This window comes from Arachis ipaensis, chromosome B6, assembly GCF_059453495.1.
Source record: "Arachis ipaensis isolate K30076 ecotype BB chromosome B6, ASM5945349v1, whole genome shotgun sequence".
NCBI lineage: Eukaryota > Viridiplantae > Streptophyta > Magnoliopsida > Fabales > Fabaceae > Arachis > Arachis ipaensis.
The window spans coordinates 19488706-19560794 of record NC_142441.1 but is presented as its reverse complement, the minus strand read 5'-3'; the positions used below and the strand labels follow the sequence as shown (position 1 = coordinate 19560794).

General features: G+C 37.1%; 5 protein-coding genes and 1 pseudogene across 5 annotated transcripts; 3 read left to right on the top strand and 3 right to left on the bottom strand.

Moving 5' to 3' along the window:
* Positions 1 to 18437: 18437 nt before the first annotated feature.
* LOC148554798 (uncharacterized) lies at positions 18438 to 20191 on the top strand (annotated as a pseudogene).
* Positions 20192 to 23319: 3128 nt separating this feature from the next.
* On the top strand, positions 23320 to 25323 carry LOC107645695 (Eukaryotic aspartyl protease family protein). Its single transcript, XM_016349770.3, has one exon. It carries the CDS (start codon positions 23618 to 23620, stop codon positions 25085 to 25087), a length of 1470 nt encoding a protein of 489 aa, XP_016205256.1. The 5' UTR covers positions 23320 to 23617; the 3' UTR covers positions 25088 to 25323.
* A 15201-nt stretch (positions 25324 to 40524) lies between these two features.
* Positions 40525 to 41536, bottom strand: LOC148554797 (uncharacterized). The gene is made up of 2 exons (XM_088490501.1): positions 40931 to 41536; positions 40525 to 40845 (listed from the first exon to the last, which is right to left on the bottom strand). Exons 1-2 carry the CDS (start codon positions 41534 to 41536, stop codon positions 40525 to 40527), a joined length of 927 nt encoding a protein of 308 aa, XP_088346627.1.
* Positions 41537 to 41845: 309 nt separating this feature from the next.
* LOC148554796 (uncharacterized) lies at positions 41846 to 43660 on the bottom strand. The gene has a single exon (XM_088492161.1). The coding sequence runs from the start codon at positions 43658 to 43660 to the stop codon at positions 41846 to 41848; it is 1815 nt and encodes a 604-aa protein (XP_088348287.1).
* Positions 43661 to 62816: 19156 nt separating this feature from the next.
* LOC148554795 (uncharacterized) lies at positions 62817 to 63441 on the bottom strand. Its single transcript, XM_088490500.1, has 2 exons — positions 63250 to 63441; positions 62817 to 63071 (listed from the first exon to the last, which is right to left on the bottom strand). The coding sequence occupies exons 1-2, from the start codon at positions 63439 to 63441 to the stop codon at positions 62817 to 62819; spliced, it is 447 nt and encodes a 148-aa protein (XP_088346626.1).
* A 5619-nt stretch (positions 63442 to 69060) lies between these two features.
* On the top strand, positions 69061 to 71999 carry LOC107645696 (ENTH/VHS protein). The gene is made up of 2 exons (XM_016349771.3): positions 69061 to 69495; positions 70018 to 71999. Exons 1-2 carry the CDS (start codon positions 69289 to 69291, stop codon positions 71743 to 71745), a joined length of 1935 nt encoding a protein of 644 aa, XP_016205257.3. The 5' UTR covers positions 69061 to 69288; the 3' UTR covers positions 71746 to 71999.
* The last annotated feature ends 90 nt before the right edge of the window (positions 72000 to 72089 follow it).

The window sequence follows — 72089 nt, the reverse complement described above, 5'->3', positions numbered from 1 at the left end:
TCTAGGGGGAGACAGCGCCAAAAATTAATTCTCATGGGCCCCACCAAATTTACTTGACCCCACTCTGACCGTTTTGTTAGTTTCTCTCTATGTAAATCACAATCTCTTTTTGATGTCCCATCAAATCTTATTGGAAGTGGTTATTGTTAAATCAAATCATTCTCTTCAACTAATCCCTTGATTCTAGGGAACCACTTTTTAGTTTCAAATAAAAGAGAAACTCCCTTGGGTATTAACCACCACTTAATAGTCATTTAATTCCCTCAAATTCTCTCTCCACTCCACATTTAATGCTTCCCTAACCTCCCTCCTCCCTCACTCCTTTCGGTTTCTATTCAACCCCCTCACCTTCCACTTCTCCATTTTCACTACCATGAAAAAGAAAACTGCACCTAGGAAAAGCGAACAGATTCTTTTCTCTCAAAAATCGTCCACACCACAATCACATGCCCATATCTATATTCACTCTACTTCATCATCTTCTCCCTCACCTCCCTCAAAACAAACCGACACCATGAGAAGGAAGATCATTGCCACAAAAACCTCTTCAAGGAAGAAGAAAGAGAGAGTTCTTGTGGAGGAAGAGGAAGAATCTCACACATCTCCCATTCCGTCTCCACCACCATCTTCACCAAAGAAAGCCACGCCTGAGAAGAGTGCTCAGAAATCAAAAGGATTCGCTCTGCACAACACCAAGGAACCATCAAACTTGGAATCCTTGGATTTCAAGAACAAATTCAACAAAACTCACTCTCACTATGATCCTGCGAGATTCAACTCCTGCGCTTCATATGAATTTCACAAAGAGGTTCTGGAAAAGCGTCATCTCTGTGCAACCTACCTTGTCAACCTTGATTCTCTCACCAACAAAGGGATAAATGTATCTTCTCTTTTTGAACTGCTTCAATGGACTCCATTGCTTCACATTCAAAAACCGGTCTACCCTGGCTTAGTTCGTGAATTCTATGCCAACATGAGATTGATTGATGGCACCATCCATTCATATGTGAAGCGAGTTCACATCACTCTTGACACTGCAACCATTGGGACGGCCTTGGGCTACAAAGAGGAATGACCGAGAGCATACATGGCTGAAAAGTGAGACTCACAGGTCGGCGTTCCATATAAGGTTGTTCTTCAACACATTTGTGAGAATCTCTCTGGCTTGGATGGCACTACTCCCACACACAAAGCTCTCGGACTAACCAACTCTCTGCTTCACAGAATTATAACCCACATTCTGACTCCTCAAAGCGGCTCCCATAATAGAGTAACACTCTCTGACTCTCTCATCATTTTTGCACTTGTTACATCTACTCCAATATCTTTTGGCTATCTTATGATCCGACACATGTGGGAATCGGTAAAGAGCACCAAAAAGGCAAATCTGCCCTATGGTATGTTCTTAACCAGCATATTTGAATTTTTTAAAGTTGATCTTCTGAATGAGGCTGTAGAGAACAAAGTGTCTATGATCAAAGGAGGTGGAGCTGTTAGAGGAACCAAGGGCAAGAAATCTGTGGCTTCGGAGAGTGACTATGAGAGTCGGCCCGAATCTTCCAAAGCGACCGAATCCACCAAAGAAATTCTCACAGAATTTTCAAATATGTCCGAGCTCATGATACAATTCCATAAAGCAGGATGCAAGTTAGCCTATGAAAACGAGAAGGCTTGGACAAGATGCAAGGATAAAATCAGTTTGATGCTGGAGAGTCTTGAGGAGGATCTGGGAGATGCTAGTGAGGAAGGACCTCAGGAATCTAATCTTAATTTATCTGATGATTGATCTGTTTCTTTTAGTATTTGATATTGGCAGATTAGGCTCAATTTGATACTATGTTTTGTTTGGTTAGATACTGTTAGTACTATAACTCTGTGATACTCTCTGGATACTTTTGGGAAATATTTTGGATATTCTGGTTGCTATGTCAAATTCTTTTTGCAGGTGCCCCTTGATGCCAAAAGGGGGAGGAATGGTTCTGAAAATTGAACATGGAAAACAGGGGATGAAACTCTTTTGAGAGTTCATGATCACCCTTGTTTAGGCTTGCTTAATGATGCATGTTGATAATGCACTTGTTTTATCATGATTGCTGTTGATTGCTTGATGTTAACTTGGTAAAATGCTTGGTTGATTGTTGATTATAATTATGATGCATTTGTTTTACCTTGATATAATGATTGCTATTTTGGATTTATTTTTGGCAGTTCCTTTAAGCTGAGAAATATGAAGTTTACTATGGTTTGAGATGATCATGAATGATTAGAAAACTTTCTTTTGCTATGATCAATATGCCTTGTTTTGATTAGAAAATATTCAGGAAACATCATGCTGTTTGCTTTTGTATGTTTGAGCAGAAAATCAAATTATTGATAACAAATGAGTTTTGATTATCATTTAGTTCTGCTCATAAATCAAGCCATTCAACATTACATAATGAATATGTTGAATAACATTGCTGCCTTAGCCTTGATAAAAATTGTTACAAGTATAAAGCTTCCCTTGATAAAATAGCATACATTAGGGGGGAGCCATGTGACAATAGAAAAGGGGGAGAAATTCAAATTTAAAGGGAATACTCTATACTTTAATCTTTAATTTCTTTCTATTTTAATTTTTTAATAATGTTTGTCATCAATGGGGAGATTGATGAGTTTGGAAAACTCTAAATTCAATTTGATGATGAACAAACATTATTAAAGCAATTATTTACAAAATTATTAGCTTGATCTCAATTCATACTTGCTAAATTAATAATTTTGTTGATGTAGAGTTGCATTGGGCCGAAATTAAAAGAAATTATTGCAAGCCCAATATTAAAATATTCATCATTGATATAAAATTATTTTTTATCTTTATTGCTGAATGATTGATATATCAGTTGGGCCAGTTTTAAGTATTATTGATACAAGCCCAAATTATTCCTCATGCATGATCCGAAACCAATTGAGAAGAAAAGCAAATATTTTTATTGCCTTATGTCTCCAACGGATCTCATGCTTCACCATGTGATGGAATACAAATCTCATTAAAGTGAAGTTAATAAATACATGAGAACTATGAGAGAGATTGTTATTGACATGATTGATAGCATTAATGCTACACGCTACTCAGGAAAGTAAAAGCAATATCTTTTCAATTAATTTGTTTAATCACTTTGAATTGCTTTTCTTCCAATTCTTTCTTCTCTCTCATCTTTCTTTCTTCTCCTTCGATCATTACACAGCAAACCATGGTAGCTAAGCCTAGCCACCGAAGAGAGGAAGATGCACGCTACAAGACCATCAAAATGATGGCAAGAAAAAGCAAACTTAAAGTATGTAGTGGCTGAGATTCTCACCAAGAATGGTAAGATTTGATGAGGTAATCTCGAGCTCTTCATACCCAAAAAGAAAGAAGAAGATCTCGGCCAGCAAGGAGAAGATCCTTGGAGAGGATGGCTTGTCTCTGATTCTGCTCAACCACCACAAGAGGTAGCTACAGTGGCTATGTGATGGAAGAGGCAGAGATTGGAGCATATGAAGCCATCATCATCATGAAGCATCAAGGGCCAGAAGTTCATCTTGGGGAGCAAGGCAAGGATGAAGGGCTCGGATTGATGAAGAGTGGTGACCAAGGAAGGACTAAAGGTAATTGCATGTTGGGTTTTGCATGGGTTATCTCTTCTCTCTCTCTGGCCGAACCGGTTCTGACTTGAAGAAGAAGAAGATTGGCTTGGTTTGTTTGGTTTCAACCTTGAAGGCTTCTCCCTATAAGTATGGGTGAACAGTCAGGGTTTGATTTAAGGAGTGGGAGTGCAAAAGCATAGGGTTCTCATAGCTCTCTAAGCTGACAGAATTTCTTCTCCTTCAATGTTCTTATTTTGTAATTTTTCTGTTTAATTTTGTCATGTCTTGAGTCTCATGGAAAAAGGCAAACAATGAGGTTTGTATGAAAAATCCATAGAGCGAAAAAAGGCAGAGAGTGCAAAATTAAAAGAAAAAGCCATAGATGTCCTTAGAGTTCCTTTGTACATCTGTGTTGTGTTTCATGATTCTGTGGGAATCCCCTTGTAAGTTGGGTTAGCACTTTACAGTTGAAAGCTTGGCAGCGATCAAGTCAAGTTCAGTTTGGGTTTAGATTCTGGACTTGTCCTAGATAGGAAGGGTAGTTCTTAGGGAGAATTGGTGTTTGTAATCAAGGATGATTATAGTGAAATTCTATCATTATTGTGATGGAGACTGGATGTAGGCTGCCTTGCACTTAACAGCTGAACCAGGATATATCTTGGTGTAATTCTCTCTTTCTTCTCCATTTCTGTTTCTGCTGCCCAGGAGATAAAACTGAAAATATCTCGTGCTGACTGACGAGACAAAAAGAAAAGTCTCGTGGCTGGGGACGAGACAAAAGAAAAAGTCTCGTGGCTAGTTACGAGATAAAAAGACAAAAAGTTTCCAGAAGTGGTTTCAAAAGCCAGCAAGTACTATCAAGCAAAAAGGGGGCTAAGATTCAACCCCCCTTCTCTTAGCCGCTGATAACCATCAATGACTTTTTTAAAAGTTGGACATATAGATCTCTCCGTTTATATGGGTCTGTCAAAATCAACGGAAAAATATGATATGACTCTCGTTGTGTTGACTTGGCCGTTACGAATGCACATGTGAAAAATAAAAAATTTCAAAACGGGACAAATAAGTCTCCCTTCTTTAAAACGACGTGGTTTGATTAGCACTCAAACAAGCATCATGGTGCACGAAATTGTGATTCACACTTTTCACAACTCCGCACAACTAACCAGCAAGTGCACTGGGTCATCCAAGTAATACCTTACGTGAGTAAGGGTCGATCCCACGGAGATTGTTGGCTTGAAGCAATCTATGGTTACCTTGTAAATCTTAGTCAGGAGATTAATTATGATTATCAGTTTGAATTGCAAAAAATAAAGGAACATGAAATAAATACTTGTTATGCAGTAATGGAGAATATGTTGGAGTTTTGGAGATGCTTTGTCTTCTGAATCTCTGCTTTTCCCCTGTCTTCTTCTTCACGCACGCAAGGTTCCTCCTATGGCAAGCTGTGTGTTGGTGGATCACCGTTGTCAATGGCTACCATCCGTCCTCTCAGTGAAAATGGTCCAGGTGTGCTGTCACCGCACGGCTAATCATCTGTCGGTTCTCACTCATGCTGGAATAGGATCCATTGATCCTTTTGCGTCTGTCACTACGCCTAACCCTTGTGAGTTTGAAGCTCGTCACAGTCATTCAATCCCTGAATCCTACTTGGAATACCACAGACAAGGTTTAGACTTTCCGGATTCTCAAGAGTGCTGCCAATGGATTCTAGCTTATACCACGAAGATTCTGATTAAGGAATCCAAGAGATACTCATTCAATCGAAGGTAGAATGGGAGTAGTTGTCAGGCACGCGTTCATAGATTGAGAATGGTGATGAGTGTCACGGATCATCACATTCATCATATTGAAGTGCGAATGAACATCTTAGATAAAAACAAGCGTGTTTGAATAGAAAACAGAAATAATTGCATTAATTCATCGAGACACAGCAGAGCTCCTCACCCCCAACAATGGAATTTAGAGACTCATGCCGTCAAAGAGTACAAAGTTCAGTTCTAAAAATGTCATGAGATACAAAATAAATCTCTAAAAGTTGTTTAAATACTAAACTAGTAACCTAGATTTACAGAAAATGAATAAGCTATGATAGATAGTGCAGAAATCCACTTCTGGGGCCCACTTGGTATGTTCTGGGGTTGAGACTTGAGCTTTACACGTGCCTAGGCTGTTTCTGGAGTTAAACGCCAGGTTGTAACCTGTTTTGGGCGATTAACTCCAACTTGTAACCTGTTTCTGGCGTTTAACACCAAAATGCAACATGGAACTGGCGTTGAACGCCAGTTTACGTCATTTATCCTTGAGAAAAGTATGGACTATTATATATTATTGGAAATCTCTGGATGTCTACTTTCCAACGCAATTAAGATCGCACCATTTGGACTCTTGTAGCTCCAGAAAATCTATTTTGAGTGCAGGGAGGTTAGAATCCAACAGCATCTGCAGTCCTTTTTCAGCCTGAATCAGATTTTTGCTCAGCTCCCTCAATTTCAGCCAGAAAATACCTGAAATCATAGAAAAACACACAAACTCATAGTAAAGTCTAGAAATATGAATTTTGCCTTGAAATTAATAAAAATATACTAAAAACTACATGAAATTACCCTTAAAAAGTGTATAAAATATCCGCTCATCACAACACCAAACTTAAACTGTTGCTTGTCCCCAAGCAACTAGGAAAATAAAATAGGATGAAGAGAAATCAAGAAGCAATAATATCTCAGAGTTTTAAGTGAAGCTCAGATTCTAATCAAATGAGCAGGACTAGTAGCTTTTTGCTTCCGAACAGTTTTGGCATCTCACTTTATCCTTTGAAATTCAAAATGATTGGTATCCATAGGAACTCAGAATTCAGATAGTATTATTGATTCTCCTAGTTTAGTATGTTGATTCTTGAACATAGCTATTTTATGAGTCTTGGTCGTGGCCCTAAGCACTTTGTCTTCCAGTATTACCACCGGATACATAAATGCCACAGACACATAACTGGGTGAACCTTTTTTTGATTGTGACTTACCTTTGCTGAAGTCCCCAATTAGAGGTGTCCAGAGTTCTTAAGCACACTCTGTTTTTGCTTTGGACCTTGACTTTAACCGCTCAGTCTCAAGTTTTCACTTGACACCTTCACGCCACAAGCACATGGTTAGGGACAGCTTAGTTTAGCCGCTTAGGCCATGATTTTATTCCTTTTAGGCCCTCCTATCCATTAATGCTCAAAGCCTGGGATCCTTTTTACCCTTGCCTTTTGGTTTTAAGGGCTATTGGCTTTTTCTACTGCTCCTTTTTACCCTTTGTGTTGGTTGTCCATTTAGCTCCAGGGAGACATATGTCCTCTAGGATCTTGTCCAAGTTCAGGTTTGATCTCATCATTCTCCTATTAAAGGAGTCTGGGTCATCTTGCAGTTGAGGCAGCTTGAAGATCTCCCTTATTTTGTCAGGGTGGGTGTGAACAATCTTCCCTCTGACCAGAGTTCTATAGTCATAGAATGTGGTTTCCGCTATTCTCTGCCTGTCCGTCTGCCACAGATTTGCGTAGAATTCCTGAACCATGTTTCTTCCCACCTTTGTTTTAGGATTAGCTAGGACTTCCCAGCTCCTGTTTCGGATTTGTTCTTGGATCTCCGGATATTCGTCTTCTTTCAGATCGAATTTAACTTCCGGGATCACTGACCTTAGACCCATTATTTTGTAGTAATGGTCTAAATGTTCTTTGGTTAAGAACTTTCCTTGATTCCAAAGTGGTTTTGAAATATTCTCTTTCTTGCCTCTTGAGTTAGTTTGTTTTCCCTTAGGAGCCATGATCTTAGTGGGTATTGGCTTAGTGATCACGGATAAACACACCAAACTTAGAGGTTTGCTTGTCCTCAAGCAAAAAAAAAGAAAGGAGAGGGATACAAGGAGAGCCAAGTCCGAATTGTGGAGGTGGGGGGGAGGCCGAACTAGGATTTAAAGGGGAGGGGGGTGGGTTTTCGAAAATTTTGAAGAAGATATGATAAAAGATATGATTTGTAAAAGATAAGTATGATAGGAAAAGGATGCACTTTAAAATTTAAAAGATATGAATAACATGAAAGATATTTGAAAAAGATAGCTTTGTTTTGAAAAAGATGTTGTGAAGATTTGAAAAAGATATTGATGAGTTGAAAAGATTGTAGAAGGAAAAGAGATAGATTTGTTTTGAAAAAGGATTTGAAAATAATTTGAAGAGGATTAAAAAAAAAGGTTTATGAATTAAGATACATTTGATATCTTTTGAAAAAGGATTTGAAAAATTAGGATTTGTAACATGTTTGTGCAAAAAATCATGAATTGAAACATAAAAAATGGAAAAAATTTGAATTGAAAACGAAATTGCCTACTCCCCCACAATCCTGGCGTTAAACGCCCAACTGCTGCATGTTTTGGGCGTTTAACGCCCACTTGGTGCTTGGTTTGGGCGTTTAACGCCTAGCTGTTGCTTCCAGCTGGCGTTAAACGCCAGAAACTCCTTTGTCACTGGGCATTTTTCTGAACGCCCAGATGGCTATCTCTACTGGCGTTAAACTCCCAGTAGATGCTCCTTTTGGGCGTTTAATGCCCAATTGTGCCTCTTACTAGCGTTTTCTTGCCAGTGAGCTCCTTTTTCCTGTTTTGTGCTCTGAATCCTTCTGTAGCCCTGTGAACTTATACAATTGATTCTTTACCTTGTTAATATTGACCTTATATGCTTAAAAAATAAATAAAATGAAGAATAGAATAAAATAAAATAACAAAAAGAGTTTTGCTAATGACTGGGTTGCCTTCCAGCAAGCGCTTCTTTATTGTCTTTAGCTGGATCTTGCTGAGCTTTCTAATCTAGCCTCAGCTTTGAGCATTCTTGCTCAACATTGCCTACAAGATAATGTTTAATTCTCTGTCCATTAACAATGAACTTCTTATTAGAATCAGTGTCTTGAAGCTCCACATAGCCATATGGTGACACACTTGTAATCACATATGGTCCCTTCCACCGGGATTTCAGTTTTCCAGGGAATAGCCTGAGCCTAGAGTTAAACAACAGAATCTTCTGTCCTGGTTCAAAGACTCTAGATGACAGCTTTCTGCCATGCCATCTTTTTGCTTTCTCTTTGTAAAGCTTGGCATCTTCGTAAGCAGTGAGTCTGAATTCCTCTAGCTCATTCAGCTGGAGCAATCTTTTTTCTCCAGCTAATTTAGCATCAAAGTTTAGGAATCTGATTAACTAGTAGGCTTTGTATTCCAGTTCCACGGGCAGATGACAGGCCTTACCATACACAAGTTGGTATGGAGAGGTCCCGATAGGAGTCTTGAATGCTGTTCTGTAAGCCCACAGAGCATCATCCAAGCTTTTTGCCCAATCATTTCTACGGGTACTTACAGTCCGTTCCAGGATTCTTTTCAGTTCTCTGTTAGAGACTTCAGCTTGCCCATTTGTCTGTGGATGATATGGAGTTGCTACTTTGTGGCTAATTCCATACCGGACCATGGCAGAGTAAAGCTGTTTGTTGCAGAAGTGAGTGCCCCCATCACTGATTAGTACTCTAGGGACACCAAACCTGCTGAAGATATGTTTCTGGAGGAACTTCAGCACTGTCTTAGTATCATTAGTGGGTGTGGCAATGGCCTCTACCCATTTAGATACATAGTCGACTGCAACCAGAATATAAGTGTTTGAGTATGATGGTGGGAAAGGCCCCATGAAGTCAATGCCCCATACATCAAACAACTCAATCTCCAAGATCTCTTGTTGAGGCATGGCGTAACCATGAGGCAGATGCCAGCTCGCTGGCAACTGTCACAGTTACGTACAAACTCTCGGGAATCTTTATAAAGAGTAAGCCAGTTGAAACCACATTGGAGAACCTTAGTGGCTGTTCGCTCACCTCCGAAATGACCTCCATATTGTGACCCATGGTAATGCCATAAGATCTTCTGTGCTTCTTCTCTAGGCACACACCTACGAATTATTCCGTCTGCACATTTCTTAAAGAGATAGGGTTCATCCCACAAGTAGTACTTTGCATCAGTAATTAATTTTTTCTTTTGTTGCCTGCTGTACTCCTTGGGTATGAACCTTGCGGCTTTATAGTTTGCTATGTCTGCAAACCATGGTGTTTCCTGAATGGCGAACAAATGCTCATCCGAAAAAGTTTCAGAGATCTCAATAGGGGGAAGAACGCCCCTTCTACTGGTTCTATTCGGGACAGGTGATCAGCCACTTGGTTTTCTGTCCTTTTTCTGTCTCTTATTTCTATATCAAACTCTTACAGAAGCAACACCCATCTTATGAGCCTGGGTTTTGAATCTTGCTTTGTAAGTAGATATTTAAGAGCAGCATGGTCAGTGTACACAATCACTTTTGATCCTACTAAGTATGATCTAAACTTGTCAATGGCATAAACCACTGCAAGCAATTCTTTTTCTGTGGTTGTGTAATTTTTCTGGGCGTCATTTAAAACACGACTAGCATAATAAATGACATGCAGAAGTTTGTCATGCCTCTGACCCAATACTGCACCAATGGCATGATCACTGGCATCACACATCAATTCAAATGGTAGTATCCAGTCTGGTGTAGAAATAACTGGTGCTGTGACCAGCTTAGCTTTCAGAGTTTCAAACGCCTGCAGACACTCTGTGTCAAACACAAATGGCGTGTCAGCAGCTAGCAGATTGCTCAGAGGTTTTGCGATTTTTGAAAAATCCTTTATAAACCTCCTATAGAATTCTGCATGCCCCAGAAAGCTTCTGATTGCCTTAACATTGGCAGGTGGTGGTAATTTTTCAATTACTTCCACTTTAGCTTGATCCACCTCTATCCCCTTGTTTGAAATTTTATGCCCAAGGACAATCCCTTCAGTCACCATAAAGTGACATTTTTCCCAGTTCAAAACCAGGTTAGTCTCTTGGCATCGTTTCAGGACTAGTGTCAGGTGATCAAGACAGGAGCTGAATGAGTCTCCATATACTGAGAAGTCATCCATGAAGACTTCCAGAAATTTTTCCACCATATCAGAGAAAATAGAGAGCATGCATCTCTGAAAGGTTGCAGGTGCATTACACAGCCCAAATGGCATCCTTCTGTAGGCAAATACTCCAGATGGACATGGAAATGCAGTTTTCTCTTGATCCTGGAAATCTACTGCAATTTGGTTGTAACCTGAATAGCCATCCAAAAAGCAGTAAAAATCATGACCTACTAGTCTCTCTAGCATCTGGTCTATGAATGGTAAAGGAAAATGATCCTTTCTGGTGGCTGTATTGAGCCTTCTGTAGTCAATACACATGCGCCACCCTGTAACTGTTCTTGTAGGAACTAGTTCATTTTTTTCATTATGAACCACTGTCATGCCTCCCTTTTTGGAGACAACTTGAACAGGGCTCACCCAGGGGCTATCAGAAATAGGATAAATAATCCCAGCCTCCAGTAACTTGGTGACCTCTTTCTTCACCACTTCCTTCATGGCTGGATTTAACCGCCTCTGTGGTTGAACCACTGGCTTAGCATCATCCTTCAATAGGATCTTGTGCATGCATCTAGTTGGGCTTATGCCCTTAAGGTCACTTATGGACCCCCCAAGAGCTGTCTTGTGTGTCCTTAGCACTTGAAGTAGTGCTTTCTCTTCCTATGAATTCAAAGCAGAGCTTATGATCACTGGAAAAGTGTCACCTTCTCCCAGAAATGCATATTTCAAGGATGGTGGTAATGGTTTGAGCGCGGGTTTAGGAGGTTTTTCCTCTTCCTGAGGAATTTCCAGAGGCTCTTTCAATTCCTCTGAATCCTCCAGATCAGGCTGAACATCTTTAAAGATGTCTTCCAGCTTTGATTTGAGACTCAACCATGTTGATCTCCTCTACCAAAGAGTTAATAAGATCAACTTTCATACAGTCTTTTGGTGTGTCTGGATGCTGCATGTCTTTGACAGCATTCAACTTAAACTCATCCTCATTGACTCTCAGGGTTACTTCCCCCTTTTGGACATCAATGAGAGTTCGTCCAGTTGCTAGGAAAGGTCTTCGTAGAATGAGAGTAGCACTCTTGTGCTCCTCCATTTCCAGCACTACAAAGTCAGTAGGGAAGGCGAATGGCCCAACCCTGACAATCATGTCTTCAATCACGCCTGATGGGTATTTAATGGAGCCATCAGCAAGTTGGAGACATATCCGGGTTGGTTTGACTTCTTCAGTTAAACCAAGCTTTCTGATAGTGGATGCAGGTATTAGATTGATACTTGCCCCAAGATCACATAAAGCTGTCTTGGTGCAATTACCCTCTAATGTGCATGGTATCATGAAGCTCCCGGGATCTTTAAGCTTTTTTGGGAAGCTTTTCAAAATGACTGCACTGCATTCTTCAGTGAGGAGAACTCTTTCAGTTTCTCTCCAATCCTTCTTATGACTCAAGATCTCTTTCATGAACTTGGCATAAGAAGGTATTTGCTCAAGTGCCTCTGCAAACAAAATTTTTATTTCAAGAGTCTTGAGATAGTCTGCAAAGCGAGCAAATTGCCTATCCTGCTCCTCTTGGCAGAGTTTTTGAGGATAAGGCATTTTGGCTTTGTATTCTTCAACCTTGGTTGCTGCAGGTTTATTTCCTACAGAGGTTGTTGGAGAGGCCTTTTTAGAGGGGTTTTTATCAGCACTTGTGTGTGTCTGATCCCTCACTGGCATTTGAATGCCAGGGGTGGAAGCTGGATTGGCGTTGGACACCAACTCCTTACCTGTTCCTGGCGTTTGAACGCCAGAACTGAGCTTCCTTTGGGCGTTTAACGCCAACTCCTTGCTTGTTTGTGGCGTTTGAATGCCAGAACTGAGCATGGGTTGGGCGTTTAACGCCAGCTCTCCATCCTTTTCTGGCGTTTGAGCGCCAGAATCATTCCTCTCTGGGCTCTTACTGTCCTCAGAGGGATTTTGGATGATATTTTGCTCATCCTCTGTCAGTTGTTCTTTCCTTGACTTTCTACTGTTCTGAAGCGAGGTATTTAATGTTTTCCCACTTCTTAATTGAACTGCTTGGCACTCTTCTGTTATCTGCTTTGATAACTGTTGTTTTGTCTGATTCAATTGTGCCTCCATATTTTTATTAGCATTTTTAGTGTCTTGTAGCATCTCCTTGAATTCTGCTAGCTGTTTTGTTAGAAAGCACAATTGTTGATTGAGTTCAGCAACTTGTTCTGGAGGACCAAGTTCAGTAGATACTGCTTTGGCTTCTTCTTTTATGGAGGACCCATTACTTATGTACAGATGCTGGTTTCTGGCAACTATATCAATAAGCTCTTGAGCCTCTTCAATAGTTTTTCTCATGTGTATAGATCCACCAGCTGAGTGGTCTAGGGACATCTGAGCTCCTTCTGTAAGCCCATAGTAGAAGATGTCTAACTGCACCCACTCTGAAAACATTTCAGAGGGGCATTTCCTTAGCATCCCTCTGTACCTTTCCCAGGCATTATAAAGGGATTCATCATCCTCTTGTTTAAAGCCTTGGATATCCAGCCTTAGCTGTGTTATCCTTTTTGGAGGGAAATATTGATTCAGGAATTTGTCTGATAACTGTTTCCATGTCCTTATGCTTGCTGTGGGTTGGTTATTTAACCACCTTTTAGCTTGATCTTTTACAGCAAACGGAAACAGTAACAGTCTGTATACATCCTGATCTACCTCTTTGTCACGTACTGTGTCAGCAATTTACAAGAATTGTGCCAGAAACTCAGTAGGTTCTTCCTGTGGAAGACCGGAATACTGGCAGTTTTGCTGCACCATGACAATGAGCTGAGGATTTAGCTCAAAACTGCCTGCTTTGATGGAGGGTATACAGATACTACTCCCATATGCAGTAGTAGTGGGGTTAGCATATGACCTCAGAGTCCTTCTGGACTGTTCATTTCCACTTAGATCCATGACGGAGAAAGGGATGTGAATTGCAAGTAACATATATATATATATATATATATATATATATATATATATATATATATATATATATATATATATATATATATATATATTGTTTTATTTAATTAAAAATATCCGAAAAAAATGAAATAAAATAAAGTAAAATAATTAGAAAATAAAGTATAGATTTCAAAAATTAAAAGGAAAAGAAAATAAAAAAAATTTTGAATGTTGAATTGACTAGTTAATTGAAAAGATTTGAAAATTTTTTAATATGATTTTTGAATAAGATTTTAAATTTTGAAAAGATTTGATTTTTAAAATAAAAATATGAATTTTTAAAGGTAATTTTCAAAAAATCAATTAAAATAAAGGAAAAAGATATTTTTGAATTCAATGAGGAAAGAGAAAAATAATAAAAAGACACAAAACTTAAAATTTTTAGATCCAATGCTCCTTATTTTCGAAAATTTTGGAGGAAAAACACTAAGGAACACCAAACTTAAAAATTTTAAGATCAAAACACAAGGAAGACTTAAGAACACCTTGAAGACTCACAAGAACAACAAGAACATGAAGATAGAACACTAAACTTAAAATTTTTAGAAAACCAAAATAAAATTTTCGAAAACTAAAGAAAAATCAATAAGAAAACACCAAACTTAAAGTTTGGCACCAGATTTATTCAAAGAAAAATTATTTTTGAAGAAATTTTAAAAAGAAGATAGCCAATTACCAAGAACATAAGCACAACGCTCTATCCAATTGAGCTATAATATTAACATGTTGTAATAAGGTATTTAATAAATAAAGATTTTTTTGAAAACTGATATTTTGAAAAAGCACAAGAAAAACAAGAAAAGACACAGAACAAGAAAAACTAAAGATCAAACAAGGAAAATAAACAAGAATAACTTGAAGATTAGGAAAGAACAATGAACACAAATTTGAAAATTTAAAAGAAAATAAAAACATGAAATTGACACCAAACTTAAAATATGAAACTAAACTCAAACAGAAAAACTCAATTTTTAGCTTATAAAAATTTTCGAAAACAATTAAAAAGAGAAAATAAGGATTTAAAAAAAAATTCAACCAAAAACAATAATAGAAGACTCTAAACCAAAAAAAAAATTTCCTAATCTAAGCAACAAAATAAACCGTCAAACAATCCCCGGCAACGGTGCCAAACACTTGGTGCACAAAATTGTGATTCACACTTTTCACAACTCCGCACAACTAACCAGCAAGTGCACTGGGTCATCCAAGTAATACCTTACGTGAGTAAGGGTCGATCCCACGGAGATTGTTGGCTTGAAGCAATCTATGGTTACCTTGTAAATCTTAGTCAGGAGATTAATTATGATTATCAGTTTGAATTGCCAAAAATAAAGGAACATGAAATAAATACTTGTTATGCAGTAATGGAGAATATGTTGGAGTTTTAGAGATGCTTTGTCTTCTGAATCTCTGCTTTCCCCCTGTCTTCTTCTTCACGCACGCAAGGTTCCTCCTATGGCAAGCTGTGTGTTGGTGGATCACCGTTGTCAATGGCTACCATCCGTCCTCTCAGTGAAAATGGTCCAGGTGCGCTGTCACCGCACGGCTAATCATCTGTCGGTTCTCACTCATGCTGGAATAGGATCCATTGATCCTTTTGCGTCTGTCACTACGCCCAACCCTTGTGAGTTTGAAGCTCGTCACAGTCATTCAATCCCTGAATCCTACTCGAAATACCACAGACAAGGTTTAGACTTTCCGGATTCTCAAGAGTGCTGCCAATGGATTCTAGCTTATACCACGAAGATTCTGATTAAGGAATCCAAGAGATACTCATTCAATCGAAGGTGGAATAGGAGTGGTTGTCATGCACGCGTTCATAGATTAAGAATGGTGATGAGTGTCACGGATCATCACATTCATCATATTGAAGTGCGAATGAACATCTTAGATAGAAACAAGCGTGTTTGAATAGAAAACAGAAATAATTGCATTAATTCATCGAGACATAGCAGAGCTCCTCACCTCCAACAATGGAGTTTAGAGACTCATGCCGTCAAAGAGTACAAAGTTCAGATCTAAAAATGTCATGAGATACAAAATAAATCTCTAAAAGTTGTTTAAATACTAAACTAGTAACCTAGGTTTACAGAAAATGAATAAGCTATGATAGATAGTGCAGAAATCCACTTCTGGGGCCCACTTGATATGTGCTGGGGCTGAGACTTGAGCTTTACACGTGCCTAGGCTGTTTCTGGAGTTAAACGCCAGGTTGTAACCTGTTTTGGGCGTTTAACTCCAACTTGTAACCTGTTTCTGGCGTTTAACGCCAGAATGCAACATGGAACTGGCGTTGAACGCCAGTTTATGTCATTTATCCTTGAGCAAAGTATGGACTATTATATATTTCTGGAAAGCCCTGGATGTCTACTTTCCAACGCAATTAAGAGCATACCATTTGGACTTCTGTAACTCCAGAAAATCCATTTTGAGTGCAGGGAGGTCAGAATCCAACAACATCTGCAGTCCTTTTTCAGCCGAGGTAAGCATCAAAGTGGTCCCCGAAGTTATCCTCGAGGATCAAAGTAATCCCTGAAGTTAAAAATTTGTCTAGATCGTCCCTGAAGTTGATCTCCGGTACTCATAGTGGTCCTTCCGGTGAATTTCGTCCAGCTGGCACAACCGGAAAGCTGACCTGGCGTCGTTGGTGACACGTTAGCAGCCCAACGGCTAGCTGACATGGCCTAGTAAACATTTTGGAGTCAATTTGGTCCCTAATTTTAGTTTAAAAACCCTAACCCCCAAATTGACTCTGTTCTCCTTTCTTCTCCTTTTCACCGCATGCCTTAGAAATCCATAGCCTCGATCAGAAGGCAATAATGATGTAATAGGCACTAATGACATTGATATGACATTAGGTGACTCAGATATTGTCGATATCTGTGTTGCCCAATGCCAACAATACCTCCCCTTCGAACTGAGATGCTTATGATGTCCTGTTTGAATAGAAATTTTAATAACCAAAGTAGTTTAGTGTAAGAAGATACAAGGTGATTATACTGTGCGCAAAGAAACCATTTTCAAACTGTCATAAATATAACACTAACCTCATTGTTGGAGTGGCTTGTTACATTTGGTCGAACAGAAGCAGCGAGAGCTAAATGCTGTTCCCAGGGCAGGGCATATACTGATCATCCTGCAACCAAATGAGACAGTTGAGAACTTAGACTTCCTTGCATATTTTAAAATGGTATTGTTTAATCACATTATTATTTTAACCAAAAAGCGGTTAATTGTTCAAGCAGACTTGTCATTCCAGTAACTTTTGCTTCTTTTCATAAATGATCAACACAAGGAAACTTTACATGGGATACAACTACAAATACAATTATGTCAAATTGATTGCTTTATTGATTGAAAAGGTCGCCTAAAATTTGATAAAGTAGATTTATGAAAACACTGACTATATTACATACCTAAACAGAAACAAATTCAGACTACAACTATTCTATGCTATGTTGGTGACATAGTTTCCAGTAACAAATTATACCACTCAAGGACATCTCACTAAAGAATTTCAAACCAAGGATGTGACCAAGATAAGTTGGTTGATCAGGCAAAAGGTGTCTTCATGTCACAAAATATCTCTGAAAGAGATTAGTCACTAAAATTCAAACCAGCAAAAAAAACTAATGTTGGAAGTAAAATGGAAGAACTGGTTTATGTTGTGGGATAACAAAAAACATTGTCACTAGTGGACCTTTCTGAATTTACTTTTTAGAGAGTAGAGCCTACCGCGGACTAGTAAATTTGACAACTCTCAGAATGACCCTACTGTTAATTAACAAAACAAATGGCAAGAATAACACATTTGATCCTCTGCACCTGTAGTTTTCCTGATATTTTAACAGTTTTTCCATTAGAACTTCTATTTAAATCTTCCGAAAATCTCTCATTAGCTAGTTGCTGAAGCAATGTCTCCATCTCATTGGGGCCAGCATCTGAAGTTTTTAACTGCTTAATGTGAACCACATCCATTCCTCCCATTTTTATGCCAACCACTATATGAGTACCATATTTCTGAATGAACCTGAAAAATCATGTCTGACTTAGTGCACACCCAGGTTCAAGGCAACAAAGAACACAAACTGAGGCTGTTCAATTAAGCACAAATACAGTTAAAAATTTCATGTGGAATCACAAAACAGGAATCAGCTTGCCCAATATATTGAAGAGGAAAGAATGATAACTTTCAAGGTAGCTAATTGACAGACAGAATCTGCTTTATATAAAATCAACAGGAAAGTTCAAGAAAAAGAAAGCTAAGACATGTTTCCAAATTAGATTCTTGTTTATAAATGAATACATTACACAAATTAATCATTGTTCATCATCAAAATCGGCAACTTGTAGAAGGCCACAGTTACTAATAAATCAGGACATCTAATAAGAGTTTATTCATAAATTCATCATTTGTTTATTCCTCCCTAGTCCCTTTCACAAATATAAATCTTCCATATTATTATAAGTTGTCAGTCTTGGAAATCAAAATCATCTGGTTTTAGAGTCTTAGAACTTTAACTCGTGAGGGCATCAAAGTGCTACTGCTACTTCCATGATTATTGAACCAAAGATATGTTGTCTTTTAAAATTTATATATTTCGATTTCTGCTAGCGAGGAAGTGTGGCTGCAAACAACATTTTAGTCAAATAGATTCCATTATCTTAACAATAACAACTTTATATTACCCGTATAGAGAACAATAACAACAATAGCAACAATAATAGAAAATTGAGGGGGGAGCAAGAAGAAGGAGAATTGTACTTACTCAGCAAGGGCAGCAGGGTTCCATGAAGTAGGAACTGCTCGTTTAACATCTTGAGAAAGAGTTAAGTGGGTTCTATTATTTGTATCCAACTCAACGTTATACAAAGTTATGAAGCAGCCATCAAAGGCTAGGCTTTTAGTGGAAGCTGCATCTTGCTTCCAGAGGAGAAGAAAGGAGAACAGAGTCAATTTGAGGGTTAGGGTTTTTAAACTAAAATTAGGGACCAAATTGACTCCAAAATGTTTACTAGGCCACGTCAGCTAGCCGTTGGGCTGCTAACGTGTCACCAACGACGTCAGGTCAGCTTTCCGGTTGTGCCAGCTGGACGAAATTCACCGGAAGGACCACTATGAGTACCGGAGATCAACTTCAGGGACGATCTAGACAAATTTTTAACTTCAGGGATTACTTTGATCCTCGAGGATAACTTCGGGGACCACTTTGATGCTTACCTCTTTTTCAGCCTGAATCAGATTTTTGCTCAGCTCCTTCAATTTCAGCCAGAAAATACCTGAAATCACAGAAAAATACACAAACTCATAGTAAAGTCCAGAAATATGAAATTTTCCTTGAAATTAATAAAAATATACTAAAAACTAACTAAAACATACTAAAAACTACATGAAATTTCTCTAAAAAAGTGTATAAAATATCCGCTCATCACATCACAAGACCTTCAATACAACCACGATAACAAATCACTCGCCATTACAGAGCTCCTCGAGCTTCACACTGAGTCTGATACAATACTCTCCAACGACCCAAACCTCTCCACTCTCTCCTACCATCTTTCCCGCCTCAAGCACCCCTTCGACCACATTATCTCCACCATTTCCTGCCACCGCCCTTGCTCCCTCTATTCCTTCGTCTCTCGACGACTCTCCACTCACTCCATCTCCAAGCTTCCCAACTCCATTGAGTCTGAAATCCAAGCATGGATTGGCCACAAGAGAATCCACTTCCTCTCCTGTCACCTAAATGACCATCTTGCCCCTGATAACTTAATCACTCAGTTGACTCAGTTCCATCAACGCCTCTCTGAGGATTTCAACAGCGTCTTGCAGGTCCTAGTTCTCAAGAATAAGATCTTCTCTTCACTCGAATCGGTTCTCTTCGACAGTAAGTGCTCCCTCAATGTTTGGGAGCATGTAGGGCTGGCTGTGGCAGCGCTGATTCGATTTAAGAAGGACATGTTCATCGGGCAAGTTTTCATGAGCGCTACCGTTCAAGCTCTGGTAGGTATGGGCTCGCTGCGTTCGATTGAGATTTTGTATTTTCTAATAAGGTCAATCAAGTTGTCGTTTGTGGATGAAATTGAATCAAATGGTGAGATTTCGAACATTGTTGGTTTTTTGGATTGTCAGGAGTTGGAAATAAAGGTTTTAGGGATGGGTTGCGTGCTTGAGTTTGGGTACTTTGGGAGGAAGGAAGTGGTAAAGGCCATGCTTAAGGAGGCTTTAGTAGAGAAGCTTGGGAAGCTACCAAGGTCAGAGCTTAGCAGAAATTTGATCAATTTAGATTACGAGAAGAAGAAAGAGGAAGATGAGAATGATTGTGATGAAGATAGAGAAGTTGGAAACGGAAAGAAGCAGAAGAGATTCTTGGAGGGACACCCTTTAGCAAGCTACGTAGTGAAGTTTGCATTTATGTTGGAGGCTAGAAAAGGATTGAAGCAGAGAGAAGAGGACATTTAAGCAGAAATTCTCGTTAGGGTTAGGGAGGCTTCTGTTTCTGATGCGAAAGCTACCACCATTGTTGCTAAGGTTTTGTGGGACACCTTCATATGTGTATCTGTAACTTCTAGGTCAACACAACGAGAATTACGTCAGATTTTCTTCATTAGGTCTGATGGATCTATATAAATAGAAGAATTCAGATGTCCAACTTTTAAATAGGTTAGGGTCTTGCAACAACTTATTGGCTAGTGACAGACCCTTAAATGAATTTCCTATTCGTGACGGATTAGTTTTTAACTTGTCGAATTGGGAGATACCGTGAAAAAAAAAGAGGTTAGAAATTTAAAAGTATTTTCAAATAGTTAAAAACAAAAATATCTGTGAGACAAAAAGTCAGTAATCTATTTATCCTTCTTTCTTATTATTTTTGTTGATTGAATCGTGTTTTATTAGGTACAGATTTTATCCACTTTATTAGATGGGTGCTCACGTTAATTAGAAAATAAAAAAATAAATCATATTATGTATAAAAAAGCTTAATTATTAAATCAGATTTTACACACACAATAAATAGCAATTGCTTTTTAACATATGCAAAAAGAAAAATATATCAAATGCTGAAACGAAAAGTTAAATACTAATAAATGCTCTATCTGCTATGAAGTATGAACGGGAATGAATCCTCTCAATTGTTGAAAAAAATTGAAGGAGTAAAGTATGACTTATAACCCTTCAATGCACTCTCTCTTATATTTTTTCTTGGTCTTACTTATAATAATTAATAATGAGAGATCATATTTTACTCCCTCTATTGTTAAAAAAAATTGATAGGATCCATTTCCAAGTATCAACTATGATTAGCTTGAATTGCCTCATCAATATACCGCTTATTATGTCTCATTTCGTTGGTAAAAGCTAAACTTGAGCTTTCAAGTCCCTGCCTCACATGTTTCAGTCTCATTAAGCATCCATGGATTTTAGACCTATCAATGGATCTCAAAGAAATCAAGAGAATAGTAAAAGAAGTAAAATGAAAGAGAATCGAACAACTAATTCAATAGTATATGAGAAATTGTGACTGAAAGATTGATTTGATTAACATTGGATGAATTCTAAGAGGATACCAATGAATGCCTTGTTCTTCAAATCTAAAGGAGAGAGATTCAAATGAATGTAAATTAACTCAATTCCATTCTTAATTTCTCTATTACAATAGGGTAATCTCTTATTTACATTCTTATTTCTGTCGCTAATAATTCACTAACTAATTATTACCTAATTATCCTTTTTTAGGGTCCCAAATAATAATGATTGGCATCAATAATTCACATCCAATCAACAATTGGAATCATTTTTTGTTATACAAGGTTATTCTAGAATATTTTTCTAAACTCATTATTACTAAAAATTGGGTTTAAGAGTATATATATGAAAAAAAAAACCAATTTCGATAATTATTTCGAAGGGTTAATTATCAATTCGATATCCAAAAATTTAGCTATTGACAAAAAGTCTCTAAAAGATGTTATCGACAAAATATCCTCTAAATGATTTGAAAATATGACAAAAAGAATCAATAAACATTATGTTTTTTATAATTAACAAAAAAATTTCACATTTAATAAACAATTTATTCATCAAATTTAAAATTTTGTGGTAATATTGGAATAAATATTTAGAAGATGCACAAAAAAATTCGAAGCAAAATTTGATTTCTAAATTTTTCATTTTATTTTTCAAAAAAATGTGATCATTCACAATAATATTTTTTTAAAAATTCACTTGACAAAAAATATCAAATTTTAAGAATGAAAATTTTTTATTTTTCTAATAAAAAAAAATTGTATCAAAATTTGATATCTAAAATCGTTTTTTAGAATATATATTTAATATTTAGTTCTTTTTGTCGTGTTTTAAAATCTTTCAGCAGCTTCTTTGTTGTTAGCATATTTTGGAATTCATTTTTTCAGCGATACAAACTTTAGAGTACTATTTTAATAGTTTACTCTTATCTCGAATTTCAAGAAGATTCCATAGAAGATGTCATAAAGATGACAATAATTTCTCATCAATTAATAAAATATCTAATAACTCATTTTATGAGTTTAATAGCTATATTATAACTATTATTCTCTCTTAAAAAATGAGGTTATAATATTGATTAGATATATATCTAAAGAAATGTGACTCGAAATATGATACTGCAACAAAGTATTAAGCAACTCATGTGAAGAGCAATTAATTTTCCTAAATCAACTAAATTAAAAAGATAATTTATAATTTTGGAATGACATAAGGAGAAGAGTTCATAACATCATAATTTTGTCACACATGTACTATTCTAAATACATGCACTTAGTTATAATCTCTAATTTAGTACCTCTAGTAATCCATGTTAACTTGATACTCAAAGTCCTGTAAATACAATTCTCTCTGTCTCCCATCAAAATGACAAACTCAAGATGTTGAGAACTTGAAATAAGAGGATGATAATAACATCATGTTTTCAAAACTTTTTTACAAATTTTATTTAAGTAACTCCTAAATTTAGCAAAAAAGGGATTTCTTTGTCAAATCTAAGCTCATATTACAACATTCAGTAAATGAGGAGCAGAAGATGGTAACGGGATGTAGGAGAGGGACAAAGAATTGCATGATACATATGGGATTTCCTTTGTTTATGTGTCTATTGTTGACATGAAGCAAGGTTCAAGGAAATAAAGTGACATTCAATTTGAAAAGGCAATATAATTATCGTGACCTGTGTGCTATATAATAGAAGGATATTTCGAAACGAAGCTACTCTTTAACGCGTTTTGTCTATTGCCATTCGCATAGATTGCGGGATATCATGTGCAGCACTCCATGTGCACTGTTAGAATAATCAGCAGCATCATCTGCATTTAATCACGAGTTTTAGGTAGATGTTTATAAACGTTCACATTGAAGCATGTTGCGCTTAGAATTTGGCGACCGACTTAGTTATTTCCCAAGCGATGTTTTTCTATGCACGTCTATCACATAATTATCATCAATAACACTTCGATACAAACCCAGTTTTCACTACAAAAGTCGACATTTCTTCCATGTAGAAGTATTTTAGTTTTTCTGTCACTTATTCACAGTAGGGGCGGCTATGCAAATGATTTTAGTTCAGTTCTCACAAACTATTTTCAGAGTTAAATAACTATTCACTTGAACAAAATAATAAAATAATCCTACTTTGAGTTTTTAACGCACTAGTCAGACAATTGATCCACCTAAGATAGTTGGTGTCTTTAATAAGGCTGGCCACTGTGATTCAGACTCAACTGTTTGGGTAGCATTGTAGCAACCAAACAAAAGCAGTAAAAGGAGGTGATTACCGTGGAAAAGTAGCATATTGATATTGGTTTGGTTTCATGAGTCATGAGTCATGGCCAACCCAACTATCATCATTATTAGGCTCCGCTTTTTGGCAAATGAAATTGCACCGGTAACTAAAAGAGCCCACTCACCACCCACCGCCTTTACACAAACTCACTATTCTTATTCTTGCTATTTATAATTCTATCCCTCTTACTCCTTTTTCACACTCTCTTTCTTCACTCCTCTTTCTCTTTCCTTGCAACAATGGAAGAAGCAAAACCCAACAAGGCGGCCCTGCTCTCATTCCTGGCCTTCTTCCTCTCACTCTCCGCAGCTGCCGCAGCAGCAGCCACTTCTAACTTCCAAACACAAACACTAACCGTCAACACTCTCCCTCACCCACCCATCCTCTCATGGCCCGAGTCCGAATCCAAATCCATCTCCGATTTCGACCCAGCCGAATCCGAAGCGGAATCCACCGCCATCTTCTCCCTGCAACTCCACCACATAGACGCTCTTTCCACTAACACAACACCACACCAGCTCTTCAACCTAAGGCTCCAACGAGACGCCGCCAGGGTCCACGCCCTGACCTCCATTGCCGCAGCTACCAACCGGACCCGTGCCGGGCCCCGTTCTCCCAGATCCGTTCCGGGTTTCAGCAGCTCAGTCATCTCTGGTCTAGCTCAAGGAAGTGGCGAGTACTTCACGCGCCTCGGTGTTGGGACCCCAGCCAGGTACGTGTACATGGTGCTTGACACCGGAAGCGACGTCGTTTGGCTTCAGTGCGCGCCATGCAGAAAATGCTACCAAGAAGCCGATCCAGTTTTCGACCCATCTAAATCCCGCACCTTCGCGAAAATCCCCTGTGGCGCCCCTCTCTGCCGCCGCCTTGACTCTCCGGGATGCAACCGGAACAAGGTCTGCCAGTATCAGGTCTCCTACGGCGACGGTTCCTTCACATTCGGTGATTTCTCCACCGAAACGCTCACATTTCGAAGGAGGAGGGTTGCGCGCGTGGCACTCGGGTGTGGTCACGACAACGAGGGTTTATTCGTCGGTGCCGCTGGCCTCTTGGGCCTGGGTCGTGGAAGGTTATCATTCCCAGCTCAAACCGGACGCCGGTTCAACCAGAAATTCTCTTACTGCCTCGTTGACCGATCCGCTTCTTCCAAACCATCTTCAATCGTTTTTGGTGACGCTGCCGTTTCTCGAACCGCTCGGTTCACTCCGCTTCTCAAAAACCCTAAGCTTGACACCTTCTACTACGTTGAGCTTATAGGTATCAGCGTCGGCGGCACTGCCGTTCGCGGAGTCTCCGCCTCGCTCTTTCGGATCGACGCCACAGGGAACGGTGGCGTTATAATCGATTCGGGTACTTCAGTAACCCGCTTGACCCGACCCGCTTACATCGCCCTGAGGGATGCTTACCGTGCCGGAGCCTCTCATCTGAAGCGTGCGCCGGAGTTTTCGCTCTTCGACACGTGTTACGATCTGTCGGGGCAGACTTCGGTGCAGGTTCCGAAGGTGGTGCTGCACTTCCGAGGTGCTGACGTGTCGCTGCCGGCTTCGAACTACATGATCCCGGTGGACAACAGTGGCAGCTTCTGCTTTGCGTTCGCCGGAACGATGAGCGGGTTGTCCATTATTGGCAACATTCAGCAACAAGGGTTTCGGGTCGTGTACGACCTTGCGGGGTCTCGGGTCGGGTTCGCGGAGCGAGGGTGCGAGTGAATGAATCCTGGGAATATCTTTTTCCCCTGTTTTATTATTATTGTTTTTAATTATTATTATATCTTAATTAAGTTCTGGAAATGTTAGATTAGATAAGGTAGATGAAGATGGGAGGAGAAACTAAATGAGAATGTCTGTAGTTTCTTCCACCTCTCTATTCAGATGTGCTTTGTTGTTGTTCTTTTTACCCTTAGTCTTACCGATTTGAATATAAATATTACTACATTCTTATTCGAGGCTAATGTACCAACAACAAGCATTCAGCATTCAGTAATCAATGCTTGAGATGATATAACCATTGCGCATTAGCACTTTAGCAGCATGCTTTGGCGCATGGCAAATAGTGTTGTTGAAATAATGTGTTAGTTCTAGACTTCTAGCTCCACAGCAAATATCATTTTCAATATACTCACATTTAGCTCTTATAGTAAGAAAAATATAACACATGAACACAGTAAGTTGGGGATGTGAATTTCGTGTTTAGCTTGACATAGACCCGTAGTTAGTTTCATAACACATCTTAATCGATTATTTATGGAGTAGTGTGTGTGTTGTTTTGCACTTGAATGAAGCGATGTGACCATGACGAGCACGCGTGGACCGTCAATCACGTACGGAAGAGCACTGTCTTGTCTTATTTTGCCACGCTGGCATCTTTTTCATTCGTGAAGCATTTTATTTGTTGTTTTCGATTACACGTGTAGTCTTCAAAGATATGTAAATGATGAATCCAATAAGCAATCTGCATGGCAATTGAAGGGAATTTTGGAATTAATAAGGTCGGTAGATTATGCCTTATTAAATCAGTCATTTCATCTATTTCTATATATCATATACAAGTTTTTCTTCTTCCAACTTATGCTAATAATAAAATTATTAGATGATTTCTGTAGAAGGGAGAGAATCATGGTAGAGGTCTTTCTTTGATAAATTGAGAGAAGTTAGTTGTTTTTAAGAAGGCTGGTAGACTGGATATTAAAAATATTGGCTTGATAAATTTATCCTTTCTTGACAAGTTAGTTTGACATTTTTTTAAATATTCAGATAAATTCTGAATTCAAATAATACTTGTTAAATATTTTAAGAATAATCATGGTCTTCAATATCATTATAGTAGTAAATTCTATTTTTGAAAAAGTATTGTTGAGACTTTCAATCAGATTAAAAATAACTGTTCTTGGTGTATGGAGAATATGAATCAATGAATCTAGTATGACTCTTGAATTCTTTCAGGTAAGTTTTGCAATGTAATGTCTTAGATCCATATCTTCAACAATACAGAATTAACTATTAATCAGATTTTAGAGAATAGAAGATGGCTTTTTGAGAGATTAGCAACTCCTCTCTTTCATGTTCTTGTAGATTTGCTGAATAATCTCAACCCTCAGCTTCAAACTGGTCAGTCTCCGGGTTGGGCTTGGCGGGTTTTCTCCTCTCATGAGTATTCTGCCAAAGATGGTTACTTATGGCTCTTGGGGAATAAAATTAATTGGAACACGCGAACAAATTGTAATTGGCTTTAGAGAAGCAAACTTCTTGAAAAAATAAAATTTTGTATCTGGTTGTGTTGTTTTGATGTCCTTTCCACGGCTTCCATGAGATTCAAAAGGGGTTTGGCTTTCTCAGAGATTTGCTCCCGCTGTAATGAGCATGCTAAATCATTGATCCATTGGTTATGGGATTGTATTAGGGCGAGAGATGTCTGGACACTTGTTGATCCGTCTCTTTTTTATTATGTTCGGAGCTCGACATCTCCTTTCTGGATTCAAGATACAGTTCACAAAGGGGACTATATTTTGTGCAGGTGCTTGGTGGTTATGGCACACAAGAACAAGGACATTAGTATTTTATCTGGATGTCTTTTTGGCCGTTAAAAACTGTTTCTCTGCTTATGTTGGCGATGATGGTGATCTAATCTCGAAGATTCGAGAAATGATTCTTCTTGATTGGGAGATGGATTTTAGTCTCATTTTGTGGGAAGGCCAAGTTGCAGATGGTTTAGCAAAATTAGTTGCCTTAGGATGCTATGATTATGTGAAATTCTTATCTCCAGTGCCAAAGATTGTGGATGCTCTTCAGCAGGATCTGTTAGCTCTTTGAGCTGTGTTCTGTTTTTTATTTTGTTTTGTTTTTTTTTTGTTTAGTCACCAAAAAACTATAGCAAGTGATGGACAATATAAAAGATTTGGTCAAAGAGTGCTTTGAGAGGCAAAAAGGGAGTTTCTAAATCGAATTAAGTAATGTAAATAAGTAAATAACACATAAAAAATAGAATTGACTTTTAAATGAAGATGAATATGGGGGCTATTACTTGACCATCAAGATATGATAAGAGCATAGGTAGTTAAACTTGGAGATTAAGTAAAAAACAAAAATGTGGGTAAGAGACCAATAACTACTTAGAGCACTACAGATTTTCTTTTCTCTAAAATAGGAGAGTAAAAAATATGGAATTTCAAACATCTCTAATCACACTAAATTTCTGTAAAATTTTTAATCATACTGATATAAAAGAAGATCATAAAATACTAGTATAAAGTGAGTGTTTGAAGTCAACTCTTTTTCTTTGTTGATATTTCTTTTCATTATATCTTTCTAGTTTACTTTTAGCATTTCTATTCATTTGTGTTCGTCATTTCATTCACATTTAAACAAGTTTTTCTTATCTCAGATTTTAGTAGCATTTGATTAAGTTGATTTGATCTTATTTTAATTATTGTTCTTGTCTAATAGTTGTTTATACAATTTTATTGTCATTAATCTAAAGAGTTCCATCATTATATTATTTGACACGTCAGTTTTGACACTACAATCGATAAGTCCGCATTGAGCTCGCTTCTTTTAGAAGAATTGTATCTACTATCTGAATTGAGATAATTGATACAAGCTTGAATCGACACTTATGTCGAAGTCGAACTAAAATCAAGCAAAACAATACCTATGGTTGACTAACGGGAAGTTATGGTTATTTAAAAGAAGGGAAAACGAGGCAAGAAGAACCGAAAAGTTAAAATATAATTTAAATAATTAGTTGATATTAATTGAAAAATATTTAGATCCTTCCTTGAATTGAAAAGATAAATGTTAAGATACTGTTGGTGTGAATTAGATTTCGATCAAACCTTGGCATTTCAACTAAAAAAAATCAAAAATAAAAATTTTGAACAAGGGAGTTAAAGGTCATTTTTGACATAGACGTGCTATGATGAGCATTGAGGTTCAGAAGTGAGAGGATCGATTTAGTTTCGTAAGATAACTAGATAAGTGGATCCATATTTTGACTCATCATAGTAACAAGAACCGAAGTATACTGCTAAAACTTCTTGAAACAAAGTAACAAACCTAAAAAGCATAGCATGGGTCTAACATACAAAGGCAAATCAACGAAGGATGAGACGATGAAAAAATGCTTTGACAAGGATTATAGTCAAAAGTCTATCACAAAGTTAAAATTGGAGAAAAACACTTAACAATATTTTAAAATAACAGAGTAAAGACAATTGAAGACACACATAAAAAGAGATTACAATTAAAAGTACTTAAATATTTAATTCATCCAAATTAATAACAGCTCTCAGGATGTGGGTGATATACTTGAATTCCAAATAGATATAAAATATGGATTAATATCTTGGAGGTCAAGCATAACCAGAACATCGGGTGAATTTCTTCATGACCAAGGAACAAGGTTTAGAGCTGAAGAATCTTGCCTATAAATAGAAGAATCACGAACTGGCGATGGAATTTCTATATACAAAATCACACCAAAATCCTGATAAATTTCCAATCACACAGATACTATAGAAGAACATAGAGTGTAAGTGTATCTGCGTGTCGAAAATTATTTCTTTCATTGTTCATTTTTACTTTCGATTTGTCTTTTAATTCTTTGAATTATCTCTTTTATTTCTTTAACTATTTTTCAGTATTAAGTCTTTCTTTACTTCTAGCTATTCTATTTTAGATCATGTTTAATTTTATTTCCATTTACATTTTTTAAAAAAATTTGTTTGCAAGAGCATCTCTAATACTAGTTCTAATTTTAGTTTTATTTTGGGTCCTACAAGAACATTTGTAGGACCATATATTATAAATAATAATTTGAAGTTAAAAGTGAAATTTGCTTCTCTAATGCTTAGTCTTAGTGTTTGTTTGGACGTTATTATTGAAAAAAGATCTTTTTTTTATTTTTTAATGTGTTTGACAAATTTCTAGTAGTAAAAGTAAAAGTACTAGAACAATAAAAAAAATCTTTTTTGAGAAGCTGTAATTTACATCTTTTTTTAAAAGATCTTTTTTCCTTAAAAAAATTATGTTTTTCATATAATAAATAAACAAAAAGTACTTTTATATTATTATACCCAAACATAATTGATAGATAAAAAGATATTTTTACATGAGATACCCAAATATAAAATTACTTATACTTTTCCATAAGATCTTTTAAAAAAAGATAACTCAAAAAAAGTCCTTAGTTCATTTAGAATTTTATATTTTTTAATTATTTTATCAACATAATTATATGAGTGACAAAATTTTATTGGTTTTCTATCAAGGTGATACGGTATCTCTAAGGTAATACTTGTTTCATTTCATAAATCAACTTCAATATAGATTTCAATTCTAAATCAATTCACTTCTTGAAAGTATCAAAAGTGATACTCTAAAAACACTCCATTGAAAATATTTTAAAATTTCACCCGGTCAATAATACAAAGTTTCTATTTCTTTTCCACTACTAGTAAAGTTTATTTCGACACTTATAATCGATAAGTCCCAAGGTTAAAGTTAAACTCTTTAAGAAGAATCGTATTTACTCTCCAAATTAAAATTTTGATATAAATTTGGGCAACCGTTTCTATCTGAGATAAAAAAAAAACCAAAATCCAAACAAAAAAGATACTAATATTTTTAGTTAAATAAATAATTAATAATAATATTTTAAATATAAATTAAATATAAAAAACAGTTGATTGTGTAACATTTTTCTTAAATAAATTACCCGGATAGCATGGTTAAATCAACAACCATGCTTGAAGCAGACACGGGCACATGCTCTGTTGCCATGATTCCAAAGTGCCCATATATGTTCCACATGAAAAAACAAAAAAATAAAAAATTCAATCACCAACCAACCAGCCGACTCTTAAAAATTAACTGATAATAATACATAAAAGGAGTAAATGGCTAGTGCTGTAGAAGGTAGTTAGGAAAAAGAGGAAACCGAAATTCTCTTTTCTAATATGTTGTGGAATCTAGCTGTTAAGAGATTAAAAAGTAGAAGAAAGCATCCATCGGTGGAAGCTCCCTTTTTACTTTGCAAAATCACAATGATGGGGCACCAAGCTTCTCCATTTCAGCTTAACACTGCCTAATTTTTCTTATTGCTTTCGATCCAACCACCAAGTTAATTAAGTAACTAGTTTCTTTTCGCCAAATCGTATAGCTCACGTTCGAAATCGTGAACATACTCATTATATTATAATAAAGTAGTATGATGGCGATGCTCACATGTGGCCTAAACTCTCATTGTCCTATGATACGTTTGTAGAACAAATTGAACTTAATTTATAAGATTTAAACAAAGTATAGATTGAGTAAAAGCATGCCTATAAGGCTATAAAAGCGGGATCAAGTAATCATGACTGCTCTTTGTATTCTGTATCGTTAGACTAAAAGCTAAGGATGAATGTGTGTGTATGTATATGGCAGTCCATTTGTCAATATATGTGATCATTTATAGGCTGAAACCGAGGTAACAAATTCCAATATTGAAAATTCACCGATACATTACATAAAACCTTCTGCATGGTTGACGTGCAGAAATCATCAACCATTTTATACAAATTTTTTATTTTCGTATAAAGCCAACCCGTGTCCATGTGAATGGAACTTCTTAATTAGACATTATGAAGGAGGGTAGACAAAACTTATCAGAATTGCAATGATAAAGTTGTATATTATATCCAAGAATAATGCGTACATTGCACCTACAACCCCTATTTTCCATCCGCACATATGGTTTTTGTGCATATATCTTCTATACGAAACATTAATTTAATGAATTTTAATGAGTCAAAAGTGATATTTGACATTGCACTCAAAGTTTAAAATAGTCCTTAAAATTAATAGTTGTTTATATCTGACCTAAAACATTCAGCTAGATCCAAAAGTAGGAAAAGCCTAAAATACAGTTATCGCCTAGCCGACTTTTCAATAGGTCAGATAAAAGTGCTACAAAGTAATAACTCTCACCTTTAAAAGAGTTATAACTAACCCCTAATATCTCTCCCCACTTCTAAAAGAGAGATCTTAACAACCCCTTGATAAAAGGGCGGTTATCCTCTGTAACCTCTATCAATAGGAGAACTACTCTAACGGTAGTTATTGGCTCATTACCTATAAATATCCTAACACTCTCACGTATACTTAAGTCCTAATACTCTATAAACCTGCTAAAACCCTTGTTGACTTAGGTATCGGAGTGTTTTGCAAGTACCACCCCCCATCTCCTCACAAACAACTCGAACGACGGTTGTCTGACACAGTTAAGTCGGAAACCACCTCACTAAGAGCTTGGACCTCATGTTCAAGCCCAGACACGATCCCGTTTCAAGTAACCCTCGAAACATTGGAGCCATTGCCAGGGACTTGGAAATCAGCATTCTATGGCGGACGATCATCCTGAAGACGGACGTATAGTGTTTGAATCGTATCCAGAATACCAAGACATTATCAACAATGACCACACCCTTGTGGTACCTCCTCCAAGGATGAAGGAACTGCACGGGGAAGGCGTGTCGGGCGATCATCATCACAGAAGAATCCCTTCCGAGGTTCGTTACCCGAAAGGAGAGAACCAACCCCATTCCATTGACCTCATGGGGTGCATCATGGACATCATGGTCGACTCGAACAACTAGAGCAGGAGTTAGAGTAACAACATGAGGCAGAGAGAAACCTAAGAAGAGAAATTAAACGACGAAGAGAGTTGGAAGAAAAGCTCTCAAAGTTGGAATCCAACCTCTGAGGTAGGAATTCGCACACAACTCGGAAAAATACCCCATTGGGAGGAGAAGATCCTTTCACTGAAGACATCATGCGGGCTAGAGTTCCTAGAAACTTCAAAAGGCCAGACATAAATCTTTATGACGGGACGACCGACCCGAGGCACCACCTAAGTAACTTAAAAAGTTGGATGTACTTGGCTGACATCTCAGATGCTACTCGCTGCAAGGCCTTCCTGACAACCTTAACGAAGTCGGTCATGAAATGGTTTGACAGCCTCCACTTAGGTCGGTTACTAGTTTCAACGACCTTGTGCGAAAATTTCTCACGCGGTTTTCAATTCAAAAGGACAAGGTCAAGCATGCACCCAGTCTACTTAGACTCAAAGAGAAAGTCGGCGAATCCCTTAGAGACTATATGGAGAGATTCAACAAGACATGTTTGAAAATCCAAGACTTACCCACTGAGGCAATAATAATTGGACTAGTCAATGGTCTCCGAGAAAGCCCCTTTTTCCAGTCTATCTCAAAAAGACACCCGACTTCTTTGAGCGATGTATAGGAACATGCTGAAAAATACATCAATATGGAAGAAAATGTCAGGCTGCGAGAATCAAATTGGCGACTAGGGAATCGTCATCAGGCATGGGAAAAGAAAAAGGAGCCCAAGAAAAAAGAATAATTTAGCTCGGAGAAACCTAGGAGGTATCACAACTACACTTCGCTACGAGTTTCTCTCGCGGATATCTACAAAAAAATTTGCCATACTGAGAAGCTCCCCTCCCCCTCGTGCCCAATCAAAAATAAAAAGGGTAGAAGCCGTAATGAATATTGTGAGTACTACAAGCTGTACGGGCACTCTATAAATGACTGGTACGACTTAAAAAATGTGATAGAAAAACTAGGCAGGGAAAGTCGGTTAAATAGATATCTCATGGATAGGTCGAACGGTCATGGAAAGAGGAAGAGAGATGAAGAAATCAGCAGAAGAGGTCAGCCCCCATAAACTCCAGAGTGAAATGTCCACATGATAGCAGGAGGTTTCGCCGGCGGAGGAGTGACCAAGTCGTCTCGAAAGAGATATTTGAAAGAAGTCTACTACGTCGGAGAAGAGACTCCCGATCTACCAACTATCTCTTTCACAAAAGAGGACGTGCAAGGAATAACATCTGGGCATGATGACCCCATTGTAATCACCATGATACTTGCTAATGCAAATTTACACAGGACTTTAGTGGACCAAGGAAGCTCGACCGACATATTGTTCAAACCTGTATTCGACAAGATAGGGTTCGAAGAAAGGGAATTAAAATCCTACCTGGATACTCTTTTTGATCTTGGAGATACGCCGATTAGGCTATTAGGGTTTATTTCCCTATATATTACTTTTGGAAAGGGATTGAGGTCAAAAACCCTAAACATCAACTACATTATTGTGGATGTAGCTTTAATCTACAATGCCCTAATTGGCAGGATGTAACGACCTAACTTCCAGAACGTCATGATCATACCGAAAGTGAGGCGTTACCAACCTGCTTTCCTTTATTAACTATTTACTATTGAGCCTTTAGTTCGATATTGCGTTTCAGTTTTATAAAAAAAATTCTAGAAAAATTTTGTTTTTGATTATCAAAATCATATATCAAACATTTCAAAGTAGTAATAATCACATAATTATTAATAATAATATCTGTCATACAAAAGATTTCAAGTAAAACTCAGATACAAATCCTATCCCTCTGTATAAAATATAAATCTTAAGCAATAAGGGCGAGGGAACTCTATGAAAGCAAATTAACTCACACTTAACTCATAAATAAATTCTATAATCGCCCGCAGCTTCACACTGTGTCTTCGAACCTGTGTCACTGAAAAGGTGGAGGATTTTGGGGTGAGAACAAACCACACGTTCTCAGTAGGGAATGGGAATGCCGTAAAAGTAATGATTAACATGCAAATAATTAACTCAAGTTTCCAATGTAGTTTTCTTTATCAAACCTTTTCAAAAATTTCTTAAGACTTACTTGAAACCGTTTAAATCCCTTTCTTTAAATCATATTACTTACATAAAGTCTCAACCGCATTAGCAATTCATCAGCTACAAATAGCATTCCTCAACCATCACAGTAACTAAGTAAATCAGCAACATAAATAATATACCCAAACCTCATTTCACAAATACCATTCCTCAAATTTTGCTAAGTTCACAGCATCAACAAAAATATCTAATCAAACACACAAGCAAGTCACTAAGACAAACAGCACAATCACAAAGAAACAAGACAAGCAACACAAATTACAAGAAATAAAACAAACAAACACAATCAAATGCAGATGCGCAAATAAGGATGATGCATGTCTAGCCCTAGTGGAGGTAATGAGCTCATTTGTCGGTTACAGACCCGCTCCCGACGTTACCCGGAGTCCTTTGACCAGGTAAGGCTTTCCAGTTGGCTATACCTCTGTGTACAGGAAATAACCCCTCTGCCACCACAGGGTCCACTGCACGCAGGAAATAACACATCTGCCATTGCAGGGATGTATGCCGACACATCTTCTGTATACAGGAAATAACCCCTCTGCCACTACAGAAATGAAACAGGTGGTCACGGTACTTCGGTAGCAGGAAATAACCCCTCTGCCTTACAGAATTAAAATATGGATCTGTACCGCAGGAAAGCGTTCTCAGTGGTCGTACCACCATCTATCTGACTGCCTTCACGCAGTAGATCTTCATACAAGTATATCCGGTGTTGCCTTAACGCAACAAATGAATAAACACATCTCTTGGGTTGCCTCAAGCAACAAATGACCTTTCAACAGGTCCTCTACTTTTTATTCTCTTTTATAATCATAAATACGCAAGCGGGACAAAACCCACGTCCTTGCCAACAATTTCATAAACTGAATACCTTTCCTCAAAAGAATCAGTGTAATTATCATCATAAGTTATCATTCTCGTTATTCATCTCCAGTTACATATTCTTATACAATATCTTCATTCTCGTTATTCATCTCCAGTTACATATTCTTATACAATATCTCTCTCTTTCTTTATTCAATCATGTTGTACAGACTTTACGACTTCCACTTTTGCAACCTCTTAACTCGAACCAATTTTAAAACTATTTTCTGGTTTAATTTTCTTTCAAAAGACTCAAGAAAATTATTTATTTTAAATTCGTTAAATACTTTTCAAAACATCACCCTCTTACTAAAAGTAACCAAATAAAACTCTTTTTCAAGTTTACTAACTTTCTAAAGACTCAAAAACCATCTCTCTTTACCATTCAAATTCAAATATTATATATTCATTAAACTTCTAAAAAGTAATCCTTTATTTCAAACCCCATGCATAACTCTCTTCATATTGAATAAATCTCAAAACATAACTTCTTTTATAAATAATTCAAACTTGAACATAAACCTTGGTAATTCAAATTCAAAATAGTATAATTCTTTTCTTACCTAAATAAAACTCAAATAATATAATTTTCCAAGTTCAAATCTTCTAAAATGACTTTTCAAATAAAACTTCAAAGTTTATAAAATTTCGGCAGCACCTCCCCTAAAACTCGAAATTAGCCACCCTTACGGGTTCCCTCTTTCTCAACAGGTCTCCCCCTTTCCTCAACAATTACCAAATAAGAGGTTCTCAAATCAGTCAAAAAATTCACAATTTACAATAGCCAACAGTTCGGTCATAACCCACAATTCCCACATAACCCATCAATTCAACTTTCACCTCATCAATTCGTAACTAACTTTCACTTATCATAGGATTCTTTCAAAATTAAACTCAATAAACTAGTATTCCAAGAATCAGCCTTCCATGTTTTTAAGTTGTTTATTTATTATTAACATTACTATTTTAGTATAAAAGTCAGATTTCAAGAAAATAATTTAATAAATAAACTTCAATCTTTTAATGGTTCTCAAACTTAATTCTAATTAGTCATGAATTAACATTAACAACTATCAAAACCATTTTCAACCAATCCCAAATCAGTTTCATAGCCATCCCGATACATCAAATATCTAAAATTAACAACAAGCAGTTATTCTCAATAATCAGAATACAGCCACAACTCAACCAATTTAGCATACTCAAATAATGTCAGGATTTTCAGCAATTACAAAACAATCTGAAACCAATAAGAATCACAATCTCCAACCAAAACCAATCTCATTAGTTAATCACTCACAACAACAAAACTGGTCACAATCACAGCCATAATCTAAACTCAATTATCAGTTATCCATACACTAGCTTTTCAATAATCAGCTCAGCACATCTCAATTTAATAAGTAAAATTAACTGAATCACCATTTGTAGCTACATTTCAACCAATTCCAACCTGTCACAAATCCATTTTACAGCCATTCCTAATATATTAAATTTCCAATTCAATATCAAACAATTTAAAGTAATTCATTCAGGATCAGAATCTCAGCCAATTTATTGCCAAAAATCAATAATTTGAAATGCAATTCACAACCACATCTAATTTCAATTACAATTCAGCGTAATCACAACCACATTCAATTCTAATAATAAATCAGAATAATCACTCCAACTAACTATTCTCAAACAAATTTCAAACAATTCACGTCAACTAATGAACCCTTAAACATTATTAACTATTTGCAGTTATCAAATAACTTTATAGGCATTCTAAAATAAAAACGTTAAATCCCCTACCTCAATGTCGCATTAACAACGCAATTAAACCAAGCAGCAGCCTCGGTGACGTTTTTCCTATGAGTTCCCTTCCTCTGGCAACAACACAGCAGCTCGGGACCAAAACAGTAGTGGTTCTAATGGTGGTTTCTTGGGCAACTCGAATGTTAGTTCCCGGTGGCAGAGAGCTCCGGCAACTCACAGAACCCAGAGACAGAGGCAGAACTGGTGAGCGCTCCTCCTCCAGCGGCGGCTTGGTGAGACGCGGAGGCAGCAGAGTGAGGCAACGGCGGCGCTGCGGCTCAGTAACGATGACGCGGTGGCAGCTCGCGAGGATGGCGACGGCAACCCACAGCGCTGACGGCGACAAGGCTGGTCGCGGGCTTCTTCCTCTCGCATAGGTCACAGCGGCGATTTACAGGCCCAACGACAGTGACTGTGAGGGCAACGAGCGGCTTCTTCCTCGCGGTGTCTGGCTCTCTCTCCGCGCTTGACGGCGTTCGGTGGCAATGGAGGCATGGCGGTGACACAGCAAAGGTTTCCTCCTCCCTTGGCTCTCGCGTGGTTCTTCCTTCCTCCTTGAACAGCGACGACGGCGTCCTCTTCGTCGGCAATAATGACGGCGGCAATGGCGAGGCGGGCTGGGCGTGGTGCAGCTCCGTTCACGAGGTGTGGGTGTGTGACAGAAGGGGTGTGGGCTGAATGAGTGTGGTGTCCTGAGTGTGTGTGTGTGCCGCGGTGAAGCTGAGGGAGAGAGGGTGAGTCTGTACGCTTGTGATGAGGGTGACGGCGCTGAGGAGAGTGGGGGAGGGTTAGGGTTTCTCATTAGTAACTTAGGGTTTCCAATTTGGGAAATTAGGGTTAGAAATTAGGATTTTATAAAGAAATAAGGATAGATATGAGTAGATATTTTGATAAAATTGAAGGGTAGGATAATTTTAAAATCAAATGTACTTTATTAAAAATATTTAGAAATATTATTTATCAACATATTGCTAAGTTCAATCAATTATTTCTAATTTAAATTATAAAATAAACATATTAATCATATAATTATAAAATATAGTTCAAACTCAATATTAATCATTCAAATTAAATGATATAACTTCTCATTATTTTTCTATCACTAGACTTTAATTTCAATTTATAAAATAACCAATTATAATAAAAATTGTACATAAATATTAATTGACGTAAACTTAAAGTATTTATAAATATCAATCTAATCATTTCTAATAAAATAATTTCTAGGAGTTCAAATTAATAACATAATTCATTCAAAATAGAATTTATTTAAATTAAATTATACAATTCTTCTTATTTTTCAATTATCAAAATTATAATTTCAATTGTACCAAATATCTAATAAAGATTATATAAAAATTCTAATTAATTTAAACTTCAATTATCATGAAACTCCATTTAATTAACTTTAGTAAAATAATTTTTCTTAAAATAAAATTATCAACAAATAAAATAAATCACAAATAATTAATTATTTGATTTTCAAAAACTAGGGTTGTTACATTTTACCCACCTTAGAAAAATTTTCGCCCTCGAAAATTGCTAGAATAAAATAAATTCAAACTGAAATCAAAGAAAGCAGAATATATGGACAAAAGTATAGGCAATGTCAAGGATGAATATTCAAAGAGCTAAGTAAGCAATCAGATTCATAGGCAAGCAAAGATATACAAGAATGACAAGGTATGGTTGGGAAACAATCAAATCACATTCTAAGGAGGAAATTCAAACTAGAGAATTCTAATGAAAGCAACTAAGAAAAAGATGGCACGAGTTTATGTGGCACGAATAAAGATTATACGTCGAATCGAAGCTAACTTCATAACTTCTAACGCTCCCAAACCCCGTGAATCGTATTACCTATTTTTCTATTTCGTCTATGATAACTCATTAGTGTTCCCATATACATAAATCATTAGTATTAAGTTGGCCAGACCTAATACCATGAAGCATGCAATGGTAGACTAACAGCGTTGATCATCAGACAGTCATGCATATAAAACTCAAACTCTTGTTATCAGAACAAGTCACAAAGCATGGCAGACACTCAGAGTATGCAGTGAAGCATAGTCAGTCCATTCCCAAGGCTCTAACAGGAACGAACTGCTCTGATACCATTTGTAACGACCCAACTTCCAGAACGTCATGATCGTACCGAAAGTGAGGCGTTACCAACCTGCTTTCCTTTATTAACTATTTACTATTGAGCCTTTAATTCGATATTGCGTTTCAGTTTTATAAAAAAAATTCCAGAAAAATTTTGTTTTTGATTATCAAAATCATATATCAAACATTTCAAAGTAGTAATAATCACATAATTATTAATAATAATATCTGTCATACAAAAGATTTCAAGTAAAACTCAGATACAAATCCTATCCCTCTGTATAAAATATAGAGTAAAGTATCATTTATGTCCCCAACGTTTGGGGTAAGTCTCAAACCTATCCCTAACGTTTTAAACGTCCTATTTGTGTCCCTAACGTTTCTAAATGTAGTCAATGTTATCCTACCGTCAAAATGAGAAACATTTCGCTAACGCCGTGGCCTACGTGGACGTTATGTGACACGGTGGCAGTGCATGTTTTCTGACCGTTATTCAATTAAAAAAAAAACATAAATGTGAAGCAGAGAAGCAGAGGGTCCTCTTCATAACCCTAATCCCCAAATCCTTGATTCTTGTTGCACATGCGCCGCCTCTGAAGGGCGATTCCGCCTGCATGAGAGAAGATGGAGCACGAAGCATGCCAATCTGAAGCGACCCAAGGCAGCAAGCAAGCCACACGAAGTAGAAACCTAGCACGTCGAAGGAGGACAACATGTTACTGTGGAGAACGGCCTGTGCTCGCAACGTCGTCGACGGCAGAAAATCCTGGGCGGAGGTTCTGGGGTTGCGTTAACTTCGGGGTGAGCTTTAGCCATGTCCTTTTTTGTTGTTGAGTTTTGTGTTTTGACCATCAATGGGAGTGAATCGGCCGTGTCCTGTTTTGTATAGGTTGGTGAAGAATGTGGCTACTTCGTATGGGCTGAACCAGAGGAGGATCCGTCACAAGTTTCTAGGTTAAGAATGAAGGTCAGAAATTTGAAGGGCAAACTGGATATGGTGGAGTTCAGGTTCATGGTTGCAGTGGGAGTTGCTTTGGTTGGATGGACAATTGCACTAATACTGGTGTTTGAGAAAACAACAGGAACCAAATTTGGGAGACTGTCACTAGAATGATGTTGCTGGTTATAATGAGTTTTAGGAGAAAATTGTTAGATGGCTAAATTGTGTTCTGTATGTTGGCTTAGAAATAGTAGTGATGTTGAAGTAGTTGCTATTTTGTTGAACTGAATGATATTGTAATGCAATGATATTTTTGTAAGTTTTGGTTGAAGAAAGGCTAGTTTTGTGCATATTCAATGTTGTTTCAGTGAAAGAGTTGAATGAAATCAAGTTTTGGGTTTTGCAATATATTTAAATCAAGCTAGTCAATAGGATGAGAACAAGGATTTCTGTAATATATTACTTAATGATTAACCATAAAGCTGTCATTGGATACAAGCACAAAAGATTGAAAGCAAAATAACAAAACAAGAGCAACATACTTTGCTCCATAGTAATGGTCTGCAATAACATACTAGTGTCTTAAAACTAGTTTCCATACACTCTAAAGATACTAAACAGAATTCCTTTACTCATAAATAAGTAGCCTTAAAACATAAAACAGCAGACATTATAGTCGTCACATCTTTTTCCATGCTTTGGGAGGTGTCCTAGCCATGAATTTCAGTTGGGATTTGCTGATGTGCTTCGATGGGCTTGGCAGCACCCTCAGACTTGTGGTGGATGGAGTCAACTTAGCCTTTTTTGAAGTAGCCTGAGACTGTTGTGAACTGACATGATTAGAAGAAGATTTTCTCTTTGGCCTTGTGACAGTGGTCTTCTTTGCAGCAGCTTGGGATTGCTTAGAGCCCTGGCTGGAGATAGTGCTTGAGATAGTGCTAGTGGTAGTGCTAGACTTGAATCTGGAAGCTCTTCTTGTGGATCCAGCTACTTTATTTGCCTAAAAAACAGCCACAACACCAGAATCTCATATCATATTCTATAAGTGCAATTAAAAAAATGAAGCCATAACTAACAGTGCTTACCGATGCAGTTGCAGCTACTTTACGCTTCTTTGGACAGGTCCATTTGTTGTGACCTCTAGCAAAACAATAGGAGCACTTCTGATTCTGCCCTTCGCGAGACACTCCTCCCCTAGTTGGGTTCTCATCTGCAGCCTTGTTACGTTTCAGTTTAGGCCTCCCAATGGGTTTCCTGTATATTGGTGGCAAAACGTCATCAAAGGGTGTCTTCTCCCATAGGTTGGGGCCATTCAAGGGATATATCACATGCTGGTAGCATTCAGTATAGGTTGCTTTCTTGTAACAGTTCGCAACAAAGTTGTCAACGTTGAAGCACATCTTCCTGATGCAGGTCATTGCATGAGCACAGGGGATCCCAGAGAGTTGAAACTTCCTGCACGAACACTCATGATTCTTCAAATCAACAACGAACTTCTCTTTGCCTCTATGGATACTTGTAACCTCATACTTGTCACGACCAGCATACGTGCTCACCCACTTACCACTTGCATCAGCCTGTTTCTCAACCTTAATCCTGATTCGGGGCAATACTTCTCTTGGGTATTCAATTATACGATCCCTATTATCAGCCCAACGCCTCATTATGTATACTCTGATGTCTTCAAGCATGCTGACTATTGGTTTCTCTCTCGCATCCACAATTACAGAGTTAAATACCTCACACATATTGTTTACCAAGGTGTCACACTTAGACCAAGTCCCAAACTTGTGCCGGCACCAATATTTTGTCGGTATCTCCATCAGGTGGGTGTAGGCTCCATTATCTAGACTTTGTATTTCAGCCATTCTCCATTATCTAGGCTCCACCAGCATACACTACAAATATTTTAACCCTACAATTCAAACACCAGCATACACTACAAGAATTTAACCCTACAGTTCAAACAGCAGCACACACAACTAAAACTAATAGTAGGTTCAATGAAGTAGGTCCTTAAAACTAAGTTTAGAAACAAGTACCTTCTGTTGGTCAGACATGAAGGTGCAGCTCCTTATCTTGTCATAGCCAAAGTCATCACACAGATTGGTAAGGAACCAGGTCCATGTGTCCTTCGTCTCTGCTTCAACCACTGCATAGGCTATTGGCAGCATCTGGTCGTTCGGGTCCCAGCCAATAGCAGTGAGAAGCTGACCTCCATATGGTGTCTTGATGAAGCACCCGTCCAGGCAAATTATTGGACGGCAAGCCATGAAGCTCTTCTTGCATGCATCAAGGCACACATAGAGTCTCTGAAACTTAGGCCTTAAATCCACACCAGGTTTTGGTCTCTCTGAAGCAAACTCTGGTGGTCTCTCCACTTGCAACTTCACTGTAGAACCCGGGTTAGACCTCAGCAATTCATGACAGTAGTCATAGAGCCTCCGATACTGCTCTATGTACGTTCCTTGTAACTCATCAAGAGCAAACTGCTTAACCCGGGCAGCTTTAGACTTAGTCAGCTCTACATTCCACTTACTGTATGCCTTCTTCATTAGTGTGGACAGCTTTATCTTTGGATTCTCAGCAATTTTGTTCAGAAACACCTTGCTCAACCATTTTGCATGCATAATCCCAATTTTCAACTCCCTAGAACAGCTATGCTTGTTGTGGCAGCTGGTTAGTTGCCATGTTTGCTCATTCTTCATCTTCCCACAGTATGCAAACCAGTTACAACCCTCTACGCAAGTGACTTTCACTCTCCGAAGATCAACCTTATCAAACCTCAAACCCCTCCCAGTATGTACAGCATAGGCAGTAGCACAATCCTTAAACTCCTCTCTTGATACATATAGAGTCCCAATCTCCCACTTGTACTCACTCATGTCCTTTAGCTGCTTGTGCAAAGGATACCTCTTGGCAACATTGTTATCATCCTCATCATCACCAACAATAGGCACATCAAGAAAATCTTCAGATTCATATCCTTCTTCCTCATCCCCTAAACCTGCAGCAACCTTCTCCTTACCTCTGTCATTGTCACCCCTGCTCTCTTTTGCTGCATCAGTTTGGGTTTCAGTTGTGCCAGCCTCTCTTGTATCCCCTACCCTGATGTCAACATCAACTAACCCCTCAGCCCCTTCCTTATCATCATCACTGTCCCCAAACACAACCTCAGCTACACTATCTTCTGAGCAGTAACCATTTCTGGAATCAGAACTCCATGAATCACTACTGTCATCTACACCACCCTTGGGAGTATAGTCCTCGTCCTCGCTGCCATCACTACCCTCTTCTTCCTCATCTGATTCATCATTGCCATCTTTCTCACCCACATTCACTTCCTCCACAGTTGGGCCAGAATTTGTCTCCACATGTCTTGCTGAATGGGCCTCAAAGGTTACAATTGGGCCTGGCCCATTAGAGCCACAAGCCTGCTCCTGCATGGTAGTTTCAGTACTCCCTAAGATGTCTACATCTTCAACCTCTTCATGGATATCACTAGGTTTATGAACTACATACAGCTCCACCATATCCTCCCTAACCCCAATATTAGCCATATCCATTGCATCTTTGTCTGTTCGCAGCATCCTTAAGCCTTCTTCTGTACTCCCTCCCAGTGATTTGTACCACATTGCTGCAATGTCTTTTTTCAGATACCCTTGTCTGCTTACTATGTCATAAACCTCAATCAGGCTCCACTCATCTTCATTACAGTAGTCTATCACAGTTGTCTCCCCACCCAAATACTTCAAAAGCCCACCTTCAAGACCAAAGCTTCCATGGTGGTAAACTGTCACACTAAAATAACTCATCCTAAAAACTACAGACCCTGTTACATCAGATCAGCAAAGTGAAACTAGTAAATTCATAAGCACATATTGATAAACCAAAAACAAGTCATTTCATGCCCTAACTAACGTACGCAGCCAACATTTCTCTGGGAATACATGAATTCAAATAAACCCTAACGTGTAAACAATCTCCTATATGACCTTTGTTCTTTATCAAACTACTACATACAAACCCAAGAAACAAAATTTCTTCCTAGTACATACCTGGTCGAAGGAAACCTCTCTGTCGCCAGACCAAAGGTGCGATCTTTCATGCAACACAAGCAACCGCAACTCGCCAACAACCTTGTAGCCCCTCCCTGCGATCACCCTCGAAGAGGTGTCAGACGTGTGTGGTGAGGAGAACCGGAAGGAACACACTAGCGTTGAGGTGCTCTGTTTCTTCAACGTTTCGTATTTCCTTCAGTGAATGGTATAATGGGCGCGAAGAGGCAGACGTGTCTCCCTAACGCTTTGGGCTTACAACCTCAGCATCCACGTAGGTAACGGCGTTAGCGAAATGTTTCTCATTTTGACGGTAGGATAACATTGACTACATTTAGAAACGTTAGGGACACAAATAGGACGTTTAAAACGTTAGGGATATGTTTGAGACTTACCCCAAACGTTAGGGACATAAATGATACTTTACTCTAAAATATAAATCTTAAGCAATAAGGGCGAGGGAACTCTATGAAAGCAAATTAACTCACACTTAACTCATAAATAAATTCTATAATCGCCCGTAGCTTCACACTGTGTCTTCGAACCTGTGTCACTGAAAAGGTGGAGAATTTTGGGGTGAGAACAAACCACACGTTCTCAGTAGGGAATGGGAATACCGTAAAAATAATGATTAACATGCAAATAATTAACTCAAGTTTCCAATGTAGTTTTCTTTATCAAACCTTTTCAAAAATTTCTTAAGACTTACTTGAAACCGTTTAAATCCCTTTCTTTAAATCATATTACTTACATAAAGTCTCAACCGCATTAGCAATTCATCAGCTACAAATAGCATTCCTCAACCATCACAGTAACTAAGTAAATCAGCAACATAAATAATATACCCAAACCTCATTTCACAAATACCATTCCTCAATACTTTACTAAGTTCACAACATCAACAAAAATATCTAATCAAACACACAAGCAAGTCACTAAGACAAACAGCACAATCACAAAGAAACAAGACAAGCAACACAAATTACAAGAAATAAAACAAACAAACACAATCAAATGCAGATGCGCAAATAAGGATGATGCATGTCTAGCCCTAGTGCAGGTAATGAGCTCATTTGTCGGTTACAGACCCGCTCCCGACGTTACCCGGAGTCCTTTGACTAGGTAAGGCTTTCCAGTTGGCTATACCTCTGTGTACAGGAAATAACCCCTCTGCCACCACAGGGTCCACTGCACGCAGGAAATAACACATCTGCCACTGCAGGGATGTATGCTGATACATCTTCTGTATACAGAAAATAACCCCTCTGCCACTATAGAAATGGAACAGGTGGTCACGGTACTTCTGTAGCAGGAAATAACCCCTCTGCCTTACAGAATTAAAATATGGATCTGTACCGCAGGAAAGCGTTCTCAGTGGTCGTACCACCATCTATCTGACTGCCTTCACGCAGTAGATCTTCATACAAGTATATCCGGTGTTGCCTTAACGCAATAAATGAATAAACACATCTCTTGGGTTGCCTCAAGCAACAAATGACCTTTCAACAGGTCCTCTGCTTTTTATTCTCTTTTATAATCATAAATACGCAAGCGGGACAAAACCCACGTCCTTGCCAACAATTTCATAAACTGAATACCTTTCCTCAAAAGAATCAGTGTAATTATCATCATAAGTTATCATTCTCGTTATTCATCTCCAGTTACATATTCTTATACAATATCTTCATTCTCGTTATTCATCTCCAGTTACATATTCTTATACAATATCTCTCTCTTTCTTTATTCAATCATGTTGTACAGACTTTACGACTTCCACTTTTGCAACTTCTGAACTCGAACCAATTTTAAAACTATGTTCTGGTTTAATTTTCTTTCAAAAGACTCAAGAAAATTATTTATTTAAATTCATTAAATACTTTTCAAAATATCACCCTCTTACTAAAAGTAACCAAATAAAACTTTTTTTCAAGTTTACTAACTTTCCAAAGACTCAAAAAACATCTCTCTTTACCATTCAAATTCAAATATTATATATTTATTAAACTTCTAAAAAGTAATCCTTTATTTCAAACCCCATGCATAACTCTCTTCATATTGAATAAATCTCAAAACATAACTTCTTTTATAAATAATTCAAACTTAAACATAAACCTTAGTAATTCAAATTCAAAATAGTATAATTCTTTTCTTACCTAAATAAAACTCAAATAATATAATTTTCCAAGTTCAAATCTTCTAAAATGACTTTTCAAATAAAACTTCAGAGTTTATAAAATTTCGGCAGCACCTCCCCTAAAACTCGAAATTAGCCACCCTTACGGGTTCCCTCTTTCTCAACAGGTCTCCCCCTTTCCTCAACAATTACCAAATAAGAGGTTCTCAAATCAGTCAGAAAATTCACAATTTACAATAGCCAACAGTTCGGTCATAACCCACAATTCCCACATAACCCATCATTCAACTTTCACCTCATCAATTTGTAACTAACTTTCACTTATCATAGGATTCTTTCAAAATTAAACTCAATAAACTAGTATTCCAAGAATCAGCCTTCCATGTTTTTAAGTTGTTTATTTATTATTAACGTTACTATTTTAGTATAAAAGTCAGATTTCAAGAAAATAATTTAATAAATAAACTTCAATCTTTTAATTGTTCTCAAACTTAATTCTAATTAGTCATGAATTAACATTAACAATCATCAAAACCATTTTCAACCAATCCCAAATCAGTTTCATAGCCATCCCGATACATCAAATATCTAAAATTAACAACAAGCAGTTATTCTCAATAATCAGAATACAGCCACAACTCAACCAATTTAGCATACTCAAATAATGTCAGGATTTTCAGCAATTACAAAACAATCTGAAACCAATAAGAATCACAATCTCCAACCAAAACCAATCTCATTAGTTAATCACTCACAACAACAAAACTGGTCACAATCACAGCCATAATCTAAACTCAATTATCAGTTATCCATACACCAGCTTTTCAATAATCAGCTCAACACATCTCAATTTAATAAGTAAAATTAACTGAATCACCATTTGCAGCTACATTTCAACCAATTCAACCTGTCACAAATCCATTTTACAGCCATTCCTAATATATTAAATTTCCAATTCAATATCAAACAATTCAAAGTAATTCATTCAGGATCAGAATCTCAGCCAATTTATTGCCAAAAATCAATAATTTGAAATGCAATTCACAACCACATCTAATTTCAATTACAATTCAGCGTAATCACAACCACATTTAATTCTAATAATAAATAAGAATAATCACTCCAACTAACTATTCTCAAACAAATTTCAAATAATTCACGTCAACTAATGAACCCTTAAACATTATTAACTATTTGCAGTTATCCGAATAACTTTATAGGCATTCTAAAATAAAAACGTTAAATCCCCTACCTCAATGTCGCATTAACAACGCAATTAAACCAAGCAGCAGCCTCGGTGACGTTTTTCCTATGAGTTCCCTTCCTCTGGCAACAACACAGCAGCTCGGGACCAAAACAGTAGTGGTTCTAATGGTGGTTTCCTGGGCAACTCGAATGTTAGTTCCCGGTGGCAGAGAGCTCCGGCAACTCACAGAACCCAGAGACAGAGGCAGAACTGGTGAGCGCTCCTCCTCCAGCGGCGGCTTGGTGAGACGCGGAGGCAGCAGAGTGAGGCAACGGCGGCGCTGCGGCTCAGTAACGATGACGCGGTGGCAGCTCGCGAGGATGGCGACGGCAACCCACAGCGCTGACGGCGACAAGGCTGGTCGCGGGCTTCTTCCTCTCGCATAGGTCACAGCGGCGATTTACAAGCCCAACGACAGTGACTGTGAGGGCAACGAGCGGCTTCTTCCTCGCGGTGTCTGGCTCTCTCTCCGCGCTTGACGGCGTTCAGTGGCAATGGAGGCATGGCGGCGACACAGCAAAGGTTCCCTCCTCCCTTGGCTCTCGCGCGGTTCTTCCTTCCTCCTTGAACAGCGACGACGGCATCCTCTTCTTCGGCAATTATGACGGTGACGATGGCGAGGCGGGCTGGGCGTGGTACAGCTCCGTTCACGAGGTGTGGGTGTGTGACAGAAGGGGTGTGGGCTGAATGAGTGTGGTGTCCTGAGTGTGTGTGTGTGCCGCGGTGAAGTTGAGGGAGAGAGGGTGAGTCTGTACGCTTGTGATGAGGGTGACGGCGCTGAAGAGAGTGGGGGAGGGTTAGGGTTTCTCATTAGTAACTTAGGGTTTCCAATTTGGGAAATTAGGGTTAGAAATTAGGATTTTATAAAGAAATAAGGATAGATATGAGTAGATATTTTGATAAAATTGAAGGGTAGGATAATTTTAAAATCAAATGTACTTTATTAAAAATATTTAGAAACTTTATTTATCAACATATTGCTAAGTTCAATCAATTATTTCTAATTTAAATTATAAAATAAACATATTAATCATATAATTATAAAATATAGTTCAAACTCAATATTAATCATTCAAATTAAATGATATAACTTCTCATTATTTTTCTATCACTAGAATTTAATTTCAATTTATAAAATAACCAATTATAATAAAAATTGTACATAAATATTAATTGACGTAAACTTAAAGTATTTATAAATATCAATCTAATCATTTCTAATAAAATAATTTCTAGGAGTTCAAATTAATAACATAATTCATTCAAAATAGAATTTATTTAAATTAAATTATACAATTCTTCTTATTTTTCAATTATCAAAATTATAATTTCAATTGTACCAAATATCTAATAAAGATTATATAAAAATTCTAATTAATTTAAACTTCAATTATCATGAAACTCCATTTAATTACCTTTAGTAAAATAATTTTTCTTAAAATAAAATTATCAACAAATAAAATAAATCACAAATAATTAATTATTTGATTTTCAAAAACTAGGGTTGTTACACAGGACAACACTAAATCGACTGGGAGCTGTTGTTTCCACTCCTCACCTCTGCATAAAATTTCCAACACAGGACGGAATCGCTACCATTAAGGGAGATCAAAAGCTGGCAAGAAAATGTTATAATGAAAGTTCGAATCTACGAGGTAAAGATAAAGAAGTCAATTCAATTGAGCTCGGAGGAGTCCGAAGAAGAGATGAGCTATGACCACAGCCTGAAGAAAAGATGGAAGAAGTTCAAATTGGAGAAGAGGTCGGAAAACATACCAACGTAGGAGTTAATATAAGGATAGGTTTGAAGAAATAACTTGTAAAGCTCCTGCAAGAGAACTCCGACCTCTGTGCTTGGAAGGCCGCTAACATACCTGGAATAGACCCCAGACTCATGACACATAAACTGGCAGTATATCCTGGTTTCCGACCTATCCAATAGAAAAGGAGTATACTCGGACCAGAGCGAGCTCAAGTGGTTGAAGAGCAAGTTCAAGCACTATTAGAAGCCGGATTCGTCAGGGAAGTCAAGTTTCCGACATGGCTAGCAAATGTAGTGTTGATAAAAAAGCAAAATGGGAAATGGAGGATATGTGTTTATTATACCGACCTCAACAAAGCTTGCCCAAAAGATCCGTATCCCCTTCCCAGTATCGATGCTTTGGTAGATTCCTCTTCAGGATATCAATACTTATCCTTCATGGATGCGTACTCGGGATACAATCAAATCCCAATGTACAAATCAGACTAGGAAAAGACGTCGTTCATCACACTCAGAGCAAATTATTGCTACATGGTCATGCCATTTGGATTAAAAAATGCAAGTGCCACATATCAAAGGTTGATGAACAAGATGTTCGCACCTCACCTCGGAAACTTAATGGAGGTATATATGGATGACATGTTGGTAAAAATCAAGGATGAGGAAAATCTTCTATTCGATCTCTCACAAGTCTTCAGTACCATAAGAAAGCATGGGTTGAGGTTAAATCCCACCAAACGCACCTTTGCAGTAGAAGCAGAAAAATTCTTGGGATTTATGTTCACACATAGGGGAATTGAGGCTAACCCTAAAAAATACAGAGCGATTTTTGATATGAGGAGCCCGACTTGTTTGAAAGAAGTCCAATAGTTGAATGGACGACTTGCAGCCCTGTCTAGATTTTTGGCAAGATCAGCCTCAAGATCCTTGCCACTTTTCTCACTACTCAAAAAAGGGTCCCAATTTTAATGGACTTCCAAATGTGAAGAAGCTTTTCAAAAATTCAAGAAATTTTTAAGTCAACCACCCATCCTTTGTAGGCCAGAAACGGGAGAAGAACTCGTATTGTACCTAGCTGTCGCTGATAAGGTAGTAGCCTCTACACTGATACAAAAAGATGAAGTTGGATAGAGCTTTCCCTGAAGTTTGAATTCCCTACTTCCAATAATCGAGTCGAGTATGAAGCCATATCTGCAGGCTTGAAACTCACCAAAGAAGTCGAAGCCAACAAGGTGGTGGTCTTTAGTGATTCTCAAATAGTGACTTCTCAGATCAATGGAGAATACCAAGTAAAAGACACCAACATGAAGAGATACATGGAAAAAAACGCTTGAGAAGCTTCATCAATTTCTCGAAACCGAGGTTCGGCATATAACTCGGAAATTTAATAGTAGGGCAGATGCCCTTTCTAAATTGACAAGTACCAAACAAGGGAAAACAACAGAAGTCTAATACAAGAAACTCTCAAAGAGCCCTCAGTTATCAAGTCGGATAACAAGTCAGACATTCTATTTATCTCCGGCTTAAACCTCGGATGGATTACTCCCTTTATCGAATATCTAAAATTTGACATCCTCCCCGAGGAGCTGAAGGAAGCCAAGAGAATTCGGAGGGAAGCACAGAACTACACTTTGATACAGAATGTCCTTTACAGAAGAGGAGTGTCCACACCTTTGTTGAAATGTGTTCCGACTTGCAGAATAGAAGAAGTCATGGAAGAAGTACATAACAGCGTCTGCGGAAACCATCTCGGAGCACGGTCTCTTGCTAGGAAGATAGTTCGAGCTGGATTCTTCTGGTCGACTTTGCAAAGAGATGTAAAACCCCGAATTTTTTAAAAATTAAATAATAATTTTATTTATGATTTATTATATTTAATTAAATTATATTTTAAGAGATTATATATATATAAATTAACCAATTTCTTATTTATGATTTAAAGTTTTAGTAAATGAACAATAATAAAGATTTTATATACTTTGAGTTGAATAATTAAGTTTTTAACTTTATTTTATGATTATAAAAGAAATTAATTTTTATTATCTCTAATTACTGAATTAGAATACTATTTGAAAATAAATTGCAAGTTAATGAATAAATGATAATTTTTATATATAGTTATTATTTGATTAAATTTAGTCTTTAATTACTTTATTACCCAAACCCTAATTTACACTCCATAACCCTAATTATGCAACACACTCACCCCCTTTTCTCCTTCATGCCACCACTCCTCACTTTCACTGTCTTCACTCACACGAACACCACACACAGCCCCTCGCCCCACTCACTCACCCACGAAAATCAAGCAGATAAAAGAGAGGGGAAGCTGCGATTGAGGAAGGGGAGCAGGAGTCCCTCGCATCCGCCACAAGCCCGCCGTTTGTAGATCGTCACCGCCGCTAGAGAGTTACCATCGCCGAGTTACATATCGTCGTCGCCATCGGATCCACGTACCGCCATTGACGATGTTTAGAGAGGGAGGAAGCACCACAATGAGAAGCTGTTACCACCGTTATCATCATTGGACTCGTCGCTGGATCCTCGGCCATCATTGTCACTGTTGTAGCTTCGCTGTTTCCGTCGCGACTATGGGTGTGAAGCTCATGGAGAAGAAAGAAGCATGATGGCCAGAGAGAGGAAAGTCCCGTGAGGAGGGAGGTGCCTCCATCGCCTCAAAGGCCACCGCCACCGCTATTTTTGTGGGTTGGATTTTACCGTGAGGCTGCTGTACCATCTCTGAGAAATCTCGCCACCGTCGGTACTAACCGGAGTGACCACCACGGTTGTTCTGCCTTGCCTTCACTTTCCGTCATTTCTGTTAGGTTCCGTTCTTGCCGGTGAGGGCTGTTGGATTTGTAGTAGCTCCATCTTTTGTTTCCCTCTTTATACGGTGATTTTTTCTTATTCCGAAACCCTGGCTGTTAGCGTTTTGTTATAGTTTGTTGAGGATTTTGTGATGTTAATGTCTTAGGGTCCAGTTACTGTGACTGCATGTGGTGTTTGATGGCTGCTGCTGCCGTGGGTGCGGTTGAAAGGGTTGCCGCCACTATGAATTGAAAAAAAAAAGGGTTTGACGCGTTTGGTTTTGAGAGTTTCGACGAGTTGAGGTAGGAGTTTTTTCAGAAAACTAAACTTTATAATTTGGAATTGTTATAAATGGATATTGATATGAAAAATGTACTTTTAGTGATTGTATAAGTCTTATGTATTGTTTGGTTGTCTTGGATGGATATGAATGTTTGTTTGACTGGATTATTATTTGGTTTTGCTAAACGGACGGTTCTTGAAGTGTTTCTTTAAAAGTTTTGAAAATGAGTCTAATTCGTTGAAAATTTGATTTGAGTTTGAATCGGTTTTCTTGAAATATGAAAATGACATGCACTTTTGGAATCAGCTTGATTTGGAACTGATTTGGTTTTGAACCCGTTGAAAAGGGTTGCGGAATGTTTTGGTTGGGACCTGGAAAGGGTGGCAAAGTCCATGTTTTAGGGAAGATGCTGCCGAAATTCCTATAAAAGCCGAGACTTTATTGAAATGTTATTTGAAAAATTATGAGTTTAAGACTTTTACTATTTTACTTGAATTATTTAAGAAAGTGATGAATTATGTTTTGAAATGAATTATTGAAAAGAGAATTATGACTTAGTCTTGTTTCTTAAGAAAAGTATTATATTTCTTTTGGGAGCAAGTCATTTAGAAGAAACTTATGTTTTAAGACGGTTTTAAATGTGAAAAGGGTTTATGTTTTTGAATTTGACTTGAGGATTTCAATTGGAGAAGTTTTAGTGGATTTAAAGAAAATTGGACTTTGATTGGGTAACTCTGTTTGTGACGTTCGAAAGAAGTTAGAGAATTGGTTTTAAAAGTGAACTTGAAGGTGGTTTTGATTTGAATGGACTGGTTTTATTCTAAGTGATTCGGCTTTGAAAATTGTTTGGGACTCCTGATTCTTGTGATTTGATTTTGATTCAAATTAGGAAAACAATGATTTTTTAAGGATCTTTAATAAATTTAAGAAATTGAAATTAGGCAGATTCTCCCTCAAAATCTTGATACTTTGTTGCAGTAATTAATTAATAACTTTTAATTTAAAATGGGTAAGTGGATGGTTTAAGAATGAAATGATTTTTGAGGTTGGTTTGGGGAAAATTAGATTATGTGGAAAAGAATGTTATAAAGAGAAATGATTTTGGTTTCAAAGTAATATGATTTGAGGAAAAAGTGATATTTGACATGAATGATGATTTACGATGTGGATTGTTGAGAAAGTGCGAAAATGATTATGAATGAATTGGAAGGATAATGAAAATGAGCTTGAATTTGATTGTAATATGCCTCCGGGTAAGACGCATTAGTGTTATCCACTTACTCTGGGTAAGAGGCAAGATTGCTGGGTAAGATGCAGTGGTGTTATCCACTTGCTCCAGTTACGAGTTCGAAGCTCCGGGTAAGATGCAAGGGTTGAGTTGTGAAACCGCTTACTCCGGGTTGAGAACTAAGCATAATATTACATAGTAAATCATCAAAAAAAGGAGAAATAATAATTTTTTGCAGCGATCTCCATTTAACATTCATTTTCATGTACTAAGTGATTATATAGCAAGAGAACAACAAATTCAAGGTTCAATCACTAATATATTCAACTCACATTTCCAGCAACAAAAATATTTAGCTAAGTAATTATTTGAGCAAGACAGCAACAAATTCAAGCTTCATTGATGATAATCAGTACAAAATTCATCTTAGTGATGATTTTAAGCAACAAAGAAACAAGCTCAACAAATTATTCAAGGTTCGGTGGTGATAAATAGTAACAAATTCACGTCAATGATGATTTTCAGCAAAAATAAAAACTAGTTCAGTGATATTTTCAGCAATAAATTAAAATCAAAGTGCAGTGATGAATTAGGGCAACAAAACTGGAAAACAAATAACAGAGAAATTTATTGGAAATCACCAAATCGGGGACCAGCTTCTGATTGGGCAAAAGAATCTGAAGGCGGGGAGGAAGCTGATGGCGAGATTCAAAGTAAGAAGATGACAATGACGACTAACCTCAGGACCGGTTACTTCTGCCACCGGCAACGACGAGCGCGAGAAGGTGCATGACTAAGTGTGAGATGTTGAGGAGCCATGGAGCGACGACGATGACTAGTCCCGGGACTGGGTGCTTCTACTGCCGGTGACCACGAGCTCGGGGAAGGTGTGTGATGAGAGGACTTTTGCGTGGTCTAGAAATTTGCGGATAAATCCTCGTTGCAAGTATAGTTTCTAAACCTTCAAAAGTCCTTTCATACAAATGTTTTGGTTGTCACAAGTAACAAACCCCTTAAAATTGATAACCGAGTATTTAAACCTCGGGTCGTCTTCTCAAGGAACTGCAGGGAAGTATGTTCTTATTATTGGTTATGGAGATTGTAAATTCGGGGTTTTAAGAATGAGGAACAAATATGACAAATGATTTAAATAGCAATTAAAATAAATAAATACTGTAAAGCAAACTTTTGGCAAGGTATGAGAAATTGAAAGTCCAAATTAGTTACCCTTCTCAACAATAAAGAAGATTGAATCTTAATTCCACTTAGTTAACCTTTGCTGAAGCGAAGGAAAGTCAAGGGATTAATTAGTTTGATCTTCGAATCCTATTTATTTCCTAAGAAAAGATTGGGATTATTGAAGTTCAATTCAATTGGCAAGATAACAATTATCAATTATGCTGTTGAATTGGATAACTCCTGAGTTACTGATTTCTTAACCAAAACCAAAAGGTCAAAAGTAAATCTACTGGAATAAAAATGCCTTCAGATGGGAAGCAATAATCATGTAAATAAAAGAAAGCAATAATAACTGAAATACCTCAAATAATATTAATTCAAAGAAAATTATAACATGAATGTAGCATAAGCCAAATAGGCAACATAACTAATATAAGCATTAAAGTATCTAAAAATAAGAGATAAATATAAAGTAAAAGAACATTGAACCTGGGATTTAGAGGCACTCCTAAAACTAAAAGAAATCCTAAATCCTAATCCTAAGAGAGAGGAGAGAACCTCTCTCTCTAAAAACTACATCTACTCCTAAAATTGTGAATGTGAAAGCTTGATTATGAACGGATGCATTCCTCCACTTTATAGCCTCTAATATGTGTTTTCTGAGTCGAGAACTGGGTCAGAAACAGCCCAGAATTCGCTGGTTGCGAATTCAAACACGCTGAATTTCTGTCACTGCAACGCGGCCGCATGAAGTACGCGGTTGCGTCGCCTAGAATCAGAAAAACTATGGCATATTATATATTAAATCGAAGCCCCAGACGTTAGCTTTCCAACGCAACTGGAACCGCGTCGTTTGGACCTCTGTAGCTAAAGTTATAGTTGTTTGAGTGCGAAGAGGTCAGGCAGGACAGCTTAGCAGTTTCTCCAACTTCTTGTATTTCTTCTACTTTTGCATGCTTCCTTTCCATTCTCTAAGTCATTTCTGCCCTGTAATCTCTGAAAACACTTAACACACATGTCAAGGCATCTAATGGTAATAAGAGAGGATTAAACATAGGGAACTTAAGGCCAAAGAAGCATGTTTTCAATCAAAGCACATAATTAGGAAGGCAAATGTAAAACCATGCAAATAGTATGAATAAGTGGGTAAAGATTGATAAAATCTACTCAATTGAGCACAAGATAAACCATAAAATAGTGGTTTATCAACCTCCCCACACTTAAACAATAGCATGTCCTCATGCTAAGCTCAAGAGAAGCTATAAAGATGAAGAGGAATGTAAGAAAGTATGAAATGCAACCTATCTATATGAATGCAACTACATGCAAAATGATTCTACCTACTTAGTTAAAAGTAAACAAATCCTTCAAGAAGAAATATGAACTGGATTTCACTAATTCAAATCATGAAAATGAAGTACAAATAGACTTGTAAGAAGAAAAATAGTTCATGAAAGCAGGGAACAAGGAATTGAGCATCGAACCCTCACTGGTAGTGTATACACTCTAATTACTCAAGTGTTTTAGGTTCGATTCTCTCAATTCTCCACTAACCTTGCTTTCTAAGGCTTGCTCTTCATCTAACAATCAACAAAAATTTAATGCACAAATACACAAATCAAGAGGTCTTTTAAGGGTTGTGATGGGGTTAGGGTCAAGGTAGGATTGTATTTGGTCAAGTGGACTAAAATCTGAATCCTTAATTAACTTAAACTTTCCACCTAACTTTAGACAATCCATGTAATCATAATACCACATCTAACTATCCATTAACCATGTTTTCGACATATTCATGCATTCTAATTTTAAGTACAGTACATATGCATTATTTTCACCACATATTTTGGGGCATTTTGTCCCCTTTTATTTATTTGCTCTTTCTCTTTTTCTTTTTCTCTCTCTTTTATATATATATATATATATATATATTTTTTTTTCTTTTGTTTTTCTCAATGCATATGATTAATTTATTGAATGCATGAACATGTCCTAAACATTTCTTTCACATTTTTAGAAAATTCTAACATACTCAATTCTCAAACCAAATATTTCCAAACCCAATTTTCCCACACTTAAATCATAAGCACTCTCACTAGTCTAAGCTAACCAAGGATTCAAATTAAGGACATTATTATTTTTCGCTTAGAGTTAATGATGTGCTAAATAAAAAGAACAAAGGGGTAAAATAAGCTCAAAATTGGTTTGCAAGGGATAATGAAAGGTAAGGCCATATGGGTATGTAAGCTCAGTGAAACAAAGGCCTCAATCATGTAAGTGTATGCATACATCAAATTATGGAAATATAGAATTAAGCAAGACAAAGATCACAATTTTAGAGAGAAAAACACACATCAAAAATAAATTATTGGTTGATAAAATGCAACCAATCAGTTAGGCTAAAAAATCTCACGGGTTTCGTGTGTTCGAGCTCTAGACCATGTTCCAATATAATATTTCTTCAAACAAGTGTAACAAAAATTTTATTAGTGAAATGCTCTTAAAAAGGTTTCTTGAAAAAGAAAATATTACTTCAACCAAGTGGTAAAATATGCAAAAAAAAAAATCAAACAAACATGCAAATGCAATAACTAATCTACAAAGAAAATTTAAACATTGGTGTTGAGACAAGAAAGTACTAACCCATGGAGATCGGTATCAACCTCCCCACACTTAAAGATTGCACCCTCCTCGGTGCATGCTGAGATTTGCAGGTGGACGGGTTGTTTCAACTGTTGCTTTTCTCGAAGGATTGTGCATATGGACTTGTCTGTCTCCCCATGTAAACGTCTTCCGCTTCCCTTCCGGGTGGCCATCCTGAAAAAAAAAGGGAAGAAAGGTAACCCAGTAATAGAGATAAGAAAATAAATGAAGTATGGGTGGGTTAATGCCAGATGAAAAGGGTCTCATTTACATGGAAGTTTCAACATGTACGTGAGAAAATAATAGAAGCCATGGCATACCAGTGGTATAAAATTTGCAACAATGGGGAAGAGAGTGGGTAATGAAAGACAATGTAAGTTCATGTCAATGCAAAAGGAATATCAGTATTATAAAAAGTAGCATTGATTTAAATAATATTACCCAATCTGAATAAAAGAAGTCATGAAGTACCAGGATAATTCAAGAGAAGATGCAACAGTTGAATAGGAAAATTTTAACACCAATGGTAAAACAATAAATTTAGAAAAGAAAAATAAAAATATGCACAAAATTAAAATGCAATGAATGAAATATGCAAATAAAATAAGTAAAATAAAATAAAAGATAAGAAGAATGAGAAGGGAAAGAAGGGAAGAAGAAGTAAGTAAGAAAGGAGGAAGGAAAAATTAGGATTGGGGGAGAAAAGATAAGATATTTGGCAAATTAGGATAAGCTGTGCGGCGCAAGCGACGCGGTTGCATGGGGCACGCGGTCGCGCGGCTTGCACTTAAACTGATTGACGCGGTCGCGTCGGTCACGCGATCGCGTGACACAGTTTATGCTACTGGCACGAGGGCAGCCTCGCGCCCGCACAACTCTCTGTTCAAAATCATATTAGTGCCAAATTTTAAGTGACGCGATCGCATGGGGCATGCGATCGCGCGCAGGAAGGATTATGCGTTCAGCACCAATCCAGCACCACTCTCGCACAACTTTCGGGGGTGCACCACTTTGACGTCGAAATCTTGGTCACGCGGCCGCGTGGGGCACGCGGTCGCGTGGGAGGCCATTATTCCCATATGATGCGGTCGCGTCAGCGACGTGGTCGCATGGGGTGATTTGTGCCATTGGCACGCCTCCAGCCCTGCTCCTGCGTAACTCTCTGCTCATAGTATTATTGTCTCCCATCTGCTTGCGACGCGGACGCGTCAATGAGGCGGTCGCGTCGCGTGATTTTATTTTATTTTTAATCTGAAAAGATGCAGAATGCAGTGTTAATATGAATGTGATACAAAACTCCAGGTTCAATATAATAAAATAAAATAAAACTAAGAAACAAACAAAACAGACTAGAATTAAAATTTAAAAAAGAGACGATCATACCATGGTGGGTTGTCTCCCACCTAGCACTTTTAGTTAAAGTCCTTAAGTTGGACATTTGGTGAGCTCCCTGTTATGGTGGCTTGTGCTTGAACTCATCCAGGAATCTCTACCAATGTTTGTATCTCCAGTAACCTCCGGGGTCCCAAAATAGGCATGTAAAGCCCTTAAGAAGCTTCAAACAGATTCTTAGGCTCCCGGATTGTTGGATGTCAGAACAGATTCCAGGATCCCAAATCTTGCTTTTACACCCGTCTTCAAGTTGATTATCATGATTCCATCCGGGTGGGTCAGCTTTAGAATTCTCACTGAAGCGCCCAAACAACTTCCTAGACCCATTCAATTGAGCTTTACACCAACCCTTGCGTTTAAACTTAAAGCTTCCAACCATAATGAACCTTGCAGGACAATTCTTACCACTGACCATCTTCCTCTTACTCTTAATGCCACAAAGAGCTCTAAGTTGACCATCCATCTCCAGTAGCCCATATTCAAGTGGAATTAGAAAGCTAAGGGATATGAATTTTACCCACTTGAATGTTGTGAAGGATGATGGCAACTTAGGGGGAGGAGTCTCCAATAACTTTGGCAAGGTGATTTCAAGCTCCACTTTCTTGTGCTCTTTGACAACTTCCACCTCATTGCAAGCTTCTTCAATTTTAACATCTTCCTCTTGGTAGCTTTCTTCCAGTTCAATCTTTTCTTTATTGCTTACCGAGGGCATGGGAGGCTGTGCTTCTTCTTCTTTAATCTTCATCTCTTGATCGACCTCTTCCAAGTCCTTAGTCATGATATGCATTGGAGGTTGTACACCCTCCTCAGCATCAATTTCAATCGCCTTGGAAGGAGGTTTTATAACCTGACTTTCCCATGGAGGTTCAGCATCTCCTAAGTCTTCAACCACTTCTTCCTCTGCAACTATTATGGCTTCCTCCACTTGTTCCAATACAAAGCCATGTTCCTCATTGTCCACCGAAGTTTCTAGTGTTTCCTTCATGCTTTGCTCTTCTTTTGATTCTCTACATGTAGCCATGGGAGTTCTTTGAGTGCTCAGATATTGGGAAGCTATTATATTTATTAACTCGCCGAAGGCGGCCGCGAAATTTTGCACACTCTTATTCATCCTTTCTTGCCTTTGAAGAATAACACGAAGTCTGTCATCCATTGGAGGTTGGGGGTGGATGTGAGGATTCATTGGTTGGAAGAGAGGGTTCATAATAGGAAGGTAGTTCATCTTGATAATGATATGGAGATGGTGAATATTGAGGTGGTGGTTCATGAGAGTAGTTGTGTTGGAAAGGTGGTGGTTTTGTGTATGGTTCATTTGGCTCATAAGGTGGTTGGTATGGTGGATGTGGGTTAGGGTCATATGGAGGTGAATGGTGGAAAGGGGCTTGTGAGTATGGTGGTCCAAAGTTATGTGGAGGAAAGGGTTCAAAGGCATATGGTGGTGGTTGTTGATAGTCCATTGGAGGTGGTTGTTACCATGAGGGTTGATCAAATCCTTGTGGCTCCTCCCATCTTTGATTGTTCCAACCTTGATGCCTGTTCTCATTGTAATTTCTTCTTCCTGCAACATAATTGTAACCAGACTCATAGCCAAAGGGGTGAGAGTTCATAGTAGCAAATAAAAATTAAAAACGAAAATAAAAACAAATTTAAATTAAAAGGTTATTGAAATTAAAATTTTTGAATTTAAAAAATTAAATTTTTAATTTTGAGTTTTTAAATTTTGAATTTTGGAAATTAAATATTAAAATTTGAAATTTGATTTTTGAAATAAGATAAGATAAGATTTTGAAAAAGATATGATTTTTGAAAAATATTTGAATTTTAAAATTTAAAACTAAGATAAGATAAGATAAAAATTTTAAAATCAAAATCTGAATTTTTTTTTTGGAAAATTCGAAAATTTAATAAAAATAAAGAGAAAAGATATTTTTAAATTAAATGAGGAAAGAGAAAAATAATAAAATGACACCAAACTTAAAATTTTTAGATCAAAACGAAGAAAACAACTAAGAACAACTTGAAGGTCAAGATGAACACGAAGAACAAATTTTTGAAAAATTTTTAATAACTAAATAAAAACCAATAACCTCTTAATTTATGAAAAAGCAAAAATAAAAACAAAAATAAAAACAAATAAACAAGCAAAAAACAAATATTTACAATAACCAATAATAAGGCACACGTTTGCAATTCCCCGGCAACGGCGCCATTTTGATGAGAGGACTTTTGCGTGGTCTAGAAATTTGCGGATAAATCCTTGTTGCAAGTATAGTTTCTAAACCTTCAAAAGTCCTTTCATACAAACGTTTTGGTTGTCACAAGTAACAAACCCCTTAAAATTGATAACCGAGTATTTAAACCTCAGGTCGTCTTCTCAAGGAACTGCAGGGAAGTATGTTCTTATTATTGGTTATGGAGATTGTAAATTCGGGGTTTTAAGAATGAGGAACAAATATGACAAATGATTTAAATAGCAATTAAAATAAATAAATACTGTAAAGCAAACTTTTGGCAAGGTATGAGAAATTAAAAGTCCAAATTAGTTACCATTCTCAACAATAAAGAAGATTGAATCTTAATTCCACTTAGTTAACCTTTGCTGAAGCGAAGGAAAGTCAAGGGATTAATTAGTTTGATCTTCGAATCCTATTTATTTCCTAAGAAAAGATTGGGATTATTGAAGTTCAATTCAATTGGCAAGATAACAATTATCAATTATGCTGTTGAATTGGATAACTCCTGAGTTACTGATTTCTTAACCAAAACCAAAAGGTCAAAAGTAAATCTACTGGAATAAAAATGCCTTCAGATGGGAAGCAATAATCATGTAAATAAAAGAAAGCAATAATAACTGAAATACCTCAAATAATATTAATTCAAAGAAAATTATAACATGAATGTAGCATAAGCCAAATAGGCAACATAACTAATATAAGCATTAAAGTATCTAAAAATAAGAGATAAATATAAAGTAAAAGAACATTGAACCTGGGATTTAGAGGCACTCCTAAAACTAAGAGAAATCCTAAATCCTAATCCTAAGAGAGAGGAGAGAACCTCTCTCTCTAAAAACTACATCTACTCCTAAAATTGTGAATGTGAAATCTTGATTATGAATGGATGCATTCCTCCACTTTATAGCCTCTAATCTGTGTTTTCTGGGCCGAGAACTGGGTCAGAAACAGCCCAGAATTCGCTGGTTGCGAATTCAAACACGCTGAATTTCCGTCACTGCGACACGGTCGCATGGAGTACCCGGTCGCGTCACCTAGCATCAGAGCAACTATGGCATATTATATATCAAATTGAAGCCCCGGACGTTAGCTTTCCAATGCAACTGGAACCGCGTCGTTTGGACCTCTGTAGCTAAAGTTATAGCCGTTTGAGTGCGAAGAGGTCAGGCTGGACAGCTTAGCAGTTTCTCCAACTTCTTGTATTCCTTCCACTTTTGCATGCTTCCTTTCCATCCTCTAAGCCATTTCTGCCCTGTAATCTCTGAAAATACTTAACACACATGTCAAGGCATCTAATGGTAATAAGAGAGGATTAAACATAGGGAACTTAAGGCCAAAGAAGCATATTTTCAATCAAAGCACATAATTAGGAAGGCAAATGTAAAACCATGCAAATAGTATGAATAAGTGGGTAAAGATTGATAAAATCCACTCAATTGAGCACAAGATAAACCATAAAATAGTGGTTTATCAGTGTTCGAGCGCGACTGAGTGCGAGATGGTGACGACTGGCGACACGGAGAGCGACGAGAACCTTAAGTGCGAGACCGGAGACGAGTGAGAAAGAAAGCTTGAGATCACGAGAGCTAGTAAGCAGAGAGATGAGATGAAGGAGACGAAGGAGATGTTGATTGCTAAGAGCTAGGGCTTTTTTGGGGTCAGATTAAGAGATTGGTGAGACATTGAGATTGGGCTTGGCTTGGCTTGGGTTTGGGCTAGCAAGGGTCTAGGGTTAGGTTTTTTCCAAGGACTTAATTGTAATTTTAAATTTTATGGATTTAAATGTCTGCGAAATAAAAAGTTAGGGATATATTTGTCATTTTGATAAAAAATTTAAATATGATTCGGTTTAAATTATGTAAACCGATCGGATCAAATCGGATCTGATAATTATAATAAACTGATTTTATTCTGATTTATTCAAAATATTTTATTGACCGGTTTAATAATTCGTCCAATAGCAATATGACACACGTAACGTCTTTAAAAAAATATATTTCTGATGTCTTAATCAGAGTGGTTGCCTTTAAACATACCAACAGGTATTTTCAAGCCATTACGTCGATTAATTGCATCCCTAAGTACCCTTGAATCAGATGCCGATCTTTCCCAATCGCTAAGGGCATAGACGAAATTCATATTCCGATTGCAAACTCCTAAGACATTAGTGGATATTCTAGATTTCCTTATTCGGTACCTAGATTTATCACTATTGGGGACTGTGACATCTATGTAAGTGCCATCTAATGCTCTTAGACAACCCTATCATATGGAAAAAATAAAATAGTTATTACATACAAGTAAACTTGACCAACAAAAATTTAAGTTTTATGCAACACGTCACCTTAAACCATTTCTATCTGGGAGCTATACAATTCTCTGGTACAAGGTCTGTCTTTGCAAATAAGATACTTAGGACACACAAAATTGAACCTAATACCTTATGAAAATACCTACTAATAGTTTCACCAGACCTATAAAATCTAACTTGTACGCTACGATTTTTGGTATGATGAGCTAATATGATCAAGAAAGTTGCTACTTGCTCGCCTATGCCAACATGACCATCTTCGTATAACCCACCTTGAACTTGTAACAATTCACACAAATTTGCAAATTCATTCAAACTCATTCTTAACTCTCATATGCAATTTCTATCTCCACCCGCCCTAATAATATTATCTAATGCATTTGCCTTAATGGCAATGTGTTCACTCTTCGCCCAATTGAAGAATGACCTCACCTTCTTTTCCTAATATATATATATATATATATATATATATATATATATATATTAAAGTAACTAAAAAAATAACATTAACGTGTCAAATTACATTCTCATAATCTAGTAATATCCAACACATAGCTTAATTTGTTTAGAACGATCTATCATCACTTTCTAAAAAACAATAAAAAATAAATGCATAAAAATAAAATAAATACTAATATCCAGTATGACAACACTCAAAAATAAACTTTTCTTTATCATATCAATTAAACTAGAAATAGAGAAAACACGCATTACATAATCACATACTCATATTATCAAGCTAATAGTTTTTGACAAGGTTGTAAAAACCGAACCGGTCAATGAACCGATGAGACGACTGGTTCATTGGTTCAGTGATTCGATCGGAGTTCAACCGATTTAATTAAATATTAAATAAAATTATTAAAAATTTAATATATAATTTTAAATATTTAAATTCAATAATTTCTAAGTCAAAAAATTTTAATATGAAAATAATTTTAGAGTTATACTTCAACATGAGAATAAAAAGTATTATACCTCAAAATTTGACATTAGTAATTTTCTTAAAAAAATTATTAATAAGGTTTGATTAACTAATGTATACTAGTTAAACACAGACAAAATTACAACTGCACAATTATAAGAACTCATAACACTGAACCAAAAATTAGAGAGATAAGCACGGTGGATACAATTTGTTCTTAATGCATAATATAATTTTTTTCTACAATGAAACTAGAAACACTAATACTGGATAGGTTAAGATGCTTAATAAAAACATTAACAGGGATAATCTATTCATATTAATTAACATAAGGTCTCTCTATTATTTAGATATAAATGGTACCAATGAAAATAAAAAATAGGCAAATCAATACAGGAACATATCCGCGAATGCTATGATTAATTGAATTGGGTGAGAAATTTGCCATGGCTTAAGAAGCTGATCCGATTACAAAATTCTGAAATCCAAATTACAAATTACATACAAAATCCAAAATCCAAAATCCAACCTTTAGAATGATTAATTCATATAATTCTGAATTTAAATCAAGAATACAGAATAATTAATTCATATAATTAACTCTTTGTGATTGTTCCATCTTCAATGTACAACAAAAAAAAAAAACTAAAATTAGCAAAATAATTGATAAACTCCACCATAAAACTAAAATCAGCAAACTCCACAATAAAATTAGGAAACTTCACAGCAAAATTATGAACAAATTAACTCAGTAAACTTCACGATAAAACTAAAATCAGCAAACTCCACAATAAAATCAACAAACTCCATAGAAAATTATGAACAAAATTAATTCAGCAAACTAATTAACTATTATCACAGAAAATTATGAACAAAATTAACTATTATCAGAGGGAGCTCAAACAGGGGAGAAAGGAGACACAATGGCGAAGAGGAAGGGGAGTGCTTACCGGCGGCGAAGAGGAAGGGGAGTGACGGCGGCGACAGAAGAGACGGCGACACCGGCGAATACAGAGAAAGAGCTCGAACAGAGGAGAGGAGATGCGGTTGCTGTGGGCCTGCGGGGCTGTGGTGGCTGCGGGGCTGCAGGGATGCGGTGGCTATGGAGGTTGCGGTGGCTGTGGGTTCCGGGGCTGGGGGCTACGCCGCTAGGGTTCTTTTCTTTGTCTTTCTTTGAATTTTCAGAGAGAAGAGATGAGTGGGACTGGGGCTAGGGGGACTGGACATCGGGTATCTATTTACATGTTTTTTTTTTAAAGGGGTCAAAACAGCGCCGTTTTGGAGGGAGTAACTAAACCAGAAAACCTCTAAAAAATCGGTCGATTCTACTGGTTCAACGATTAATCGCCGGTTTCATTGTTTTTTTTATCGGTTTTTTATCAGACAGCTTTTAAAGTCGACCGAACCGCTCTAATGACCGGTTTCTGGTTAATCTGATTGAACCGGCTGGTCCGGTTCGATTTTCAAAACTATGATTTTTATACATAAATAGAGAACTCTTAATTTAGTTTAATTGCTAATTCTTTTTATAATTTTATATACATAAATTAGAAATAAAATTCAAAGTGAAAACATACTAATAGACTTCAAAACAAAGTAATTAACTAGCTGGCTCAGATTCCATGAACAAAACAGCAAAAAATTTTTGGAATCTAATTAAATATATATCAATAAAAATGTCACCGAAAAATTATTAAGATTTTATAAGATCTGTACCATTGAATTATCTTACATAATGCTCTATGTTTGTTTCACCACATCATAACATTATTCTTAGACTTGTATCTATATGCAAGAATATAATATCTTAGTTTAATTAAAAGGTTTGATTTCTAAGTTGATGAAATATTAAAGAAAGCAAATAATGATGATAGCACATAAGATTTTATACTTATCATGCATAAAAGTTTAAAATATGCTATTTAGATGAGTCTAATGTTGATATTTTTTCATAATATATATAATTTTTTTTATCTCCGAAAATTGAATAATGTTCAAGAATTTTTAAGAGCACCACACAGAGATTTACATAGTTATCAAGTGAAGATACACAAAGTTCCATTATCAGATTTAGAATTGGGAACAAGTACAAAAAGCTCTCAAATGAACTCAAAATCATATTTTTCTATCATCAAACTGATTCAAATTGAAACATAATACTCTTACCTTCTCTTTCTATTTGTTACTATCACTTATAATCTATTTTATTGACCAGAATAGAGAAAAGAATATAACCCAACATAATACTCCAACTGAACCCTAAACATAATACTCCAACCAAACTCCATTAAAAATATAATCGTTTCAGAAATTGAAAACTATATGTTTATTGTGCATTTACATACCCAGAACAGAGAGAAAAGAAGATTACCCAACACATATATGCTCAAAAAGAAAAAGAAAAAAAGATATCCAATACAGCAACATACAAACAAACAATAAGATTACAATTATTTTAAACTTTGAGTTGAGCTTTCTAGCACAAATGAAGGAGAAAGATTATGATAGATCAATAAAAAGCTTCACAAAATTAGGCGACACATACAAGTGAAGAAGACACAAAGCTGCAGAAAGCCAGAAACAGAGGAGAAGAGATTAGAACTAGTTAGGGTTTGTAAAAAGGAGAAGGAAATTGTCATAGAACAATAAAAAGCTTCACAAAATCAACCAACACATACACACAATATAAAATGCACGAAGTTTAAGAAACAGAAGAGAAGAGTTGAGAATTTATTAGAGTTTGTAAAAGGAGAAGGAGATATTTGAAATTTTAAAAAATCAATGAGGATAAAATAGTCTAAAAAAAATTCAGATATGTGCCCATGGCTTTAATTTCGTGTCTCATCATTTTAGTGAGACACAAAGAACATGTATATTGTGTATGTTTATGGGTATGCGTGTCTTTCTCATTTTTGTGTCTCACAAACCAAACAAGGGACACGTTTTACTGTGTCTATGTCTTGGCCAGACACACACACTAAACAAATGCAGCGTAGGTTAACGGATCCTACGGATTGGACCGTGTGTGTGTGTGTGTATTCACAAATTTCAATTTTTAAACTAGAGACATTTATGGCTAATTCGATAGGTTAAACAAATTGACCTATTTATTTTTTTTAGAATAAAATCTCATTCTGATTTTTGACAATTTTGTGAAACCCTTAAAAAGTATAATGTCATCGCATCTCTTATTCATCACTTCCGTTGGATATTCTGGTCCTGGTGTGAAACTCTGACAAAAAGAGGCGGTGACGCTCCTAAGTGTCAATCGGACTTTCTTTGGGATAGTTTGTCCTCTAATCGACTTTTTTTTCAGACAATTAAACTCCTAAAACTTTTGATACAGGACTCTTAAACCCCTGTCAATTTATATAAAAATATTTAAAACCACGAACACTAAATTTTAGCCCTATATAATACTTGCTGTCAACTAGCTGGATTGGTTGCTGCTGTCCTGATAGATCGCCAGTAGTCTTAGGAGTTCTTTGCTTCTTTTTCTTTTGTTGCCAGTTAGGATACCTTAGAGCTCATTTTCATGTTTTGTAATAATGACATTTTCTCCCACACTTACTATATGTAACCTAGAATCATCTCTTCATTTTTGTGTCATTGTTCTCAGTCAACAGACAAGATACTTTGTCCACTTTTCTTCTTAGTTTGAACGTCTAGGAAGTCTCTTGATTAAAGGTGTTTGTAGCTTATAGTCAATTGATGATATCTCTTGCCAATATTTCTTACTGTTCACTAGTTTGATGGTGATCTCATAAATCTATATTCAATTAGGGAACCTATGAACTTACCATTCAGGTAGTTGAACACATCATCTTCATCTCTTTCAAACTATTTTTTATGGTAAAACACAGGCACAATTTTATAAGCCATCTGGAGCAACATAACAGTAAATTAAACTAAACTCTAACAGAATCAATTTTTAATTCACTCATAATACCTCACTCAGCATTAATCAGAAATTACTAATTTATTTTTATTATTTGATTTCTTTACTTAACCCTAAAATAGAAAATATTTGTCATCCTAACAACTAGATAAGTCACTAATTCCAAATTGCATGCAATAGATTTACAAGGGAGGACCACTTAAAAGGACCACACACATAGGTACATAACCAAACATAAAAAAATACTAGAAAACAGAGCAAAAAGCCTACTTCGTGTTCCTCGAACAAGACATAACTGCACTGTCAGTCGTTGTACATCCTCCGTTACGGTATCTCTAGTTTGAGAATTTCTAGCGTGAAATAGGATTTTTCTTAGGATTTTCTATAATTATTGGTGTCAATAACGGAGATGAAGGAAAGAGTTTACCTATATAATGTTGTTGTGAAACGCAATATTTTGTCCTCATCAAAATACTAACGTTTTGATTACTATATCAAGGGCCGATTTGTCCCACACGAAAATTATCCAATAACACATAAGATCGTTATTTTACACGTAGGAACGTAATTTTACACGTAGGATTAGTTTTGCTTTTTGTTGACGGAGACTTTCACAGAAGGATTATAATGTCTAATGGAAGTGATAAATAGGGGTCGCGATGGCATTATACTTTTCTTAAGAGGTGGAAAAAAGTTTCGTGAAATTGTCAGAGACCACAATGAGATTTCACTCTTTTTGTTTTTAATTAGATAAAAAAAATCCAATTTTAGACTACAACAAATGATACTTTTTTGGCAAAAAACATTTAACAAACTCTTTTAGTAGATCAGGTCAAGCCTTTGATCGAATCCAAACAAATATTGAAACGGACCCAACGGATTAAACCCGTCCTTAAATGGAGACAGAGAAGTCAGAGGCTGCAATAATATTGGGTCATCAAAGTGGACACATGAGATGTATATAGTATCTTTGGATTGGACTTTATTTTAATTTTCTCAAAAAGGTATATAGTTTATCTTTTATTTTTGGGCTTCAAAGAGAGGACAAGGCCCGCAAAAAATATGTTACATAATCTGATATTTGCTTCTATTTTCAATTTGGATCCATATGACTTTATATGACCCAATTATATTGAAAGTCGGCAAACGGCTGATGATTTTTATCAGATTCAGTTGGAAGCCGTTGACATTTCGCGCGGACGGCGTCACCAACACGAAAAAGGGGCAATTTTGCAAGGCACTATAAATTTAGGGTTTTTATAACTGCAGTATAAATGATAATGAATATATAACTCACATTTACGATTGAAATTGGGATAGGGATTGGATTGGAAGTTGGAAAAGTATGGAAGCAGAGGAGAGAGAAAGAGGAGAAGGGATTGGGAATGGAAGAAAGGTGATTGTTTTGATCGAAAAGGCAACCAACTCCACCGAACCCGAGGTGGATCCCCGCCTCCTCAATGCTATCAAGGCGGTGGTCCGATACTCCGATTCCGAGCTCCGCCTCTCTGCCGAAATTCTAATGGATCTCATGAAGCGTGACCACTCGCAGGTTCTCCTTTTTCTTGTTCCCTAGGGCTTAAATTTCTTCCTGCTGTTTTCTCATTAGGGTTATTTTCAATTGGACAAGTTTTCAGTATTTGTCGATCTTATCTGCAAAGAAAAACGAAAAAAAAGGATGTAATATTTGTTGCATTCAAGTCTTATTGATATGGATAGGGCAGGGCAACCCCATGCTTACTTGACCAATTAGCTTGAAAAGGCATGAAATCATGATCTTGGTCACGTGGGATTTGAGTGAAGTTATGAAGTGAGTGAGTGTTTTGGCTGTACTTCTTCGTTGTGCATTGATTGATAAAAAAATTCAGCTGTTCTTGTTGCGGGAAGCTTTTGTTTTGTAATTGATTATCTATCGGACCAAACCGAAGTAACTAGTTTTAAAATTATAACGACGGGTGGGGATTATCCTGGGTTCCGCAGGCATAATTGACTAAGTGGATTACTTTAACTTTAAGATGCTGCTGTCATCTCTGAAACATGATCCTGAATTGATCGTGAAAGATATGTGTTGCAGGTTAGGTACCTTGCACTTCTTATCATCAATGAGCTGTTCATGCGTTCGAAGCTTTTTAGGACCCTTATTGTTGAGACTTTGGACCAGTTAATGACTTTGAGTGTTGGGTTCAGGCGAAATCTGCCTCTGCCTGCTCCACCAGCTGTTGCATCTGTTCTGCGTTCTAAGGCCATTGAGTTCTTGGAGAAGTGGAATGTGTCATTTGGGTTTCATTACAGGCAGCTTAGATTAGGTTATGATTACCTAAAGAATACTCTTAGGCTTCAGTTTCCTAACATACAGGCTAACCGGGAGCGAATTCAGCAAGAGAGAAGGGAAAGAGAGAGGAAGTCTAAAGAGATTTTATTGAAGAAATACGAATTCTTGAAAGAAAATGTATCTTCAATTGAGGGAGGAATACTGTCTACAGTGGAAGAGATTGATGAATGTTTGGACATTTTGCACTCAGAGCATGAATCCATGTCAGATGATATCTTAGATGATGATGATGATGATGCTGCATTCCGATCCTTAGAGCTGCAGCGGATTCGTCTTGATGCATTGAGGGAAGGGGAGAAAGTTTACGAGAATAGTGAGAACAAGGTCATTTTTGATGCCTTGAGGGAGCTGTACAAACTTCTAGTAACAAAGCATTTGGTTTGCATCCAAGAGTGGATTTCTGTTCTAGTAAAAGTTGAAGTGGCAGATAATAGATTCAGGGATTCCTCTCTGAAACTATTCATAGATATCCTAAATCGTCTCAAATCAGTTAAAAGAAAATGCGAGGAGGCAGGTTGTTCTCTTACAAACTCATCAAAACCAAATGAGGAAGAAGATTTTTGGGAGGAGGGTATTGTTGGATCTAATGGAACCTCATTGAGTATGACTAGTAATGAAAACAAGGCTCTTGAAATCGCATTGAGTACAACTGGTATAGAAAACAAAGCACCTGCCATGGTATCAAGTTCCCATAGAATGAATATGAATAACAAGAAAAGTTCTGCTGGCTCTAATACTGACAGCATGCAGCATGGAAAAGAAGAAACTGAGTCAAATACTCTGAGGAGTAAACTAATGGCTGAAGCCCCTGTGGTGCATTGGGGTTCTAACTTGGATGACTGGGGTTCACAGAGAGTTTATATGGCCAACCAGCGGGGCTTGGAGCTTCAAAGTCACTGGGGTAGGGTGGACAATGATAGAGTTCTTCCAGCAGACAAAATTGATGAACTGAATGTTCAGGCCGTTCCTTATGAAGAAGAGCAGGTTGAGATACAACCATGCAGTGCTCCTTTGAGGAATGGTGGACTATGTCAGAGAAGAGATATAAAAGTTTGCCCATTTCATGGACCTGTAATTCCTCGAGATGATGAAGGGAGACCACTTGACAATCTGAGCCCATCAAAGGAAACAAACATGAATTTCAAGACTGATTTGGTAGATGAGTTGGCAAAACAAGCAGTGAAAAATGTTCGCGAAAGAGACAAAGAGGTGGCAGAAAAGAGAGTAGTGGATAAACGATCATTGAAGCGGGCAAAACTTGCTAAAATTCGAGAGCACAATGAAGTAGTCTTGCGCGATGCTGCTTTGGCTTCAACTTCAAGATCAGCGGCACTTGGGGAAGATGGTGAGGATAAATCATCTGCCAAAGAAAAGAAGAAAGGTCTTGCATCCATGCTTCAAAAGAAAGTCACATCCAAAGATAGAATTGCCCAAAAGCTTTTGGGTTCGCGGGCAAGGGGCTGCAGTTAGGCAGCAGCTTCTCATGCTGCTTTATTTTTCTTTGGCTGATTATAATGTCCACCAAGAATGAAGGAAAAAGCAGTTTGTTTGGCCAGTCTCTGTAATTTGGAGAGGAGCGAAATTGAAAACTTATTTTACCACATTTTCTATAATTTTTTTCCCGTATATAGTAGGTGCCAAGATGTGTTTATGTTAACCATAACTATAATTGGTTGCCACAGGCCAATAATTTCATCAATTATTATTCTCATCAAGGTTGTGTTTATGTCAAGGTTGTGTAATGTGTGTAGCCCATGAAGGAATCTCACTTATAAAAATACCTCGTGGGTGGTTGTAGAATCATTAATGACATC

Bases quoted from the DNA above. Each gene is read 5' to 3' on its own strand.
- LOC107645695 (XM_016349770.3), top strand. From the start codon at position 23,618: ATGGAAGAAGCAAAACCCAACAAGGCGGCCCTGCTCTCATTCCTGGCC.
- LOC148554797 (XM_088490501.1), bottom strand. From the start codon at position 41,536: ATGCTTGAAGACATCAGAGTATACATAATGAGGCGTTGGGCTGATAAT. The intron at 40,846-40,930 runs GTAAGCACTGTT...GCTGTTTTTTAG, and splicing joins AAGTAGCTGCAACTGCATCG to GCAAATAAAGTAGCTGGATC.
- LOC148554796 (XM_088492161.1), bottom strand. From the start codon at position 43,660: ATGAGTTATTTTAGTGTGACAGTTTACCACCATGGAAGCTTTGGTCTT.
- LOC148554795 (XM_088490500.1), bottom strand. From the start codon at position 63,441: ATGAGTTTGAATGAATTTGCAAATTTGTGTGAATTGTTACAAGTTCAA. The intron at 63,072-63,249 runs GTATTAGGTTCA...TCCATATGATAG, and splicing joins TTAGTAGGTATTTTCATAAG to GGTTGTCTAAGAGCATTAGA.
- LOC107645696 (XM_016349771.3), top strand. From the start codon at position 69,289: ATGGAAGCAGAGGAGAGAGAAAGAGGAGAAGGGATTGGGAATGGAAGA. The intron at 69,496-70,017 runs GTTCTCCTTTTT...TATGTGTTGCAG, and splicing joins TGAAGCGTGACCACTCGCAG to GTTAGGTACCTTGCACTTCT.